General features: G+C 37.1%; 6 protein-coding genes across 15 annotated transcripts; 2 read left to right on the top strand and 4 right to left on the bottom strand.

The window, feature by feature from the left end:
- Positions 1 to 19022: 19022 nt before the first annotated feature.
- On the bottom strand, positions 19023 to 20731 carry LOC149940878 (enoyl-CoA hydratase domain-containing protein 3, mitochondrial). Its single transcript, XM_090177896.1, has 9 exons — positions 20635 to 20731; positions 20483 to 20577; positions 20289 to 20424; positions 19855 to 19958; positions 19704 to 19790; positions 19537 to 19646; positions 19421 to 19479; positions 19261 to 19367; positions 19023 to 19200 (listed from the first exon to the last, which is right to left on the bottom strand). The coding sequence occupies exons 1-9, from the start codon at positions 20686 to 20688 to the stop codon at positions 19080 to 19082; spliced, it is 873 nt and encodes a 290-aa protein (XP_090034022.1). The 5' UTR covers positions 20689 to 20731; the 3' UTR covers positions 19023 to 19079.
- A 14101-nt stretch (positions 20732 to 34832) lies between these two features.
- mRNA-cap (RNA guanylyltransferase and 5'-phosphatase mRNA capping enzyme) lies at positions 34833 to 38684 on the bottom strand. 4 transcript variants are annotated; one of them, XM_090178186.1, is made up of 16 exons: positions 38645 to 38684; positions 38146 to 38322; positions 37969 to 38078; positions 37806 to 37909; positions 37663 to 37751; positions 37530 to 37605; positions 37432 to 37462; positions 37263 to 37371; positions 37092 to 37195; positions 36683 to 37024; positions 36381 to 36617; positions 36246 to 36317; positions 36089 to 36189; positions 35673 to 35739; positions 35190 to 35313; positions 34833 to 35125 (listed from the first exon to the last, which is right to left on the bottom strand). In XM_090178186.1, the coding sequence occupies exons 2-16, from the start codon at positions 38222 to 38224 to the stop codon at positions 34983 to 34985; spliced, it is 1788 nt and encodes a 595-aa protein (XP_090034312.1). In that variant the 5' UTR covers positions 38225 to 38322; positions 38645 to 38684; the 3' UTR covers positions 34833 to 34982. The 4 variants fall into 4 exon arrangements, with proteins under 4 accessions (XP_090034312.1, XP_090034311.1, XP_090034313.1 ...); XM_090178185.1 differs by lacking the exon at positions 38645 to 38684 and adding an exon at positions 38589 to 38638; XM_090178187.1 differs by lacking the exon at positions 38645 to 38684 and adding an exon at positions 38408 to 38426.
- A 9338-nt stretch (positions 38685 to 48022) lies between these two features.
- Positions 48023 to 50056, top strand: LOC149940876 (receptor-binding cancer antigen expressed on SiSo cells). The gene is made up of 4 exons (XM_090179966.1): positions 48023 to 48951; positions 49019 to 49222; positions 49301 to 49396; positions 49462 to 50056. Exons 1-4 carry the CDS (start codon positions 48793 to 48795, stop codon positions 49672 to 49674), a joined length of 672 nt encoding a protein of 223 aa, XP_090036092.1. The 5' UTR covers positions 48023 to 48792; the 3' UTR covers positions 49675 to 50056.
- A 412-nt stretch (positions 50057 to 50468) lies between these two features.
- Positions 50469 to 52136, bottom strand: LOC149940875 (uncharacterized). 3 transcript variants are annotated; one of them, XM_090179970.1, is made up of 5 exons: positions 52050 to 52136; positions 51065 to 51422; positions 50927 to 51003; positions 50807 to 50869; positions 50469 to 50742 (listed from the first exon to the last, which is right to left on the bottom strand). In XM_090179970.1, exons 2-5 carry the CDS (start codon positions 51331 to 51333, stop codon positions 50684 to 50686), a joined length of 468 nt encoding a protein of 155 aa, XP_090036096.1. In that variant the 5' UTR covers positions 51334 to 51422; positions 52050 to 52136; the 3' UTR covers positions 50469 to 50683. The 3 variants fall into 3 exon arrangements, with proteins under 3 accessions (XP_090036096.1, XP_090036095.1, XP_090036093.1); XM_090179969.1 differs by lacking the exon at positions 52050 to 52136 and adding an exon at positions 51635 to 51737; XM_090179967.1 differs by lacking the exon at positions 52050 to 52136 and having other exon boundaries at positions 51065 to 51628.
- LOC149940874 (E3 ubiquitin-protein ligase RNF19A-like) lies at positions 51802 to 57734 on the top strand. 5 transcript variants are annotated; one of them, XM_090179961.1, is made up of 10 exons: positions 51802 to 51961; positions 54441 to 54768; positions 54849 to 55222; positions 55306 to 55467; positions 55536 to 55883; positions 55949 to 56111; positions 56199 to 56313; positions 56380 to 56535; positions 56615 to 56894; positions 57267 to 57734. In XM_090179961.1, the coding sequence occupies exons 2-10, from the start codon at positions 54442 to 54444 to the stop codon at positions 57394 to 57396; spliced, it is 2055 nt and encodes a 684-aa protein (XP_090036087.1). In that variant the 5' UTR covers positions 51802 to 51961; position 54441; the 3' UTR covers positions 57397 to 57734. The 5 variants fall into 5 exon arrangements, with proteins under 5 accessions (XP_090036087.1, XP_090036086.1, XP_090036091.1 ...); XM_090179960.1 differs by having other exon boundaries at positions 54438 to 54768; XM_090179965.1 differs by lacking the exon at positions 51802 to 51961 and adding an exon at positions 52090 to 52107 and having other exon boundaries at positions 54438 to 54768.
- A 1465-nt stretch (positions 57735 to 59199) lies between these two features.
- On the bottom strand, positions 59200 to 63576 carry LOC149940873 (ATP-dependent RNA helicase DDX54). Its single transcript, XM_090178480.1, has 16 exons — positions 63443 to 63576; positions 62857 to 62995; positions 62223 to 62293; positions 61967 to 62155; positions 61528 to 61899; positions 61338 to 61469; positions 60931 to 61273; positions 60785 to 60870; positions 60581 to 60713; positions 60439 to 60509; positions 60186 to 60368; positions 59987 to 60126; positions 59822 to 59929; positions 59655 to 59762; positions 59485 to 59582; positions 59200 to 59418 (listed from the first exon to the last, which is right to left on the bottom strand). The coding sequence occupies exons 1-16, from the start codon at positions 63470 to 63472 to the stop codon at positions 59225 to 59227; spliced, it is 2397 nt and encodes a 798-aa protein (XP_090034606.1). The 5' UTR covers positions 63473 to 63576; the 3' UTR covers positions 59200 to 59224.
- Between the last annotated feature and the right edge of the window lie 6583 nt (positions 63577 to 70159).

Raw genomic sequence — 70159 nt, 5'->3', positions numbered from 1 at the left:
CACGAGAGCAAGCGAACGCAAAGCGGTGCCGAAGCCCGTTATATAGGGATTTAATATAAATTGGCCGCCATTAAAAAGAAATTGCTACAATTAAAAACGATTTTTTAGTTCCAATTGCTCAAAAGCGAGTAATAGGACGTGCCTTAGTCATAGATTAATGTTTAATCATTATTGTGATTTAAAAAATTATTATCAAAATGGGTTTATCAACGTATTTCTGATTTACATTAATGTACCGTAAGAATGAGAAACTCGAATTAACATTTAAATGGTTAATAAATAGCTTTAATTATTCTGAAATTCGTATAATTCATTTTTCCTCGTTTTATTATTAATTTCATTTATTCTCGTTTTACTCTTTCCGCGATACTTTTGATACAACTTTTGATCTAGGACGTCGATGTTGACCAAACTTGTCGAGGCTACGGAAGTATTAATAGGCTACGTGGTAGCGTTAAGAAAACTCAGGTTTTCGAAAGGAATCATGGGTAAAAGCGTCGATTAATACCGAAATATTGGTTGGTCGCGGATTCCGAAGCGCCATAACTTTTGATCTAAGACGTCGAAGTTGACCAAACTTGTCGAGGCTACGGAAGTATTAATAGGCTACGTGGTAGCGTTAAGAAAACTCAGGTTTTCGAAAGGAATCATGGGTAAAAGCGTCGATTAATACCGAAATATTGGTTGGTCGCGGATTCCGAAGCGCCATAACTTTTGATCTAAGACGTCGAAGCTGACCAAACTTGTCGAGGCTACGGAAGTATTAATAGGCTACGTGGTAGCGTTAAGAAAACCCAGGTTTTCGATTGTATAAAACGGAAAAGTCCGGGTTTTAGTCAATTCCTCGTAGTGAAGGCTTGAGAGAGACAATTTAAAATTAAAATGTTCAATAAATAAATAAATAAATAAATAATTTCGTATACTTTTTTTCTCTATTAACGATGTAACGGCTGACGAAGGACCACGGTCTGAAAGCTCCCGAAAATTCTAATAAATACATTTTATATCGATGAAGTACCAGCTCCTTTGATATTTATTTATTTTTAAAGTTTTTTCTCTTCGTTTTACCATATTCCTCGATTTAGCGTCCAAATGTTATAATTACGAATTTCAGATTTTATATTTAAAGTATCGTTAAATTAGCATTTAGCTGCTTCATAAACACCCTTAATTACTCGAAAATTATCGTAATTTAATTTTTTCGTGGTTTCTCCATTTGAAGGAACACATTTTGAATGAAATATTCAGCCGCCGGACAACTAGCGGCATCTATCGCACGACGTGACGGCGATTGTATATGATTAAAAAAATCCGGGATTTAGTCGCTCGCAAAAATTCCTTGTTTTACTATATTCCTCGATTTAGCAACCAAATGTTATAATTACAAATTTCTAATTTTATATTTAAATTGTCTAAGGCACTAGAACGTACAATTATCATTTATCTGGTTCATAAACACTCTTAAATACTGAAATATTATCGTAATTTAATTTTTCCGTGGTTTGTACATTTGAAGGAAAACGCTTAGAATGAAATATTCAGCCGCCGGACGACTAGCGGCATCTATCGCACGACGTGATGGTCATTGTATATGATTTAATAAAATCCTCGTTTTACTCGCTTTAGATTTTCCGGGTTTTCAAAGAAAATGGTTTTAGCAACGTATTTCTGATTTATATTAATACATCGTAAGTACGAGAAACTCGAATTAACATTTAAATGGTTAATAAATAGCTTTTATTACTCTCAAATTCGAAAAATTTCATTTTTCCTCGTTTTAATATATGCCGTGATTTAGCAACCAAATGTTATAATTACAAATTTCTGATTTAAATTTAAAGTATCGTAGGGACGAGAACGCAAAAATTAGCATTTAGAATCTTAAAAAGCAAACTTAATTACTCGTATACACTCGTAATTTAATTTTTCCGTGGTTTCTCCATTTGCAGGACTAGCGGCATCTATCGCCCGATGCGACGGAGATTGTAGATGATTTAAAAATTCCTCGGTTTACTCAAAGAATTTATTCTTTGGTTTACTATATTCCTCGATTTAGCAACCAAATGTTATAATTACGAATTTCAAATTTTATATTTAAAGTATCGTAAAATTAGCATTTAGCTGCTTCATAAACACCCTTAATTACACAAAAATTATAGTAATTTAATTTTTCCGTCGTTTGTTTATCGCACGGCAAAAATTCCTCGTGTATTATTATCCGCGGTTTACTTGCTGGGCGCGGTGTGACCAAGCCCTCATACTACTATTTGGTAGCTTTCCTTCAATTTTCTCGATTTCCTCGTTTTCCGGGTTTTCCTTGTTTTCCTTGTTTTAGTCGTACCCGCGAGATATGTGTAACGGCCACGCCAACGGGGGCATACGTGGGGACAGGGGTGGGGACACCAGTGGCGGAAGTATTCCGACCACCCGTTGGGGGAGTGGTGGTCGTCCTCACACGGCCATCCACAAACTCTGCCTCCCGGACGCCTGGGATTACAGCCGTCAGGCCATAAAATGAGAATTAGAGATATTCGAGAGGGTGGCATTACGATTTTTTGAAACCCAACAGATGGCGGTAATATCTGGTAATATGGGGAAAATTATAAGAAGCGGGAATTGACGGATTTTGAAATTACGTTTTAGCGCGCGACACTACCGGTACATGTCTTGGGCACACAGCCTTCTTTGCGTGCTTTTTTTACCATAACGTGTAGAGGTATTTTCACGCGCAAAATGAATTTTAAAAGCCGTCAATTTTCAAAGTTAACATTTTGTTTCACCCTAAGCCTTAAAATATCATTGTAATTATGAAAATATAACCAAGTTCTTTATCATTTAAAACATTTTTGATTGTGAAAATATCACAAAATACTTTATCAGTTAATATATTTGATTTTAAAAATATTAAACAAGTGAATAGAGTGAGTATTATCACAGCGCATGTTTGTACAAAATTATAACTAGGAAATGCTTACTACAAATACGCTGAGGTTCGTCTAAGTTCAAGGTAGGTGGTTTATTTTCATTGTCATTAGGAATCTTCTCTAAAATTGTCGGTTCCCATTTCATTTTGAGGAAATTTGTGAAACTAACTTTAGTTAAAGCAGCGTCAGTTTGCTTTTAAATCGACAAGCAATTTTTGATTAAACAATAATTAACCATGGTGGAACTAAATAAAAGCAGACAATTATTTAATGGCAATTGCATTACACGCGTAACGTTATCATAGAAAGTAAACAAATAAGCCTTAGCTTTATGAATTAAAACGTTTGAAAAATCACACGTGCCACCGTTTAAATGCAGCAGTTGACTAGCAAGCTAACGTCACGCGGATGGTTTTTTCTCCATATTACCGACATCTGGCGGTTATCAAATGCGGACGCTAAGAGCCAGATTTGAAAAAAAAAATAATGTTCATAATATGGCCTGTTGCACGCACGCAGGGTTACGGCATGGATCATGGAGGAAAAGAGAGGAGGCTTTATGAATAACCTTTTTACCCCGGGAGCTTGATGCCAACTCCCCAGTGCTTCCACTTCCAAAAGATCATTTTACCCAGACATAAGCTGAAAAATACCCACTTTTACCCTTTCCAAATTTCCAAAATACCCTTAAAATTCCCACAAGAATCAAACAATAAAATACCCACTTATACCCATTTTTAATTTAAAAATACCATTAAAATTCCCATAAAAAACACCGATTTAAAAAATGTAGTTTAATTATCACAGTTTTTTTCTTTAATTTTTATAAAGAAAAAGACACTAATATAAATGGTAGGTATGCAATTCGCTATATTAGGGACGAAAACATTATTTTTGTCTGCTCCAATTGGCAAAGCTGACAACCATAGATATAAGAAATGTATATAAAGGTCTAGATAAAATATTTCAAAGGGAGTGAATACGGAGGTGACAGCTAGCAGAAACGTGTAAATTCTGCAGGCTATCCTTATAAGGCGCTATCTATCGGTAAGAAAGCTCGTGCTATCGTCGCGAGAGCCATTGTCTCCTGCTTAAAAATTATACTAAATGTCACCAACAGATGGTGTTTAAAGACTACGGCCTGCGGAAAGGTCAAGCACTTAGTACTAAAATGCTAAGAGAGCTCGCGCTCTTGGTCACGTGCCTTCCTCGGTGTCTGCTAGGTGTCAATTCCGTATTTTACGTTAGGCTTAGACGCCCCGAAATTTATCTAGACCTTTATATACGTTTCTTATATCTATGCTGACAACAGAGAAAGAACCTAAAAAGGTCTCGACATAAGCAAAACCAGTTTTTTACTTACGGCCAACTTAGTTACACTTTGTCAAAAAGGGAAATTATATTTCATGGTAGATTATTTTCAAAATTTCTAAATACCCTTAAATTTCCCATGAAATGTTCAAAATACCCTCATTTTACCCATTACCCTCAATCTCGAAAAAAAATCCCTCTCGAGGTCCATTTTACGCGAAAAAGGGTAAAATACCCTCAAAGTGGAAGCACTGCAACTCCCACAGGGTAGGAGAGTGGGGGCTGACAAAAAAGGGGATCAGCACCATTGAGTTGGGAATAATACTATCTAGAGCCCCAGTTCAAATTTTCCCCATAGGCTTTAACACAGCATTAGTGAAGATAGGAACGAAAATCATGGTAGGGTTATCCATTATAGCGTATCTGTATTCACCTTGAGGGTTATCAACCACGACAAAAGCCACCTATGAGCGAAAAATGCAGCTATTTAAATGAAAATTTCTTCGATTGCCCGTGCCGCCACCTATTAGCGACTTTGTGAACTATTATAATTTAAAGCTAAAAAACAAAACAACGAAGGTTCTTGGTAAATCATATTTAATTTGGAAATAATTTACAGTATTTTAAAGATTAAATTGCACTAAAACAAAATAAAGTATGTAAAAATGAATACAAATAAATAATAAGGAATATAAATAAATAAATAATGATTATAAATAAATAATGAATATAAATAAATAATGAATATAAATAAATAATGAATATAAATAAATAATGAATATAAATAAATAATGAATGTAAATAAATAATGAATGTAAATAAATAATGAATGTAAATAAATAATGAATATAAATAAATAATGAATATAAATAAATAATGAATATAAATAAATAATGAATGTAAATAAATAATGAATGTAAATAAATAATGAATGTAAATAAATAATGAATGTAAATAAATAATGAATATAAATAAGTAATAAAGAATCCAGTACATCTTGAATCATCAGTAAGTGAAACATCAGATGTGGTGTCCTTTTGTAAAATATTATTGGAACTTTCGCATAAATTAGGAATTGATGTATCATCAAGGGCTAAAATATTTGCCATAAAAGACCTCTTATAGGCAGACTTAAACTGAGCTACTGTGGGGTTATTGTTACAGCCTCCCTGCTGTCGATAAACACTAAATGTAAGTTCTAAGTGATCTTGTGATAACTTGTAGGTAGGGAGATATCTGTATAAAGTGAAATTCTTAAAATTTGATTCTTACAACTCAACTTTAAACCTAATCAGTACTTCAATGGTCTTTCAGGCGTAACTTGAGTATATAACTTGAGTATCTACCAGATGTAGAATACCAGTGATGGAAACTGCAAAACTCAGAGCAGGGGCGGCTTAAGGGCCGGGCAACCCGGGCAACTGCCCGGGGCGCCGTTTTGAGAGGGGCGCCAAAATTGAGTTGTGCGCCTTTTTAGTTTACCAAGAATTGGATTTCTTTATAAAAATTTTAATGAAAGCATAACATAATTTGAAAAATCCTTAGCTAATAAGAAATACAAACCGTTTTCCCAACCAAAATGTCCAACATCGTCGATGATTGTTTTTTTGCGACTATTTATTTTAAAATAGTAAATAAACCATAAAACTACGGTGCTTAGTTCTGACGGATAAAGCATTTCCCTGGTATTTTAATTATAAACCAGGGTATATAATATGAAGAAGAAAAAGTGGTTGGGCGATACTACAAGAATAGAAGTGTGTCAGAATTTTTAGCCCGGTGTACCTAGCAACAGGGGCCATACCACCGGAGGCCTATCATCATAGTGCCCTACGCCAGCGTCCCCAAGCCCGGACAGGTGACAAATCCAGCATGGGTAGTAGCGTGGGTCTAGCCAGTAAGAATTTGCCTGTACACCGATTACGTAATCATTAATGAGTTCGGATGATTACGATGAGTACAGAATGATTATGATGAGAACATAAGGATTACGATGAGTACACAGGCAACCCAAAACTTTAAAATTGTTACAGATGAGTAATTGAGTACGGGATAATTCCAATGAATAAGCGTGATTACAGATTATTACGCACTTTACAAATGATTACAAGTGATTACAGATGAGTACGCGTTATTTCATAAAGATTACGGTGATTACAGATGAGTACGAAGATTACAAATGAGTACAAAGGATTGCAGAAGAATACGTAATCATTACAGTTAGGGTGTACACCGATTACGGGAAGTCGATAGCCCCTCGGGTAGTAGTACCCTACTACTGATGGTCGGACCTTTGACGCAAGCCACTCAACCCAGCAGAAGGTGCAGCAATGAGCGGACCAATTCTTACTACAGCCGTGCGAGTAAGAGTGGATGCTATAGCAACTCCTTCCGAAACCCTACCTACGTAGGTAAAGAGTCATACCCTTTGTAGAGAGCTCCTAAAGGGGAACGACGGGACACAGCAGTCCACATAACCCGGCACAGCTGACCACGGAGATCGCGGTGTGACTCCAAAAGGCCGGGAAACAGGACCAACGTGCCCTCATACGGAGGCCCGCAGCCCCACAGCAGGCTACCCAATCCGCCGAGGCGGCTAGTTTAAACGGACCCTCTCCGTTAGCCTCAGTCGAAGCTCAGTTTCCAGCCAAACCTGGCCAAAGTCGGAGGTGGAGATGGGACCATTTGATCAGAGCTAACATCTCCCAGTGCGCCACCGCCCTTATGGGTTACAAGAGCCGGACCCCGACTCCCCGGTAAAGCCACCAGTTATTGCACACTCCGACCCCTTGAGGGCCTTAATGTTTTTACAGGGGGGGGGTAGTTTAATTTAGTTACAAAATAACAGGGGCGCCAAAAATCCCCCTTGCCCGGGTGAAAAATATTTCTTGAGCCGGCCCTGACTCAGAGGTCCAGTTTTTCTAGTTGATTCTGAAATCAAGTTTCCTTCCTAATCACACAAATTTAACATTTCAGGAGGCTTGTCCTTGCTCTCTCTTTGTTATAGCTATTGATTGGAGCCATGTACCCTTTAGCGTATGGATTTCGTGAATTGAGGATATCAAAAGCTCTGAGGTAAGCAAAACCAACTTAATATCTTAACATGTGCTAATACTTACACCCTATCTCTACCTATCCACAATTTCAATGAAGTTAACTGTTAGATCCATTTCTGAAACTCTTTGACCTTAATTGCCTTCAGAATTTTCATGGCGCTCGCTACTGAGGCACTCATTGTTTGTACTACTAATTTTACTTTCATCTTTTGTGTATGAAACTTTATGTGAAAGCGTGTAAGTTTGTTGGCCAGACTAAGACCCTCTACAGCTTGGATGCTCTCGAGAAATTCTACCAAAGACCATAATATATCCTATTATTTGTCAAGATGTTAATAATGTTACTAATTTTATCTTTTTTTCCAGAAGTTAAAATAAAATTTGCTTTACTTCGTTATAATCATTTCGCTGATCAAAGATAACCTTGAAAAACCCCACAAGTTTCTTAGAAGTTTGAACATATGACATATATCCAAAATTAATACCACTTTTTTCTCTGGGTTTGCTAAATTTATAAATTTGAAGTTAAAATTTCTACTTTTAATAATTATGAATTTTACCAGGCTTAGGAAAAACTGATTTTATTTCTTTGGATGTCATAACCACTCCTAGTCGCTGGGCCATTGCAATATTGGAAGAAATTCCAGCACCTACCAACGCAACACATTCAGCACCAGTGGCTTTGATGTGATGAAAAGCTTCCCGAACCAGCTTGTCCAACAACCAGGCTGGTGTTCCGTGACCAAAAAAAAACAATTGGAATTTTCCAACTGCCATTAATGGTAACAAAAAAAACAAAGCCAGAAGTTGCTATGGTGTTGCTGTCAAGAGATGTTTCTAGACGAAATTGCGCATTTCCTACCCATTATGCTTAAAATTTCACTAAAAATCTAAAGAACTCACAAAAGATACCTTTATTGTGTGAATAAAGAGTTTTCAGATATACTTGACTTTAATAAAAAAAAACGCGTTTTAAAAATTTTTCTTAAAAACGCGTCGCTTTCCCACTTCAATTCAAAAGTTTAAATTATAATAGTTCACAAAGTCGCTAATAGGTGGCGGCAGGGGCCATCGAAGAATTTTTCATTTAAATAGTTGCATTTTTCGCTCATAGGTGGCTTTTGTCTTGGTTGATAACCCTACCATGATTTTCGTTCCTATCTTCACTAATGCTGTGTTAAAGCCTATGGGGAAAATTTGAACTGGGGCTCTAGATAGTATTATTCCCAACTCAATGGATCAGCACCCGTCAACTATCACGGCCTGGCTGCGCGTTCTCTAGTTGGCTCCCTCTATTTTTGTTGAAATTGTTTACCCGTTGTGAAATTACACTCTCCTACCCTGTGGGAGTTGGCATCAAGCTCCCGGGGTAAAAAGGTTATTCATACATGGAGGAAGAAAGTACTTCTGGAGAGGTAAATACGATACCTCTAGCACAGGCCGATTGTTCGAAGTACGGCACGAAAATCCGCTAGAGGCGCCAGGCGTTACGCCTGGTTCGTAGGCTTTTAGCGCCTCCTATTTTAGGACAGCCATTGCGGAATTTTTATAAAGTTATAGTTATTCCGTTCATCGATAGGTGGAGACACTCTACTAGGCACAAAGGCCAATTGAGCCACTGTTCGCTAGCCTTTTTTTCCTCTCCAGGATAGTAGTTTCTTCCTCCATGATTCATAAAGCCTCCTCTCTCTCTTCCTCCATGCATGGATGAAGGAATATGACTGGAACACGGGGTACAGTCATAAGGATGAGCATCTCAATATGAAATTTGGCAGACTAAATTACGCTAGCGCCACCTGCGCGCGGGCGCTCCTATCATGGATGAAGGGATATGACTGGAACACGGGGTACAGTCATAAGGATGAGCATCTCAATAGGAAATTTGGCAGACTAAATTACGCTAGCGCCACCTGCGCGCGGGCGCTCCTACTGCAAAAATAAATAAAATTTATATTTTTATTTCAAAATGGAGGGTTTTAGCAAATCGTCGAAGTGGAATAGACAAAATTGTGCGGCCATAGTTGTGTAAATTCGAGAGCTAATAACTCAGATTTATAATTTTTTCGTTTCCCTAAGAATTATTTAAGCTAAATACTACTCTTTACGTTATTAAAACATTTCTTTTTATCCAACTACTACCACTAAGCCTTGTCACGTCACTTTATTATTATTAAGATTTTCCCAATACATAGTTTGCATCCCTACGTCATCAATGACGCAGTTCCAAGTATAGATATAAGAACCAAGAATAAATATTTAATTTGAGCAAGAATGAACGGTTCTTTGCCAGCATTTTGAAGGTGTAGATTTCTTAGTAAAACGGGAGGGTTAACAGTTTCAATCGTCTGTTTGCGGATTTTAATTATTTTCAAATGATTAAGGAATTATTTTCACGTTAAAAATGGTTATCTGCCTGGTTAAAAATTGTTCGAGTAATTCAATTACCAATGGAGAGCGAAAATTGTTTATTTTATTCGATAGTGAAGGTAATTGTAAAAAGGATGACCGCAAAGGCCTAACTTCGATAAGCTTTGTTAACTTCTTTTCGTAGATATTTCTGTCGTAATTTGATATTTTATTTAAATAACCCGGCCTTAGAATCTTATCTGGCTTTGTTTAGGGCCCATTTAAAATTTTAAAGCATAAATCTAATACGTTTTGTAGCTTTGACGAGATTACCAACAAAATGGCTACCTATTTAGTAGCTACGCGCGAAATGGTTTGAATTTTTGATCGCCCTCCCAGTTTCCTTGGAGACCATGGGCCCCTCCCTTCGGTGCAAACTATGAATGGATTGAGAATTCTGGGAGGATGGATTTATTTGGACGAGAGGCGGAGTTATTTAAAGCTAGGGCTGCTCTGTGTGCTAATCACTTTGTAGCACACTTTTATTATCGATAAGTAGTTAGAAGAGACCACCTATGGACTGTGAGAAGGATGATAAAATACGCGAAAAAGTAGATTAGTCCATAATACTAATTACTCGAAGATCTATTTGATCCGAGATTCGCTCGAAGACCTATCGGTACGAGTTATTAGTAAGTTTTTTAATTTCTTCAAATTTGTTTAGGATTTAGATATATTATCCCTTTTTATTATGGACTAATCTACTTTTTCGCGTATTTTATCACACTTTAATTATGATATCTCCAAGAGGTTATATATGTAATTATTCTTTATAATATCTCTTTTAATGAATATATTGTCTTTAAAGAAACAACCTGGTAAAAAAATGAATTGTTTTGAGGGTGAACTTTACTATTAAGTGACTCTAAACCATGAAATTTATATATCATAATTACAGAAACCCTGGATGTAATTTATCAACTGAGAACAATATAGAAGGAATCCATAGTGGTGATAATACTTGAGTATATGAAAATAAACTATTGAAGGCCAGCTATATAATAGAAACCGAAAACATTCACTAGTGGTACCATTATCATGTTATATTTTCTAGTAGAATTAACAAGCACATGAACATATTCATTTCATAGGCCAATTCTGAAAGTCAGTGAATGAAAATTCCCCTCACCTTATAAAGTGTACAGTCACTTCCCCTACATTAGTTGACGGTCAGTCATGGATTTAGAGATAAGGCCACGTACTATGCTAGAGGGGATAGGAACGGCAGGTTCAGGACTAAAGAACCCAGCCTCTGCCCCCTTCTTGGCTAAGACATCGGCTTTCTTGTTACCATAGTACCCCTGATGGCCAGGAACCCAATAGAGCTGAACTTTATTGTTAGTGCCTAACTCCGAGAGGAGATTCAAACAGCTATAAACCAGTTTTGAAGAAACCTGAAACTGGTTGAGAGCCTTGAGGGCTGCTTGACTATCCAAATAAATTTGGATAACCTTTGCCATGAAGCTTCTTTTTAAGACAAAAGTCAACACAGAAGCAAATAGCGGCAATTTCCGCCTGAAAAACACTAGCATAAACACCAAGGCTTTCAAAGAAGCCGAGATTGCTAGTAAGACAATACATCCCCGAACCAGAGCCAGAGTGGGTCTTAGACCCATCGGTAAACCAGACGATTTCTCCTCTGGTCCCGAGGGTACTATGATTGGCCCACTCCGTACGGCTTGGAAAATAAGTATTGAAAGGCTTACTAAACTGTAACATTGTAGCCATCATATCAGAACCCATTAGGTAGACTTGAAATTTCCCGGTAGATCTTGGTGTGGCTATTATCTCAAATATTCGCCTTCCACCAACCATTCGGGTTGAGCCTATAGGCTCCCATAGCAGCAGCTTCCTCTATGAAAAGATGAAGAGGAAGAATGTTCAGGAGAATTTCTAGAGAAGCACTTGGGGCTGTTCTCATAGCTCCTGTGATGCTGACACAAGCCAGCCTTTGTAGGATGCGCAGATCACTCTGCACAGTCTTAATTCGGACTCTAGGCCACCAGACCACTGCAGCATAGGAGAGCAATGGTCTGATGATCATGGTGTACAGCCAGAAGACCACTTTAGGGCTAAGTCCCCATGACCTGCTAACTGCACTTCTGGTTCTCCAAAGTAACATCTTAGCCTTCTTAACTATAGAGTCAAGGTGAGGCTTCCACGGTTGTTTTCTGTCAAGAATGACACCAAGGTACTTTACCTCCGTGCTTTCACTCAAAATAGTCCCAAATAAGGAGATATCATTAAAAGAGTTTTGCAACTACGAGTAAAAGGAACAAGAACCGTTTTATTAGGTTTAACCGTAAGATTAACTTCCTTGCACCAGTTTTCCACTGATGCAAGAGCCCTTCTTACTAAATCGCTAATAGTGTTGGGGAACTTTCCCGTAAAGATGATGGCGTAATCGTCGGCATAGCCGAAGCAGCGGCACCCATCCCTGTTTAGCCTCACCAAAAGTTCATCCACAACCAGGCACCACAGCAGAGGTGAAAGAACACCCCTTTGCCGGCAACCACGGCTGGTGGTGACCATAAGGGATTCACCAAGCAGGGAGGATACCACCACACGATTCGTCAGCATAGCTTTGATCCAAAGACACAGAGTGTCATTAATGCCAAAGCGCTTTGCAGCCTTCATGGACACCTTATCAAAAGCGCCCTATATATCAAGGAAAACTGCTAACGCTATTTCCTTAAAGTTAATAGCCCTTTCAATGCAGTTAGTTACACTCTTAGAAAAATTGGTGTCATGTAACCGGAAAAAGGTTTTTTACCGATGTCCTTTATTTTCAACCCGTAAAGGTGTTATGTATAGCCCTTGTTTTGAGGTTTCATTTGGCACGGCCAGGGGTTTGATTATCTTTCATTTAAGGTTTTTATCTTGTACCGTCAGGAGTTTTTCATACATCTTCTTTCGGTTTTATCAACAACCCTTTTAGGTTATATTGGAACTATAGAAAGTTCTATGTAACTCCAACCTAGGTGCTTAGTTAATCCACCGTAGCACCTTTATGGTTTTACCTAGCCCCGCCATGGGTTCTATTTCAATCCATCCACAAATTTAACTACCTCCGCGTGGGGCTTTCGTAAAACACTTCAAGGTTCCATCTAGTAGCCTCAAAGGCTGGTCTCATATCTTTCCTAGGTTTTATCTACCACCCAATGAAGCGGCAAAAAATTTGAGAAAGTGCGGCGTGTAAGGCATTTTAAAAACACGATAAACTACAATCTACGAATATAACTCGGTTAAATTGCCAAGGAGAATGTCGTAGTAGACGACAGTACTGACCGAAAAACGACAAAACCGGGGAAAATAATATTTCGTTCACGAGATGGCGCTGCGGGTAGGTTCAACCAAGCGGTTCTGAGATTCTCGAGTCGGGGGGATAAAACTCGAAATTTGCTTGTTAATAATAAATCAAATACTGGAAATATTAACATGAAATTTTTGTATAACCATTTTCGGAAGTCCTCTATCCATTTAAATGGTTTTTAACCAATTTTAGGGTTGTGACAATTCCCCTTTAAGGGTCAAATGGAAACTTGATTAAGATCTATTTTAAACTTCAACAATAAAAAGCATTAAGTTGTTGTGATACCAAAAGCTTCAAATATTAAATATTTGAAGATCTAGAATAAACCCATAATTGGTCAACAAACACCCCATTCCGCGGTCAACAAACACCGTACGTGGTCAAATGAAAACCCTACGTGTTATTAAAAAACCCTACCTGGTCCAAATGAAACCCTTTGTAGCCAAAATAAAACCCGAAGGTTATATGCTAAACCCAAAGGATAAAAATAAAACCCTAAGGTTGTATAAACTAAAAACTCTTTTAAGCAAAGTTCTACAAAGAACCCGGGAGATCTAGGACAAACCCTCAAAACACCCTTTTTTCTAAGAGTGTATGCCATGAAGGGCAGTCTCAGAAGATTTGCCCTTTTGGTAGGCATACTGAGCCGTCGAGAGAGGTGTATGATAAATAACCTCCCCCCTAATATAATTGTCTACCAATTTCTCCAAAATCTTTAGAAAAAGGAAGTCAAACTGATTGGCCTAAAGGCCTTAGCCTCGAGATAGTTAGATTTCCCTGGCTTCGGAATAAAGATCACCCTAGAAAGTTTCCAGGTGCTAGGAATATATCCAAGGGCAATACACGCCCTATAGATTCTACTCAACATTGGGCAGATAATATCAATGCCCTCCTGCAACAGAATGGGAATGATCCCATCCGGCCCCGGAGACTTATAGGGCTTAAAAGACTTTATTGCCCAAATAAGTCTGGAGTGCATGACAATTTTATTCTTCCCTTTTGGTACGTGCAATCCTAATGGGAAGGGGGTCAGAATCAGTACTGTTCGTAATTCTGGAGTCAGGAAAGTGTACATCTAACATATGAGTTAGAGTCTCCTTACCCGACGAAGAATGACTACCATCTTTCAACTTAATAGTGTCAAGATGTTTAGTCTTATCGTTGGCCATAATAATAATAATAATAATAATAATAATAATAATAAGGCTTTATTGGGATAACCAGTTCAGTTTGTATAAAGTATTTAATAGTTTGACATCCAAGGCGGGTTTCAATGAGCGAACTTTCATTAACTTAGCCGTACTGGGAATATCAGAGATATTCTCACAGAAATTCTTCCACGAGTCCCTCTTGGCCTCGCGGATGGCCTTATGGTATGCAGTGAGGGTGTGCTTGTAGGCAACCCAGTCACCCGACCTCTTAGCTTTATTAAAAAGCCTCCTAGATTTTTTGCGAAGCCTACCAATCTCAGGGTTCCACCAAGGAACTAGCCCTGGCTGGTTGGCATCATCGTAAGGAAAGTAAGCAGATTCCAGCGTGAGTTCCTCATTCCCATCAACGGTAGGGGAAATGATTTTAACCACGGCAGTATCCCTAGAGTGATAGATTGAGAGCGGAAGGGCATGAATGTCCTCGCGTACCAATACACAAGCTCTAGGTGAAACGGAATTATAGTCTTAATTTACATTACCTGCACTATTAAGACCAAGGATTTTACCCTTGGCAATCCAAGGTTCCTGAATAAGAGCAACATCAATTTGCTCCTTCGCAAGCCTTCGACAAAGTACAGCGGAGGCTGCCTTGCAGTGATGAAGATTTATCTGCACCACCTTAATGCTCATGGCGATGGGCCTAGATTGAAGGTTGACCGGTGTCACCACCCCCCCACGCTGGATGGTTCCCATTTCTGCCTCGGTTAAGCAGTTCGAGGGAAAGCCTTCTTTTATGATGGCCATCCGCATCGAACCCACAGCTTCACTGAAGGTCAGTGGCTTGGACTTTTTGGCAGCCTGTTGTTGAGAGCTTGGAGAGTCTTGAACCGACTCCCTTTTCTCTTTTTTGAAGAGGAGTCACCCTTTGAAGGGTCTTCTGTCAACTTCCTGAGTGTATTTCGACGCTTGTTCCTCTTGCGAGTACGAGCATTGGAAGCACTTACCTTGCTTCGCTCCGTCGGGGTACTGTCTTTGGTAGACCCTTGCTTCTGATGCTGGGTACTGCCGGAGGCAGACCCTAGCAACATGGGCTCGGTTTCTTCCAAGACAGACCCACGACCTGAACTTGTTGAAGGGAGGGTAGTATCCTGAGATACACCCTTCCCCTGGCTAGAGCCGGGTGCTGTCAAAGACAGACCCTTGCCCGATGGTTTTTTGTTTTGGTTTTTGGAATTCATAAAAGATCCCACGAGTAAAGAGGAAAGTAAAAAGTCACCGCCCTTAATCCTCTGTCCGGGCGGAAGGCTAAAATACAACGGGGTGTCGCCTGGTGCCCCGAGGGGATCGTTCACAATACCGTATTTTCGCTTCCCCGGTACCACTCAGCCCTCAGCCTGTAAGGCGGGCTTCGCCGCTAGTACTCTATATTACTGTCAAATGTTAAATTTTGGCTGGTGTTCATCACTACATTTAAGTTTTCTACATCTTTGATACTTAGATTTGATCAAAGATAATCTAGACTACGTACCCTAGATTGGAAATGCAGCGAGATTCCTACGGGCTCCCGTCTAACCATACGATTCCCTAGTTGCGGGGGGCAATGTAATAGCGTGGGGCTAATAAGTCTGAAAAATTCAGTTCGGTTCAGTTTTAAATCTCGTATCCGAGGTGGGTGCTGGCTGCTGGCAGTCTAAACAAAAAAAATCGGGACTGGAGGACGAGGCCCGAGGTTTCGACCAAGTTTGATTTGAAGCGTAAATTTTCTTTATTTTACTGATTGGAATTTTATTTTACCAAGGTGTAAACTAAATATGTGAAAATCTTGCCAATTCAAGAGTTGTAAGAACTATCACAAATCATCTTTAATCATAAGTTGGGTTAAACTTTTTTGGTCCGTGGTCCGTTATTAATTTTTGCATCCAGTTCAGTTCACTTGCCTATTGGGAAATGAATGTCAGTAAATTCAAAGTACTGCTATTATTATTGTTATAATTTTTATATTTTTAAACAATTGTGTAATTAAATTATTTTGAATTGGCTTTTTCATTTGACTTAGATCGTGTATTATTTTTCTCTTTGCTCATGTGAGTTAGAATGATTTTGTTCCAAAAGAAATTACGGAATACTCATGATGATTGGCATTTGACAAAGGACCTTGTAAGGTTTAAAACGTTGTGTCTGTATTATGGTTTGATTTGAAATTGTAAAAATTGTTAATAAATTTTTCAATCGTCATGAGTATTCCGTAATTTTATTAATTTCCTCTATACATTTACCACCATAGAAATAGAAATTAGACTAGAAGCACTGCCCTTTCCGCCAATCCCAAGGGAAACAGGCGAGCTAGAAGGCTGACACTAGGGTGGAATCGCGATGTACGCGCCATCTGACAAACGCATTAAACATTTGTCACCATGGCTACGACGCGAATTTCGAAGAGGGATAAAAAAGGCGATCCACTGCGCATCACGTCGTGCGCAGCGGCGGTCTTTTCGTGTTTAAACTTTTGCGTCTAAAAGCATATCCGCAAAAATGGTTACAAACTGCCCTTTTTCACATTGTAAAGAGAGATCTGGGAAAGAAATAAAATATCATTTCATAAGTATGTAATATTATAGTAAATATTTTATAATAATCTCGGAATAAGAGATTTTTTTACACTTAAGATTTCCTCTGAGAAATGCTGAATTACTAGGAAATGGGTTTTAGCGGTAAATCGCGAAAATTGGACTCCATCTTCAATTAGGCCTACTTCATATGACTTTGTGTGTAGTAAACATTTTCTGCCGGATGAAATTTACTTTCAAAATGGAAGGCACCATTTGAAAGCAAGTAAGTAAAAATTACCCTATACATTCTGAAATAAAAAACTAACTGAAATATGAATAATTCTTTATTAAAACAAGAATTTGAAAGAGCTCCCAAAAATATCTATTCCAGAACAAAGCATATTTACATCTTCTAGAGTATGCCAATTTATTGATTTTGGTAATTGTAATTTAGTTTCCCTATTTATCCGAGGTTATTTCAGAAAACTTACGGAAAAAGTGAACTACCGGAAACCACTCAATTTGACTTGACTAATACCATATGTAACATAATCACTCATAAGTATGCCAACTTTTCTGATGGGAAATGGAAGTTAGTGAAAATTCCTCGCGCGTTTCTGGCTTTGCCCATGTCAAGTTTAGTTCGTGCCTCGCGATCACATGATTTCATTTCCATGGTAACCTTTTAAATAGCGCAAGGATTTTAAGCATTTTTGCATTTTGGGTCCGCTTAATGTATGTTCCGCGTGAAACAAGGTCTCATTGAATTTTTTTCAATGGAAATGTTATACAGAGGCATACTTATGAGTAATTATGTTACATATGCTAATACTGATGATAGTTTAAAAGACACTGAAAGCTAGGAGCAACAAACACAAGGAGAACGCCGCTAGCCTTTAAACACGCTAACGAAGGGTTGTGTACGAATTTCATTGGACGAGTGTCACGAGCCTTTACTCTGAACGTTTTACGGGCGGGGGGGGGGGGGAGACAATTTCCGAATTTTCCACTTCCGACGGCAGCAGGCGCTAATGCGTCTAGCCAATGAAAAACGTACACAAGAAGATCCACGACTTTTGACGGGTTGCGTTCTCCTTGTGTGGGGTGTGGTGTTTGTTGCTCCTAGGTGAAACCAAGATTTTGGAATCTCATGTAGGCATATTCTAAACCACACTAAAATAATTAAAATTTAGTTATTAACTGTGATGATTTGTGGTATTTCAGACTTACAAGGATTGTGCAAAGTTAACGTGGAAATTTAAGGGTGACACGGTAGATATAATAGATTCTTGAGATTTTTATGATTTTCCTAAAGTTGTTTAAATAACTTAATATAATGTCAGATAAATAAAAAAAAGTTTTTAATACGTTGCTTACGATCTGTTTTATGTTATTCCACGTGACCATATTTACTTATTTAGTTTAAATTGTTTCTATGAGATGGCGCGACTATCGCGATTCCACTCTGATGGCAGCCTTCTAGCTGGTACGTCCCCACCCAATCCAATCGTGCTTCTAGTCTAATTTCTATTTCTATGTTTACCACTAACAAGTAAGTGAACCCGTACAAAAGAAAATATAGTTTTTGAGAAGATAGAAAGCTCTACCGCCGAATGATAAAGATTACGAGTGGGGTGCCTTTGGCCGACTGCTCGTATGTCCGAATGCCCATTTGGCCGACAGCTCATTTGGTCGACTTTTCAGTCGGCCAAATGAGCAGACCATATGGCCGACTACTCTTTTAGCCGAAATTCAGGTCGGCCAAATGAGCAGCCCATTTGACCGACTGCTCATTTGTCCGACTACTCATTTGACCGACTCTTTTTTTCTCCGACTACATTTGGCTAAAGCGCGGAACAAGCGTTCGAAGTTGGCCGTGGCCTTGAAGAGAAAATTGCGGGAGTTTTAAAACTGTCGTACGACTAGTAGACGGAAGGAAAGGTCATTTTTATATTAATGAAAACCACATTTTTGTGTTTCTTTTGATTAATTAAATCTGATGGCACAGATGCCATATATGGCGCCCAGAAAGTTTTTTGGAGAAAATAGAGATGAAACTAAATAGCTTCCTAGATTTAATTAGTGTTGTGTAAATTTTGTTTACCCTTCCTATTAATATTATTTTGTGTATAGCTTAATTATTTAATTGTTGGTTGTGCTCCACATAGAATAAATGCATTATTAAGTAAACTAAATTAACAATTCATTCTATCATTCAGATATAAAAGGTACCAGTCTGAGCCTTCAGGCCACAGTTATACATCTTGAAAGTTTGACGACCACTTATTTTTTTGGAAATGATTTATGACTCATGGGTAAGAAAAATATTTAATTTCATACAAATATTCATTCATTTGTTTAAGATTTGATTAAGGCACTAATTTGTCAGCATTATGTTTCCATGTTGGTTTTGTTTTATTCAGAAAGCAAATAATTCCAGTTTGCGCATCTGACAGAGTCAGATTATCAATCATTATTTTTTCACCTTCCCTGCATGAAAAAAATATTAGTTTTTTTACTCAAAATTATTCTGTTGCAATGGAATCTCACTTATAAGCAGACTCAATATCTAAAGCTAGCTGTTTGTAATAGAACGCTTTTCCCAATGATATGACAGACCGGCTTTTTGTCAAAACCGAATGTATTACTTTGTCTGTCTAAAAATAATCAGAATTATGAAACCCATAGTCATAAGCACAGGTCTATTTACTTCTTCCTCTAACGATTCCTCCAAAACAACCTTGCTAACTAAGCCACTTCTTAAAGCTTCTACATAAACAAATTTACATTGGATTTTTTTACTAGGTCAATTTGAAATAGATATACCTTGGGCATTTATCGGATTCCCAGTTAACAACATATACGATGCCATTTTTTGAGGAACTGCCCTTGATAAAGCTATTCCAGGAGTTGAACAAAATATTCCTACAGCTGCCCTAAATTGTATAAATGTTATGTAGAAATTTCTTCAATCATAAAAAATTTCTTCATACCCTGGAGTTGAAAAGTGGGAATTTTCGGTAGCAATTACAATATCACAAGATGCAGCTAATTGACATCCAGCCGCAGTTGCTAAGCCTGTAACATTTCAATTTTATTTACATGATAATTTGTCCAATTGACTTTTAACAAGTGTCCTTTCCTCTGACTTGAGCTATGACCGGAACTTCAGTCTTCTTAATTGATAACATTAGTTCAGTGCATTTTGAAAATATTTTCTTATGCAAGTCTGTGCCAGAACTTAAACTCTTGAATAATTATTTTTTTAATTTTTGCAGTTGTCAAAACCATATGTAACACATTCTCACATAAGTATAACCATGTCTATAATATTGTACATCTATGGTATAACTCTGTATAAAATTCTCGTAGAAAATGTTTCAGTAATAAATATAAAAAGAAAATCCAATTGAATTTGGCTTAATTAAGCCACCACGGCATCATTATTATGATAACACATTCGAAGTTACGTAATTTATATCACATTAATGTAACAAAGTTCATAAAACAATACCTTTATGACATACTTAAGAGTGACTGTGTTACATATGTCAAAACTGATTGAAATCTTCCCTTACAAGCTCTTTTAAATCATGCCCAGCTGAAAAAACATTCCCCTTCCCTGAAAGAACAATACACCTTAAAGATTGGTCCTGACAGTTGGATGTTATATCGTTATGAAGTGCTGATAGCATATCCAGAGACAAAGCATTTCTTAATTAGAATAACTATTGTCAGTTAAAAATCTTAGTGTTAAGTTTGCAAATAATGCCTTTTTAGAGGATTATTCATAGTGATTCTCCTAACTCCATTTATTTGCGTGGTTTCAGTCAAGCATTCGGATGTTGAATAATATTTTATTAATGTCTGCAAAATTAAAAAAATTACATTTATGGTATACTTCAGTTCTTTTTTGCATCTTACATTTTTTAAACCACTACCACTCTTGATTCTCAATAGACCTAGAGTTTGCGACATTTCATTAAAAATTAGCCCACTACAGCTCCAAGGCTTCGTTGAATAAGGACTTCGGACTCTGGACCATTATATACTTTTTCAAGGTCAGATAACATTTTGATATGCAAGTGGTGTAAGAAATAAGCCAGTAAAATGTCTTAATTTTAAACGCTGGTATCGAATCAAGAGGTTCGAAAGTAATTAAAATCAGGGCTTTTACGAGGTAGCCAATTAACTTTCAAAAGTGTAAAATTTAGTGTAAAAATGAGAAAAACAAATAAATAAAAACATGGTTTTATTTAAAAATCATCACAAAGAAAATTAAAGACACTTAGCTAGTAGTAACAAACATGCTAATAACCGAAATGGAGGGTTTCCAGAAATTATTGCTTTTACGACAGGGAGTAAGGCGGATTGAAAATACTTAGTTGCGCTTGCCCAGAAAGGGGGAGGGGAGAATTTTTGCGCCTGCCATTCAGTAATAAGGATATGAAATGTTTCATTCATTCATTCAGCCGGTTACTGCGTTTATCATACGGCCCTTCATTGCCCGGTTCATTGGCAATTTTTACCTAAACCAAGGCAAAAAGGGACTGATAATTTACGCTACCTTAGCGATGCCGCCCCCTTTCGGTTATCCGTAAACGCCACCGATGACAGCAGCTTGAGAAGTTGGAATTATAGCACATTTGGTAGCTCATTCGGGATATTTAATTCCCGGTGACATGATATCAAATGCCATGTAACCAAGGGATTAAATACCCAATCTAAGCTACCTTAGAATCGGAGGTCGTCCGTTACGTGTCAGCGTGAAATTTGGTTGGTTACGACGGATAATGAACTCCCGGTGCTTGACAGAGCAAACAAAAACCACAGAATTCATTATCTACCCGAACCAACCCCCTAAAAATACAATTCTTCGTCGGGCAGCAGCGTGCATCTTCAGAAGACGTGAAATAGATTGGTTATGACGGATAATTAATTCCCGGTGCTTGGTTGTGAAAACAAAAACCAAAGAATTCATTATCTCTCCTAACCAACAACTATATTCCGTTTTTTTTCCTGTGGTTCTATGGCACCCTGTAAAGGTAGGAATAAATGGTAATTTTTATTTACTGTCCACAAAAAGTTTATGTTAGCCGTCGTCGATCGGACATATTAGTCCCGGTTTTTAAAACAACTAAATTCAGGAATAATTTATCCGATAGACGATAGCCTTTTTTAGTACGATGAAGTAATTTGGCCTATTCGCAACACTGTAAGAAATCATTTTATGAGTGAGGGAATGCTAATCAGTATTCAGTAACCCTATCAAGAGCACTTCCAACAAAGGGAACAAAAACTACCCGGCAGCTTATAGTACCCACGCTGCCCGGGACGATTTTGGCCACCTTCAAAGTTTTTTTTCTGTTCGGACTCTTTAACGTTATGCAATTACAATTATTACCTTCGTTGCAGTTGTGTACGGCGTTCTCGTCTCCCTCCCCCTCCAGTTATTATTTCCGTACAAAAGTATGGTAAAAGTCAAATAATGAATTACACTAATTTTGAATATTTCTCAATTCATTTAGTGGTATAGATTTGACGATTTGATTTCTCAGCTTTTTCGCGCCAATCTGATTGCATTATCAGAGTTTCAGAAAGGTATGCCTAGATGGCGGTAGGTACTGGGAAAGCAAAAATTGTGAAATTACGACGAAATTAAGTACGGAAATAATGTAGATGGCAGTAGTGCGCTGTGCTTTTTAGTGGATGTTTGACGCCCGGTGATGGGTTTTAAAATAACCAAAACCGGGCGATCAACCACCTAATAATAACACATTTTTCGAACTTCCTAGAACTTTTAACGAAATAATACGCGAAAAAATCGTGAAATAGGCCTGAGATGTGGAGCTCAATTATTAATAGGTTGAAACCTAGATGGCGGGCCTACTCAACAAGGCAACAATAAGCTTTTTTTTTAATTATATGATTTTGATGAAGGAGTAGAACTTTACTCTGCCAAGAAAATGTTTAATCGGGATAATTTTTATTACGAGTGGTGGGTGGGGTATACGAATGGGTTAATTTATCTTATTTTTTTCAGCCTTATCAAAATTATTTATATTGGTATAAAGCTTATTTCAATATCATTGAAAAATATGGGAACACCCATTTCTTTATTTCTTATAAATACAAAAGAAAAAATGCACACAAACACAAAGTGAAAAACAAGAAAACGGCTTTCGGTGAACGTGGCCTGCTAAAGTGGATGAGTGTGGATCTAGTCATGACTATGAATCCACATGCACTAGAAACACAATCACCCAATTATAACAGACAAAAAGTAACGAATCGCACTATCATCGCCATCCATGATTCCTCCAGTCTTAATCCGCATATTATATAAAGGCGAAGAGTCGAATCAACAGGTAGATCCTGCCTCCTACCGACACAGGGCACGATAAGGGCGGCTGCCGCCAATGCCAGACCAAATCACTTCGGGGCTGATTATTTATCCGTTAGAATTTTACGAATTCCGATAAGAGTAAAGATTCCGATTAACTATCGCGAAGAATTACGTGGATTTACCGAAAAGCGGAAACACTCGAGGTGGAAAATCAAACGAGGCGACAACCGTTGACGGGACGGTTTACGAAAACGAAAATAAAAATGGCGGCCAGCGCGTTTGCGTCGGTGCGCGGGGCAGAGTCCCGAAAAATCCCAAAACTAATCGGAGGGAAAAATTCGGTCGCATCTCCGGCGAGAAGGGCTGCTCCATCGTTCGTTCCACGAAGGCGTCCCGCGCACTAACTTCTACGGGTTTCTAAGAGAGAAGTGAGGGGGCTCGAAAAGACCGTCACTCATTATTCCTGTACGACGTGGGAACGCCGGCCCAATAAGCAGGCTCGGAACCAGCCTGCCGTGGAGAACCCGCGTGTTGTGGTATGCGCGGACCCCGAGGGTACGAGAGCTTTGGGGGAAGGACCCGTCGTTAGAAAGAGAAAAAAAAGAAGCGGGCTTTTTCCACTGACTATCCCCGCTCTATCTATAACCCCCCCTTCCCCCCTCCTTTATATTTTTCGAAAAACTACAACCCTCCCGCTCGTATACGATTCAAAGGAATGTTCGAAAAGGTTGGGGAAACTACCAATGGTAAACGTCCTAAAGACGGATTTTCCCGCGCTCTCTTTTCTTCTCTCATCGCGATAGTTTGTCCCCTTGCTTGCCCCTTCGCAACGAACAAAAAAAATATAGAAACTGACCCCTAAATTTCGCGCCTTTTTCTACGGAATTCCGCACCTTTAAGTTACCGAAAACATACGAATTAACTTATAAAAACTAGCGGATTCCCGAACGGGACGTTTTGCTAAAAAGCTTTAAACTTGAAGAAAACGAGAAAACAGAGTTGACCAACAAGAATACGCGTAGATATTTAGTAAAAGTTAATTATCTGGGGGAATTTTTAAACTTACTAAGCCTCGGTTTTTCGAATGGTTCTTTTTTTCGGCGCAAGGGAAACTTTCGCCATCTCTATATGCCCGTACTCGTAGCCGGTGCGCGGGGAAAGAAAATATACTGACGTTTGTCGGTATCTAGCGTAGTAGCGGCACATACCCTCCCACCCGAAAGCGGCCTTCGCGTCGGGCTGCCTTTTCTACAGAAGTTCTCCGATCATTCTCCAAGCAGGACCGCGCTCGTAGGTACGAAGGCTTTGGAGCGAGACTACGCCAAAATTTCGGGACTCGTGGTCCCTCCCTCCCCAACTCTGGCTCTATAGCCATCCCCTCGACGAAAACCGGTTGTAGCCTCGGGTTGGAAAACTTGGGAAAAAAGAGGAGATCGCGTAGGCTCGACAGAGTCCGGCGATAAAAAGGGACGCGCTGTTTTTAAAGAATACTAACCTGCCCCCCTGCACGAAAGCTAACCGTGTAGGTACCCCCCCCCCTTCCCGTGTACCTATTTCTTTCTCACCCCCGGCTAGCATCGTTCGGCACTGCCCAATCTAACTTACGAACGCCGATAAGTTTGAACTCCGAAATTCCTACTTCAATTTATCTTATCCCCCCCCCCCCCCCCCCAGATACTCGCTCCTACCTAACCAAAGTGGCCGAGAAGGGTACGAACTACGATGTCCGAAAGAGTTAATTTTTGAATGAGAAGGCGGGGGACTGGTATCCCTCCGCGAGACCGCCAATTTTAAATTCCCTCGATACTAAACTTTTCTAAGCACGCGATACAAATTAAAGGGCCACACCTGCGTTTGAAGAAATTCGACCCAGATTTATCACGTGGTAGCATATACGACCAATCATATTCTCATATTCTGGATAAAAGCGCGTTAAACTGGTTAAGTTCAAACGCCGGTGTGTCCCTTTAATAAAATTAATTTCGACTGGAAGATACTGGGTGACGACTTATTTATCTGTTATAATTCTCTAGCTTTCTCGATCAGCGGTTCTTTAAAATATTGAAATAGAATAGCTTACTCTTTACGAAGACTCGATGATCACTTTCGCACCAATAATACACTAATTTCACGTGAAAAATGGTAACTTATGCCAATTTCGCAAACGCAGTAGTTCCAAATATTACTGTTCCGCGATAACTAGCCGAAAAACTTGGGGAAGTGCCGATGTTCTGTCTAAAACGCGTCTATGTCCGCGACGAAGAGTTCAGACGAGCCAGACGTTGGTACTAAAAGTTATAAGTTAGTCAGGGTACTGGGTTTTTATACCAAGTCCTTAAGCGAAATTGCGTCGTCACTCCACCTGACCATCGGAAGTACTTCTACACGTCAAAGGTCGGGGCCAATTAGAGGGTGGGGTTCGAGGGAACTGAATGCCCACGTGGAAACAGCGTGGTCAGCAAATTCAAGTCTCTCATATTTCTGGGAAATACCATCGCTTTCCCATTTCATTGGAGCCCGGTATTCTCAAGCTCCCTGGTTTTTCCATTGAAAGAAATGGATGGCAAACCTGCCCTTTGGACCCAGTGTCATCTCGTCGATATCAACTTTATTTTTACCCAAAAACGCGGCATACCCCTTCCACCACCCTCCCTCCCCGGGTTTTTTCCAAAGAAAATATAACGCTTTACTTATTTTGTTTGCTACACTTGTTGAAGCGTTGTGAAATGTTTCGAGGGACGTATACGGCTACTTGTACATACATCTAAGAGGTTTACTCGTATCTAAGAACTCGTAAACGTGTACGTCAAAGTTACAAAAAGAAAGCCAATAATAAAAGTAGGCCCTAAACAATTACGCGCACCCCTTTGATGAAATCAAGCCAGTAGGAATTAACCGATTTGCTTCGACGTTGTTAATTTATAAACCTACTAGATATTATAATGAGACCACTTACCTCAAATCGCATTATACGTTGATCCTGAACCACTAATGATTCTTCGGAAGAGACATCGCGATAAACCATTTGTCGTTGCTAGTATTTGGGCATTAATTTTGACCGTTGGCCGAGACCGAGGTTTTAAGCGAAGAAAGGATTTTCAAGATGGCGGCGTTCAATATATCCGCCTGATTTCCGATCTATTTATTTGGCTTATATAAAACAGCTTTATTTATTTGACGAACCCGGCGTGTAAACCTATGTAATATTGCGTTACGGTACAAACGTATCATTTTGAGTTTGTGGAATTTTTTAGTTTAGAAAACGTCAAATATAGTTGTTTTTGGGGGGTCAAAATTGGGAATATATCTAGTGATGGCGGTTATTTTTAGGTCCCCTGCAGTTAAGGATTCACGATTGGTCCTTTTTGGGGCAATAGAACCGAAATTTGGATCATTGGACCCTTCCCCCTTCCTGACTCGCCACCAGCCTTCTACCCTTAAACGGCATCCGCGCTCTTCACAAAACTATCAAAGCCACCCAAACATTTGTGTCTAACCTACAAACTTTACCAACAACGTGTTGTCGACCTAAGTGTCCGTTTACGTGACCTCTCGATTTTCGCGCCAAAACTGGCCAACCCCTTGCCCCCTTCGGAGGAAAGCTATTTTTAGAAACATTCTTCGCGCTTTGCGCAGCTTGGTACAGTCAAAGGCCCAGAGCTGAACTTTGACCCCCTCCCATAAGATTAGCCCTTTCTCGTCCCTAGCCCCTTTTCAACCTCCTTTCCTAAAAGCTTTTTTTTTCATTTACTACACCCGGGGGACGCTAACGCTTGACCTTGACCATGAAAATGGCGGGAATAGCGACTCGCGGGGTCATATACAACGGAAACCTTCCCAAGGCCCTCACCATTAAAGTTTGCCAAGCTTTGGGATTCCAGATTGCTCTAGTTTTTGCCCCCAAAATTGAAAAGGGATGGAACGCAGTCTCCCCGATTCTTGTCACTCTTCAAATACTTTTCTGACATTTTACGCTTGGTACCGGGTACCGATTTGCGAAAAGTGGGCCCAATTACTAGAAATGACCTTGTCGTTTTAAAAGAAAATATGTTACTCTGAATGGAATATTCCCGAAAATTTCCGATATTTTAACCTTATTTGCATTGTTCTCGTATGGGAAATACGATAGTTTATATTAAAACTGAGAGAGCAATTATTTGTCTAAGATTATTTTATCTATGGATTTCGTGCTTTGAAATTTGCCCTTCTAAAGTAATTTAAATCGCTCTTTATATTCTATCTAAAAATAAAGTTAATCTTGATTCGGTGAATTGTTTTGTATTCGTACTGACGATTTTGTTCTCCATCTTCGATTAAATTAAGATAGATGCCGGTATTATCGCGAGAGCTAACAAAGTCGTACTGAAATTTGATACGATATCTAGAAAGTAGCTATCCGGTTAATTCGTCATATTACCATTAGAAATTAGACCCGCAATCGTATTTATTTTTCGCGTTGTCAACCACGTCTCAATTGGATTTGGTAGGCATACGTGAATTTTATTATAAACGCGAACCTTGGTCTCGCGGTATGGGTGGATGAATCGTTGCTTCATTTGAAACCATTTTTCATCCGTTTATTGTCTTTAATTAACCTTTACTGATATAAAATACAAAGTTCTAACGCATTTATTACTAATGTCCGCGAATTCTTATAAAATTATCACTTCGTACGTTGTTAATTTTTAATTTAAAATTCGAAATGAAAATTGGTAAATACAAGGCTGCTACACACATATCTTATAGTATATATATATATATATATACTATAAGATATAAGTAAATTTATTAACTTCTGATATAAAGTTAAAAAAATTAATTTGGGCTTATAAAGGTCTGGGAAAAATCTCTAAAAATTGTCAGGGAATTTAAATATGAAAATATTATTGCAATCCCGAAATATCATAATAATTATTATGGGATAAATTCTACAGAAGTAAAAAATAAAGCATCTTTAACTTTCGAAATGGCATATTCCACGATAAGCTTACGACATATTTTCCGTTGATGACTAATTCGATTTCACCAGGGTCATATTTACCTGCGGCCGGAAGTTTGTAAAAAACTTTTGCCTGTGTCGATTAATTATAATCGTAAAAAGTATATTTTTTAACCGAAAACATTTCGAGTCACTAAAAAATAAATTAGTAATAAAATTTTCAAGTATAAATATTCATCCACATATTTAAATTATATTAACATTGAAATCTAATCGCTGATCTAAGTTCAGTCAAAAATTAATAGCAATTTTTACTTAATATCTGAATTAAACAAATCAAATTCAGAATGTATGTTTGATTAAATCATTCAGAACGGATATCAATGATTCAAATCCTCTTCAACTCAAATAAAATTAAAAAAATTGTCTTTTGTACAATTCAGTGGCGGCTTTTACGCATAGCTAGGCAGTCTCGGCAAATGCCTAGGGCCTCGCGCGGGGCCGATCACCATGTCAAGTTGAAATTATTGGATTGAAGTATTTTGATTTCAAATTTGCTAAATCTTACTGAATTAAAACTATTTTGGATCAAAGTTTGATTAAAAATATTTGATTATTTCCAGATTTAATTGGATCCAATATTAATCCTATGTCCAAAATTTTATTAAGTCATTGTACTAAAGGACTTTATTATGAACTGTTACAATATGGCCCCGCGTTTTTAGCGAGGGGCTAACCACTTCCCGTAATCGGTGTACAACCTAACTGTAATCAGTGGCGTCGCCAGGGATTTCATTTTGGGGGGGCAATATGGGCCAACTATTTCTAGTAGAACTTAGATAGGATGAAATGCCGAATATATATTTTTCCCTTCGGTTTTACAAAACACACTTAAGAAACCTGATTCCCTAAGATAAGCAGTGGCGTACCTAGAGGGGCGGTCCGCCCGGGTGGCGTTGCTCATTCAATTACAAAAAATTGCGATTTTAGTCATGGTTACGTTGCACAATAATACGTTTATTTAGAAACGCTACAGCTGTTTCGGGACGTGCGAGACTGCGAGTCGTCCCGAAGCAGCTGTAGCGTTTTGAAATAAAGGTATTATTGTGCAACAGTGGTGTGACTATTTGTTAATTGAGTACTATGCAAATTACAGTGGCGTAAATAGCGCCCCCATAGCGCGGGGGGCCCCGAGAACTAGGGGGCCCCCAAACGTTTATGATTAAAATCTGTGCTATTTAAAAGGGCCGCAAGTCGTTTTTCGCAGGAGGGGGGGGGGGGGGCTCGGAGTTCCTAGTTACGCCACTGATGCAAAAGTTAGCCAGTAAATAGTTTAAAATAATATCATAGTTTTTACTGCTTTGAACTATTAAACAATTGCTCTTCTGGAAATTCGGAGGGGCGGCAAACCCGAGCGTCAAAGGGTCTAGGTACGCCACTGAAGATGTTCTGGTAGATCGATACGAAAGTATTATCTTAGTAGTATATACATTCTTTTGCAGTTGGGGGAGCTACGGCATACGTTTTGCGGGTCCAATTTTGAATTTGGAGGGGCCATGCCCCCCCCCCCCCCAAAGGGTTTGGCGACGCCACTGACTGTAATGATAACGTAATGTTCTGTAATCTTTTGTATCATATGTATCTTCGTACTCATACGTAATCACCCGTAATCATTATGAAATCACGCGTACTTATTTGTAATCATTTGTAATAGCGCGTAATCATCTGTAATCACGCGTATTCATTGGAATTATCCCGTACTCAATTACTCATCTGTAACAATTTTAAAGTTTTGTGTTTCCTGTGTACTCATCGTTATCATTCTGTACTCATTGCGTAATCATGTGTACTCATTAATGATTACGTAATAGGTGTACAGGCAAATTCTTACTGGTTATCCCCTCGGTTTCTAGAACTTTCCATATTTGCCTTGCAACCCTAAAGCCGCTACTGAAGGACTTTAAAAGTTAATTCCAAATGTTTTTTTTTATAATTTTAGGTTTTTTGGCCCTTTGGTAATATTTGAATATAGGCCATGGCGTATACTTGGCCTACCCTCTGGCGCCGCCACAGTGACAGCGCTGAGGTGAATAATAAAAACGAGAAAAAATAAAATTGGTCCGTAGTAGAATATTCTAAAGTAAAAAACAATAATCTTATATTATTTTTTTATATTTTGAAATCGGTGAATATGTTCACCATTTTCTGGATAAAAATTACTTTACTCTTTTAAATAGGTTTCAATAAGTTGAATAAAATATATTTACTCGTTTCAAACAAGAATGAAATAAATTTTACGTAGTCTACACGTTTTCAGGTTCACTATCTACATTGCTAGAAATAATCGTTAATGAACTTAAATTTTTAAAATATCGAAAATCTTTATTTGAATCAAAAGCAGCGTAAAATTTTGGATGCAAAATATGTAACGGTAGTAAGGAAAATGCTTTATAAAGTTAAATTAGTAAGATACAAAAACATTGCGAAGAAATCTACAATTTCGAATAAAAAATGCGCGGGGACAAAATTAACCAACTTTGAGACCTTAATGAAATTCGAAGAGATGGGGAAATTAAAATTACTAAGGCCTAACGATTAAACCACGAATTTTTTTATAACTTCCATCATATTTCGATATGATGTTTTCCTCCACTGCCTGCCCCTGGCGTCCCAAAGCGTTGGATGGGCCAAACCATAATTTCTCACTCTGCACTGAAAAATATCTTCTAGCGACTCGCGATGAAGCTCACAAACAGGTTTCACGCGAAGCTTTTGCAGGTGAGCTGGGCGCGGGGGGGGGGGGGGGGCAAAAGAAGTAGAAAGATTCTTCATTGTAAAAATATCCGCGTGTTTCCCCCGTAGAAAAAGGGAGAGTAGTAAATGGTAGTTCGTCGCCCGGGTTAGCGGACATTGCGCCCGAAGGCGGGGATAATGTAAAAAAGAACGACCTTAGATTTTATTCTTTCCCAGATATCCCCTGTAGTGACAAGTGACCGTCGGAACACCACTTAAAGGTAAAAGAAAACATGCCGGACTTGGGGACTTGTTGAAGTAAAAAAGATGGTGTACCGAAAAGTGTACCACTCAGTCTACTTTAAATTTATAGAGAGGGGTTTATAAATTAGAAAAAAAAATATTAAAAATTGGATGTATTTTTGATGGCGAGCAACAAGTGTTAAAGCCTTTCATATTGAGCATATAACGATTAGTATGGTTTCGTTCGGATTACGGGTTTAGTTAATGCCGGCGGTGGTCATGCTTGGAAAGCGCTATGTTCCGTCAAGAGCGTTCGAGCGAAGGCATTTTTTCGGCCACACGGTTTTCACCTTTTTTTTCGATATAAAACCTTCACTATAAATAAAAACTTCCACGTGTATAACGCTCAAAATAAAAATATACTGGTTCCGAGGAAACTTTTGGCTTCTTGAGTTCTTTGAATTTAAATCAAGCATGCGTGAAAATTCCGCAACCCAAAATAACCTCTGGTCCAAAAGTCCGGTTTATTTGTGGTTTTTTTCTTATATAAACACTTATTTTGAATTTAATATGTTTTGTAAATATACAGGCACGCGTTTGTAAGAAACGCTAAATTATGATTTGGAAAATGTTACTGTTGGTTGATAGTTTTTCAATTTATACATTCATTTCTAGCAAAAGCGAAACTCGAAATTGTCCGTAAAAAGTATTGACGCAAATTAACAACGTTGGCCTGAGAGAGTATGAAATAAAGGCTTTGGAGAGTTGAGTAAAAAAGAAATAAAGGTAGTTAATAGGTAGAATCGGGGTAAAACGACTGGTAGAATCGTGGTAAAGTCGAAATCCCGAGTCGAAACTTCTTCCGAGAAAATTACTGCCCAGAGGGAAGAAACTTCCTCCCGATTTTTTCTCTCTCAGTTTGCTGTAGCGACTATCTCTTCTTTTGAACCCCCGCACCCCCCCCCCCTTTCTTTTTGTGTTCTGAAACCATCTTTTAACTTTGCCCCATCTTTTCGCCCTCCCCTTTCAAAATCCTCATAATTCTTTCTCTCTCTCTCATGAGAGAGTACAAGATGAGGGATGAAATGACGCTCTTTTTCGCGGACAAGGTCAAGCGCGAGGTAGCATTGGAGGTCGTTTATTTTTCGAATTTTTACGATCAGGGCCTCTGATTGGACGAGAAGGCGATCACGCCCGATTTTTCAAAATCTTTCGAATAGTGGCGGCAAAAAATCCGTTGGAGAAAATATATTTCTCACGATGTGTCGAGGCCCCCAATTCGAATATCGAATTAACCAATCAGACTAATTTTTGTCGCGAATTTGTGGTTTTGGGTTTTAAATTGGGCAGTTGTGGAATTATTTATAGCCGAAATTTAATCATTTGCCTTTTGTACCCTGATATTCGAAAATAAATTATTTTTGAGCGGCTTTTAGGGCTTAAATGATTTATTTATTTATTTAGATAGGTTATCTACAAAGCCGCATAGGCCGATTTATGCGTAGACTTACAAAATAGCGGGATTAAAAAAAAATTGTTAGTAATAGTTGAAAATAATAAATAATTTAAACAATTGATAGAATTATACGCTGCCAGCTATTTCTAACTCAACTTTCTGCCAAAATTTGATAGATTAAATCAATCTTTCTCATTGTATCTCATAGACCCTATAGAGCTCAAATGAATGAACATCATTCCACTTTAAACAAAATCACGTCACGAAAGACGCTAAATAATTTAAACAATCGATAGAATTAAACGCCGTGACTGGGAATTTTTATTCCACGGGTAAGCCCGAAAAGGTCTTCAACCCGCAAAAATCCGAAAACTTTACCCTTGAATGAAGTTGAATATTAAAAGGTTGAGCTCAAAATGTTTTTTCGTTGCGAGTCAGTCTGATACACAGAAATTTCTCCATAGTAACGTTTCAGAATTCCAGTATGGCATCGCCCGCAAAAACTATAGAAGGAAAAATGCAAAGGTATGATTTTTGCGCGTCGATGTAAATTGTGACTAATTACATCCGGTGTGCCGTAAAGAGTTTCTCCTAATTTCCTTTTTTTTTCTCCTTTTACCAAATACGTCCTAAAGGCAAAATTCGTCGTATACGCTTCGGGAAGACGGATTCAACTTTCAAGTTGAAACTGGGCTTACCAAAGCTCTATCTAGACAGTGTTGGGGTGGGCGTCAAAGGGGGAATCAAGTCGGGTTTTTTATCACCACGTAAGACGGGAGAGAGTGAGACAGGTCTAAAATGAGTAACAGGTCAGCGACTTTACTTATTCGGCCATTTCGCGAAGAAAATATTAAATTGCGCTTTCTATCATTTAATACCCTCACTTCTACGCTTATACTTCAAATACGGTGAAATTTCATTGGGCCGATATACTTTTTAAATAAATTCATTAATACGCCGCTTTCTTTATGAAAACGTCAATTACATTAAATTTTACACTCGTTTAACTTTGCGACAGCGCGGACAGACATAAATCGCTACTCCCATAAACCCCCTTCCCTTATAACCACTATCGCTAGACGTTTTAATCAAAGTTTTTCCCCCGCGCATTTCGACGAAGTGCCACGTGCTAGGATCATTTGCATTAAGAAGGCCAAGGATTATTTAATCGCTTTCGAGTACACTAAGATAGGTTACTCCTTGGGAAACAAAACTCGTTACTTAATAAAATCTTATCCTAACTGCTATAAACTTGGCTCATCAGAATTTTGAGAAAAGGAAAACAGTAAAGGATCGAAAACTGGGCAAGATAATTATATAGATGTTGCGTGTACATTTTTTCCGTAAACCGGTTTTGTGTTTTGACTTAAATGGCTGTTTTTTTACTCTCTCTAAACCAAAAATCTAGGATGAATAAAACAGACAAAGAGTATAAAAAGCGGGACGAAGAAATATACAGTAATTTGCGAAGCTCCCCAAAAGTAATTTGGGCAATTTGTTCTCGAAAATATCGAGCTAAACGACTAAGAACGTATATAGTCTATCTTATGGAAGCGGCCATTTGATTAAAATTCTTCGTCAAAATGCATGTTGATTATAAATGGCGCCCTCCATACGGTGGTCCCGCGAAAATCTTCTCTGAGATTTAACACGAAAGAATGGATACCACTTTGAATGTTATAAAATAGAAGGGGGTATTTTTTCTCCGAAACTTCCAGTCAGGTAAAAATCAAGATTAAGAAAAAAAATCTTTCTCCCATTGGATAATAAAGTTTTACGCGTTTTTTTCAAGGTACGGGCTCACACGACGCGACGCTTTGAAGTAGAAAAAAATGTCTTTTCTAAATGACGTCATTTACTACATGTATTCCTAGACCGATTGTGTCACAGGCGGTAGTTCGTGGAACTCCGCGTTCGCAAATCGCATTTTGATCTTAGTAATTTTCTCCACCAACTTCCCCTAAAGAAAGCACCGCGATAGTCTCCTCATTCGTGAGAAAAGTTAAAGTCGCTGGTTACGTTGTGTTTCGAAATTTACGTCACAGAAATTACTCTCTCGGTTTTAGACGCCATCTCGAAAAATTTATCCCTAACTACTGTAACTTGCTTTGCCTTAAAATTTATCTAAGTAAAACCCCGCCCACACGGACGGCGAATATCTAGATTTCATGCAAATTAGGTTAGAAGCTTCGCGCGTCATGATAATCTGGCCCATTTCGTTATATCGGAAACTTTAGTTATACTTTTAAAGATTATATACTGTTGTTACTATTAAATTCCTAACAATTAACCTGTATTTTAAACTTTCTTCACGTAGTTATCACCAATTATTGGAGCCTATACAAATCACTCCTAACGCCTACTATCAAATTAATTTTCAAAATACCATTAATTTCTGCAAACAGTAAAATTTAAATATAATCATTCAATATTTATATTTAATCAAATAATTAAAACACAACATACACATACTACTAAAACAACCCACAGCAAAATATGTACAAAAATTTACAATTGTGGTACTAGCATTTGATAAATACCCCGTTAAGTATTAGTTACGTATGTAGCCTCTTATTTGGTGGAAGAGGCTGCCGAAATTCGCTATTGTTCGATGGTCTTTTGCGATTCCCATGATACTGATTTATGACATATAGGAGTTTCACATCCGTTACAGGATTTTGGATACTTTCGCATACAGCTGGTTGGAAAATAAGTAAAATCTCATAAAGGCTGTATAAGAGTGTTTATAGTTGTCAACGTACAAATGGCAGTTTTATAGCTGTTTGGAAATGATTTGTCAGTTCTTTCCCGCATAAACTTCCATTGACCCTCTTCGAATTTACATTCAATTATTTTGTTATGGTACTGCTTAAGATCTTTCGTGACCTGAAATTGAAAACCAGATCAAAAATTTGATTTTTATTGACAATGGAATCATATAATCAGCTAGGCTAATACCCAAGGCACCACCTTAGGCCCATTTCATCAAGCGACTTTTGAAGTCATTAGTTCAGGTGGCCGGGTTACAATGAGTAGGAGGGTGGTGGCAAGCCCTTCAAGCCACACGAGCCAACAGCTCCCTACACTAACTATTACCGTTAACCTCAACAAGTTTTTATGGAAGGAGAAACCGAAGAGTTTGGGGGAAAAACCCTTAAACCAGTGGGGAGAGAACTTGCAAACTCAACACAGAAGGAGTTGTTCGGAGTTTTCACCCAGAAAGAAAAAGGTTCCAAAATCCTTACTTTGATTTGAGAAAATGGTTGATCTAATGATCCTACGTATAATAATCCTTTCTTTTCACGGAGCATTCTAAAATTCCAGAGAACACTTTGAGTAAGACTGTCTTACTTAAGAAAGACATAGCGTTTTCCATTGAAACCACTCCGAGAGCAACCCAATTTTGTCTGCTATCTTCCGAAAGTCAAGCGAAAGTGTATAAAGTTCGTATTCCATTGGTGATCCCAGCAATCTGAAAATTTGACTCAGTCTGGAGAGATGGGGCAACTCTGATCAATCAGCAAGGGAGCAACAGGGTCAATGGAAAACTTGAATCCGTCTCTGAGCTGCTCCTTTTCCCCCAATGAAATTGTTTCGTTTTTCGGAGCGATTGGAGGCCGCTCATAGAAGCCCAATGGAAAACACTATCAGTCCAACTTACCCAGGACGCTCTTCAACAGTGATAATCAATTTAAAATCCACTGAATTCAAGGTGGGTGGTTTCCATTTCAAAACAGCCGGGGATTGTCCGCATTGGTATGCCTAAAATTAAATTTAGTTACCACGCATTATCACAATGAATCACGAGAACAATTTACATCAGGAACAGGTTGAAATATTAAGCCATCAACTTCATGAGGCAGGCTTTTAGTAAATTCAGGAGACAGAAGCTGAAAAAAGGTAAGATTATCAATCAAATTAAGTAATAGGTGGTGGTAAAATGAAATATTCACTGTAGTTGCGCATTGGGCATCCCAAAAATCTTTTCTACGGACACTGAAAGGCTCTTTAGCTTTGTCAATGAGGCCCGACTGCATTCCACTATGCCTAGGCTCAATTATTTCTTTCGTTATACACAACAAACGACGATTAAAGTCAGTTCCACCAACATCAATTCCTTCAAATTTAATAATATCATACACCAAGTAACGTGGAACATCTTTTCCTTCAACTTTATCAATGATCATTTCCTGAAAATGAGACGTTATAATATTTAATATTTATATCGAAAAATGATTGAGGAAAAGAGCCATACTCCATCTAACAAAGTACGATCCAAATGTTGATCTGAAAATTTTCTTCTAGGAAATCTCAAACCGGAAACTTGGAAAACAGCGTTATCCCTATCTACAAAATAAACTTCACTTTTTCCATCGATAAGCATCATGTATCGTGTTCCATCCGCTTTCCAGCTGACTTTGTATGGTTTTTCAGTAAGCATTCGGAGATTATTGTTATCCATTGAGACTGGTTGACTGCCGGGAAACCCTGTGCTTCCCCAGTTGCACATTTCCTGGCATTTTCTCTGGATATTAAGAAGCTTAGGTTGCGTTAAGACTGGGGTGATACCAGGAACTCCTTCCATAAATGTGGGGTTCTGAATACGAAGAAATATCTACATATAAGATCATTTAATTCATTACAAATTAACAAAGTAAAGATACCTTTTTAGAGAATTCTCTTCTCCTCTTCTTCAGACTCTTCATATCTTTGGAGCTGCTTCCACCATTTATTTCCTTTCCATCATCATCTACAGAGTCATCATATTCTAATATTGGAGAGAAACACAATTAAACGTGCTTATTTTACAAAAAATAATAAGTAGTGATACTAGCCTTTACACCAATCTGGAAGCTCCGGAGGACCTGGAGCATCTGCTGGATCTCCGAATCTTTCAAACAATTGGCGCAAATAATCTCCTTTATAGATACCAGGTGGCCTAAACTATAAACCATGCACGAATTAGCTCCGAAACCGAGTTGGCTTTAGGATAATGTAAAATACCCTTGCAAAACATTCAACAGCAGCATCAACTCTAAAATTGAAAAGCAATTACATCAACAGTTTGCCAAAAATACTTTAATTAATTTAATAATAGTTACCCCCAATTGAGTACTTCAACTAAATAAGCAATTATTAAAAAACCAGTTCGATTGAAACCATGAGTACAGTGAACCCCTGTAAATAATGAACTATCAATAATATGAACTATATCGCAATGATGCGATTAAATACCTATAATTTCTAGAGGGTGAGTCGATTTGAAGTTATGACAAAGACGAATGAAAGTTTCAGTTTGTTCAATAGAAGGACATTCACCATGTCTGTAAAATCATTAATTTCAAAAGGTGATGAGAATTCTAAACATTTTAACTAACCCTCGGCATTGAAGCTTCATATATTTTATTCCTTTATCTTCAACAAATTTCTTGTCATAGAAACGGTTTGTATTTGTCAAGTCTATCCACAATCCCATTTTGAGCTTAAAAGTATTTTTTTGAACATAAAAATCACAAAATAAATGATTAAATACTTATTTACTTTTTGACTCTGAAGCGATGCTAAAAGAAGTGAAGGAGGGAATCTATTAGCTTCGGGTACTTCATTATTGTAATTTTCACTTAGAGGAGTTTTGAAAGGTAAAAATATATCTGGAAAATACATTGAGGTAAGAATCTGTGTATAGGATACACAGTTATAGCTATTCAGTTTACTAACCAGCAATGAGTTGTCCTTTCCTTGGGCATTCAAGCCATCTAGGTGGAATGGAACTATTTTTATTGTGGTTATCACCCATTGTATTAGATTAGATATATCCAAAATATTTCCACCAATGGCTCAGAATGGCTTGCTAGTAACCATTATTGTAATCAAATTAATGAAAATTTCATGTCCCTATAAAAAAGATGAGCACACTCCATTACCACTGTTAATTTACCAATCAGTCCCTAACCTTGGATTAATTAATCCAAGCCCTAACCGTCATCAAAATCAATCTTAACATTATAATCAAGGCTTAGGGTAATGTTAGGCCTATAGGTAGAACATCACTCAATGTCTACTAACAATGTTTAACAATTATTGTAATGCCAATCGCAAAGAAAAATGAAGCGTATAATACAAAATATAGAAATTATTGTAGAATTGAAATTTAAAATTACGTTTCTGTTATCGAAAGGACCACTGAAATTACTGTTTTGAGTAAAATAAGTTTTACCATGGTTTTACTTCTTCCTAGCGTTGCCAGATCCTGAAACTCAAATCAACAGGGCCAGGAAATTCTCGATTTCAGAAAAAAAAACAGCGGTAAATTTGAAGTTTGTAGGAATATTGGTTTAAACATATGTAACATAATTACTCATAAGTATGCTACTGTACCTTAATTCCATTCAAAAATCTTGACTAACGATTTGTTTCACCACGAACCAGTAAAAAGGTGGACTACGTTAGATTTTAACCTTTTTATTCTTCCTAGTAATTTTGGGAGTCACACTTTTGGCTAGTAACATATTTATTTAAGCCAATGGAAAACCTCTAAATTGAAAATGAATTTTTTGCGTCGGAATTTTAGTCAGCCCAATGTAGCCTTATAGACCCATGATGAAAGTTGCGGGGGCGAAAATTAACATTTTTACCTGGCAACTCAGCATTTGGACGGAACATCCGTTTCCTTACTTCCGCCTGTATATTTCAATGGCGGTCATGTGGTTCAAAACGTCACAAACAGGATGTTGCGTCCAGAAGTCTCACTTAAGCCTCGTCTGCGGCCCCTCTTTTGTTATGGGTCTATTGAAATTTATAAACTCGCTCGGTTTGTGTGGATGAAGTTAAATTATGAGTAATTTAGAAAAATAAAAGGTTGGGGAAAATGACCAATAAGTGATCGCTTTCCGAAAATGGAACAAGTCGTCGAAGTGGGATATTCCACCAGCGTTATTAAAACCCATATCAAGCCTAGAAGAGTTAGGCCTAGGCTCAAAAGAATCTGCAAAGACTCCAACCTTGTAGATGCGCCAGAAAAGCTCAACCTGAATTTCAACTATTTTTCACAATAAACCTGCTTCTTTTATATGACAATGCAAATTTATTTTAGAACGTGAGTCTCAGAGAACTTCATTATTGGCAAATTAATTACATTAACAGAACTTAACACTATATTGTAGTTCATTTTAGCTCCTAAGCGGCTAAGCCTTGGTTGTTCAAACCGGTTTGTTTACTAAAATAATGGCCGTCGGTTTATCCACGGCCAACTTTGATCACGCGCTGTTCGCGCTACTACGGCCAACACATTCGTCGAAATTCCGCGAGCAAGGATTTTCCCCCTATAAACTGTACTATAATGTGTAGGAGGTCAGCGCCACGCTCGGTTGTTATATTGTCTTCAATGTAAAAACTATACTAAAAATAATAATCCGCTAGGGGCGCTGACGTCATACACATCTTTTGCTCATAGGTTAACACAGAAACGTCAACGAATGAGATGGCCGCTGTAGCGCGAGAGATGCGCGAGAAATCAAAGTTGGCCGTGGTTTATCAGACCAAAGATAATTTAAACTCGAACCATGGAGGAAGCACGTGACTGAAGTGACTGATACTGCGTTCAGTCACGGCCAACTTTGATTTCTCGCGCATCTCTCGCGCTACAGCGGCCATCTCATTCGTTGACGTTTCTGTGTTAAACGACAAAACTGGTAAAAAAGACCGTATATTTAATAAAAATAAATCGCAGTACTTCAAATCTTGTACCGCCTTGAAGGCATATTTTGCCGAAGTACTGCGATTTATTTTTATTAAATATACGGTCTTTTTTACCAGTTTTGTCGTTTAATTCTTATATATTGACCGTTGGTGGCCTCCTACTTTTGTTTCTGTGTTAACCTATGAGCAAAAGATGTGTATGACGTCAGCGCTCCTAGCGGATTATTTTTTTTAGTATAGTTTTTACATTGAAGACAATATAACCACCGAGCGTGGCGCTGAACTCCTACACATTATAGTACAGTTTATAGGGGGAAAATCCTTGCTCGCGGAATTTCGACGAATGTGTTGGCCGTAGTAGCGCAAACAGCGCGTGATCAAAGTTGGCCGTGCTCTGCCGAACGGCGGAGCAGAGGTGGGCAAAAAGTTGCGAGCGTTCGGAAAAATGAGCATATAGAGTTTTAAACACGGCTTGCTCAAGTGAGCGAGTACTCAAGGCAAACGAGTTTATTTTCTCTATCTCTAATTGAGCAGCCTCTGGGCGAGCGCCGAATAGTTCGCTCCGGCGTTGATGGCTGACGGCGCGCTGAGGGAGATTCCCCCCTCGACGGGTTAGTTCCCTCACTTTTAAGCGCTCACCGCGCGCTGAGCGAGATCTCCCGATCGTCGGAATAGCCCCCTCACTTTTAAGCGACGCGTTAGTACCCTCAGTAGAAAGCGCTGACGCAGCGTTGAGGGAAAATTACCGAGAGAAGGAATAGTTCGCTCAGATTTGAGCGCTAGCTACGCGCGGATTTTGATCACGGTGAGCGACGGTAAAGTTCGTTTACGCAAATCGCTCACAGCGCGGCGAGCAAAAATTTCAAAAATTAAACATTAAACTATTACTCGGCTATGGGTTTATTATTTACTTTTTTTATTAATAAAATGAAGGGTACTCTAAACGTCGGGAGTTAATGATATCTCCGATTGAATAAAATTCAAAGGTTCTTCCGAATTTATCCAACGATAAACTAGACTGCAAATATTCCGTTTAGTGTTAAAAGAGCTTTATTAAATATTAAAAGCCACAAATTATAACAATAGGCGCTGGTATACATTCTTTTGGTCTTGACAAACTTGGCAGGTGAAATGGGCTACGCGGTACGCGTTTCTTCATTTTTAGGGGATTGTGGCTCGCGCTACTTTAAAGGAAAATATTAGCGCGCTCTCAACTTAAATTAATGATCGGTACCATAAAAACAAGTGGACATTTACTAACCCCTAATCCAACTCATTTGTAAATCTCCAGAATTTAATAGACAGTTTTAGCAACTACCTACAGGGGCGGTGCCAGAAGATTCTTTGGTGTAGGCTAATAATGTTTATCATTTGTGGGCCCCCTGTTCCTCAATATTGGACTTATAATTCAATTTTGCAAATTCAGGTAATTTATTTATTATTTGATATTAGTGCGGTTTTTAAAATTTTACAGTATTAACTATCATCACATATTTTATTTGAATTTAAAAATCGACTTGATGTGGCCCCGTCAGATCGATTTGTGGGCCCCTATTTGAACACAAAAGTAGGCTATAGCTCGTGTTGCCTACCCCTAACGCCGCTCCTGACTACCTACACCGGGATTTTATTCACAGTGAACGACGACAGAGTTCGTTTACGGTAAATCGCGAAGAGCAAACATTTCAAAAATTAAACTTCACATTTGACGGTATGAACAAGTTAATAATAAGATTATTTTTAATGTATATGTAAAATATAATACAATATCTTTGCATATAACCATCTTCGATTTTGTCCATTGTTTATGACATCGACAAAAATAACCATATCATCAAATGATCAAGCTAATTGCGAAGATTCACGGTTTTTAAATAATATTTTTTTTCAGAAAAAAAGGGAGGGGTTGGAATTAATATAATGGCCAGCCTGTGCCAATATTAAAACTGTTTTAGTTCCAAATTGAGGTAACTCGATTTACGCGAATTTTCTTTTTTGCCGTTTTTCAAACTTCCTTTACACTAAAAATATAAATATTACAAATAGCGGCCAATGTATAGTTACAAAGTTATCGATTATTTTCCATTTTTAAAAAGCATTACGTTATAATTTTTTTTCCAATTTAAATAATATTTTTTAGACACCTGATTTTGAAACTAATAGCGTTCTTTTCGTTTTTATTTCACACCGAATTTTAGAAATAATAAAAATGTTTGAATAATTCTAATGTCTAGTTTGTGCGGGTAACAAAAATCAACAGTGAAGAAGCTGTCAACGATCACCGTCAAGCTCAGCATGTGGGGAGTGGGGACCCGCTGGCTGCCGGTGAGTATGAACAAGGAATAAGGAGGGTGGCATTATCAAGGTAACCTATTTAAAGTTACTATAGACAGTAGGGCGGAGACACCAACTGAGTCTAAGCGGACGAATTTTCGTGAAAATTGTTTTTTCTCCCTAATGCTTTTCCAACGGGAATTTGTTTTCCTAACTGTGTTGCAATTCGGAGACTTTTTAATAATTTTAGTGTTTGTACTCAACTTTGAATTTTTCATATGATTTTTAGTAAGTTTCCAGGTTTTATTTAAGACTACTTTCATAATTTTCCCTTAATTATTTCGCTCGTAATCTACTTTTAAAATCGACGAAAATTTTAAGGCGAGGAAATGAATTCCCCGCCTTTGGGACCCAAAGATAATTTAAACTCGTACCCTAGATTCGAAATCACTGTCTCGCGCGTTGCCGATAGCTTTTACCCACTTCCCGCGGGAACTCAGAAAAAATTCGCTCCATGGTTGGCGCCTTACCGCAGCCGAATAATGGAACCCGATTTTTCTGAGGTCACATGCCGGAAAAGGGTAAACGCTTCGTAACAAAACCGTCAATGGGAAAGCTCTCAGTATTCGAATCTAGGGTACGAGTTTAAATTATCTTTGATCAGACGTAGAGCTAATTATACGACGGCATAATCGGCATTTGAGATTCGATGACGTCAAATATTACATCATCACGTGAGCGCGTGCAGGGCGCTGTGATCGAGTTTAATGTTTTTTTAAATATGGTAGACTGTTTCTTTACTCTTAAAGATTTTTCTCTTATATGCAAACGTTTTGGATAACTATTGCGTTGTTTGTTGTTATGGCTCCTCGATGTTTCATTTCCACATGTAGAAAACGATTTGAGGTGGACGGTAATGTGTCGTTGTACAGGTAAAAGTTATAAACGGCGGGCTTTCAAATTGATGATTTGGTAAAAGTTACTTCAGGAAGTTCAGTGAGCCTAGTGGAACAACATCTCAGGACTATAATTACTGCAATATCCGTTTTTTTAAACACTTTATTTAACATTGTAAATATCGGTCTTCGTTGAGTACTATCTCTTATGTTGTTTAACAGTGGAATGTTGAATTTAAGCAGAGTGCGAGACATTTATCTTGGCTAAGCTTCTAAGAGAAAAAGCATATTATTAAATAGAAGGTAAAGTTTTGAAAAATAAGACAATTATCAGTACGATTGTTGCTGTTTAATTCAATGACTGTCGTCAATTCGTCATAAGTGTCATTCTTTAGTGTAATGTATTTTTTCTGGGATATAATTACTCTTTCATAAGGTTTTTGTTTATCTAAGTTTCTACAAACATAATAATAAATATAATATTACTTACTGTAAATGTGAAATAACCTTTAAATACAAAGGTTAATACTAAAGACCTTCAGTCACTGCTTCTCCCAAAACTGCCATTGACATTGCCACTTTGCCAGCTATTTTAAAAGTTGGGCCTATGTCAGGCCTAGGCTTAAATATTTTCAAAGCGAACCTAAACGAAATCTTATTTATCTTCCTCACAATGACATTTAAATATTCCTTATAATAAGTAAATATGAAAACAAAACTAAAAGTTCAAAAAATCTTAACACTATTATTAAATAAAAATCCAAAAACGTTGAAGTGGTTCATTTGAACAATTCCAGCAAAAACCTATGGGAATTCTGCGGGCTTGGATCGGACAGTGTTGGAAATAAGCTTTTTAAAAGTACTGGTCAATGTGACCACTATACCCCCTACTTAAAAATAAATTAATTGGTCATGACCACCCTTTTCTGCCCCACCTCTCTACCCCCTTTTATTTTACCTTTGGAAGTGAATTGTTAATAGCGATTAGGAACTATAATGAGTTTTATTTATCACAAACCAAAGAGCTTTGATATTTATCACATTTCTTAAGGAACTTTAAAAAATATTTCATCGGGGTAAGTACATTTGTTCGAATTTCATTCGTCCGAACCGCCGAAATAACAAATGTTTCAATTGTTCGAATTGGACAACTTGTTTGTTTCATTCGTCCGAATCGGTAGCATCACTTGTCCGAATTCTGTCGCTAAATTAGTATTTCCCATTGCTGTTTTTTTATTATGTCTAATCATTTTATTCTATTATGTCCGATATAGTAAGTGGGAATTGCGTTGAATGTTGTGGATATTTTAGGTTAGGTTAGGTTAGGTTCACGTTAATGTTACTATTTTCTTATATTAACAATATTTAAAAAAACAACCGATTCCTAATGTTCGAAAAAACGGACAAACGATTATTCGAACAAATGAAATTCGCCAGTAAAGTTAACATAAATGGAACGACTAAATCACCAACAAAGGTTGTGATAAATTTTTCTGGCAAATGAAATACGTTTTCGGACATACGATCCTGTTTTTCGGCATTCGGATATTTGTACCACCGTTCGGACGAATGAAATTCGAACAAATATACCCAAATCATTTCATCATCTTCTTGTTCTTCGAATAAAAACAGTTTTACTCCTTTTTGTTTGTAAAAGTCATAAAGAAATTACAATGTCTTCTATGCTTATTTTCTTAAACATATTCTTAATGATTGATCTAGATGTTTCGCATTTAGTTCGACGAATCTGACTGATTGTAGCGGAAGACCGTCATATTGCATTACTGCCAGATGCCACGAAATACGCTCAATTTAGGAGTAAAAATCCGCAATTTCATTGGCTGTGAGAAACTGAAAGCGCAACGCTTTTATCATTTTCTCTTTTCGGTATAGAATTATATTTTTAATTAAAAATAAACTGGCCATTATGACCAGTGAACCCCACAGATTCCATTTAATTTACTGGTCATAGCCCAAAATAAACTGGTCTTTGACCGACGCCACCGCCTTATTTCTAACACTGGGATCGGATGGATCCTGTAAAAATCGTCTGAACTTCTACTATTTTTAACCGCCATGTTATGGCGCTAGCGGCTTGCCGTAGTCAATGAATGGCCGCTGATTGGCTGAAGCTTAAGCAAAGACTATATAATCATTAGTCGTTGCTACAAAATGTCTTGGTGTCAGGTTCTCCCGTAGATTGCAGCATTCTAGGTAGGAGTATAAGATTTCTATGAGTTTCCCCCAACCTAAGTAGGCTATTGTGTTTATTGCTAAACGTTCCCCTTCGATTACTATTGTTACATATTTTGTTATTTTTAGTATTATTTTTAGTTGGTTGCCAACTATCTTACAGGAAATTAGGAACTCTGAACGATTCGACTCAATTTAGGAAGAGCCTTCAAAGTTGGCGGAGTCCGTTTTATCCCCGGTACCGGATCGCAACCATAGAAATCGGATAACAAACTAGACCGATTTTTGAAATTTTGTCGCGTGGTCCGATTAGAACTTTTAAAAAACCCTGCCTTCGGCCCATGCTTTTCGTTTGGCTGGCGACGAAAGTTACGCCATCTGCGTCACACTGGTGAACTAACACTCTATTTCGCCTAAGATTAAATGGCCGACTTTAGCTCGACGGTAACGCGGTTTTTTTTACATCTTTAAAGCGACTTATGTTTAGTAAAAGTTGAAGAATGGCTCAAAATTTCGTAATTAAATCATGTAAGAGTAAATACACAAAAGAAAACATCTTTTCACAGGTTAGTGTTATAATTAGTTTTCTTTTTACCATAATTTCCAATCGCTAAGAACGCACTAGAAAACGCGTTTCTTTCAAATCATAGAAAGCTAGTTTTTTTTAAATAAAAATGAAGAATGGTTAATTAAATATTTTATCAGTAATTACTCAAACAAAACATATCTTTTCACAGGTTACTGTTAGAAATAGTTGTTTTACCCGCAATGATTACGATGGAAACCGGTGCACAGTAATTGTTTATCGCGAATATCTACGTTAGTGTTGTATGTACGGCTATAAACCCAATTACGAACATTAGGGCCCAGCTATTTCCTTCAAAAAATGTTCTATGAACATTTTACATACTTAAAACGCGCCCGCCGCTCTTCATGCAACCAAAGATAATTTAAACTCGTACCCTAGATTCGAAATCACTGTCTCGCGCAGTGCCGATAGCGTTTACCCACTTCCCGCGGGAACTCAGAAACAATTCGCTCCATGGTTGGCGCCTTACCGCAGCCGAATAATGGAACCCGATTTTTCTGAGGTCACGTGCCGGAAAAGGGTAAACGCGTCGTAACAAAACCGTCAATGGGAAAGCTCTCAGTATTCGAATTTAGGGTACGAGTTTAAATTATCTTTGATGTAACCGCGTTTAAAATTTACCACCCAACTAACTCTAGTTATTTATGCAATTTTATGCAATAAATCTCTTGAAAATGAAGCTATTGTGAAGGTTGTGTGAGATAAAATGATGGGAAAGTCGGAATAATGGGTCACTTCAATTTAAGTTCATATTTACTGCCGTAATAAGCCTGAAATTTATCGTAATTGAAAACGGGGCTTTAGTGTTTTCAATTACGATATTTTTCAGGCTTTTCGCTTTTGCTTTTTTGACGCGCTTTTATTTCAAAATAAGCCTATATCCAATCGATTTAGATATCTGCTTCTCGTGACAAAAAAGCCGATAGAGAAGCTTCTCGTGGTTGGTTTTGACGCAAAAGCGTGATTTTTGTTCAGAAAAATCGTGATTGAAAACGGGGCTTCGCAGGCTCTTACTGAGTTCCCGGCGGAAGTCGGAAAAAACTACCTCCATGGAGCTGGCAGGGCTACCGACATCTAGTTAAAACGTAAAGTGAAAATTGCGCTGTGGTTTTTGACTTTCGGTTTTCAAGATACCAGATATTTTTGCATTATATTGTTTTAAAACAATAATGGATCATGCCTGTAGCTCTAAAAATGTTTCTAAACGAAAGAAAACTAAAGGTGAGTAATATAATCTTGGGTTATCTATTGAAATTACTTATTTCTCACCCTGCTACAGAGTTGCCAGACGTACGATAATTATCGCACAGTGCGATAATTTATCAAAATTTTTAGGGCGTACTATAATTTTCATGGCGTACGATATCGTACCATTATTTCGATAATTCTGCCTCAACATACTATAATGTACGAAAATTTTTAGATTTTTTTAAAAACCTACGAACGATTTATATTTTATTATTCATTTATATAACTTTTCTACTTAAAAATGAATGATATACATTTTCTGTACGCGTAGTCCTGAGTGTGAGTTTGTTACTCCTAGCTATTACCGCATTTTTTAATACATTTTTAAACATATTAGGTTCAGTTAATAATGATAATAGACATTTTGTTTATTTCCCTGAAATAAAACTCCTGTAGTGCTTTAAAAAAAAGCATCTAAATTCAACGCATTTATGTATGAATTAAAATTTAGCGCTAAAAAGAAATGTTCGATAATTTTCCAGGAAAATCGATAATTTTTTGGCCTAGATACGATAATTTCAGATTTTCGATCTGGCAACGCTGCCCTGCTATGAAGCCCAATTTTACCGACTTCCGGCGCGAACTCAGTAAAACCAGAGAGGGTAAAGTAGCGAAGCGACTTTACCCTCTCTGGTAAAAGCCTCACGAGAAAACGCACAATCGAGAAACGCCGTGATTTCGAATCTTAGGGTACGTAGTTATATTATCTTTGGACATTCCAAGTCTATACATATATAGTGCCGGGACTCTTGAGTAGTGCCGTAATCCTGTAATCCCAAGCGTCTGGGAGGCAGAGTTTGTGGATGGCCGTGTGAGCAAAGATAATCTAGACTACGTACCCGGTGTGAGGACGACCACTAATCCCCCAACGGGTGGTTGTCATACTTCCGCCACAGGTGTCCCGTCCCTATCCCCAAGCAGGGCTCCTGCCCCAAGTATAGGCCGTAACACACATCTCACACCTGATTAATCAGATGGACAAGCGGACTGAATTGTCCCACCCGTCAGAATCGCTCATAACGAGTTAAAAAAAAATTATATATATCTATATAGTTTTCTGATATTATAAACTAAAACGATTTAATTTTGAGCATTTGTCAAAGTTGGCTGTGGAGCAATATGGCTGGATTTTGGCGAACTGGCCAAATTATTGAATAATGATTAATTATTTATGTTATAGGGACAAAATTGTAGTAATATTTAAATATAAGTCTGTCTGTTTATTAAATAAACTTTATGCCCAAAATAATATTAAGCTAGGATTTTAAGCAAAAAGTATCGTACATTATAGATTTATTTGTTAAGCCTGTACTTGGTATTTACTAGAGACTCATCAGCTCTAGATTCACTAGTAGATATTTAGTCATACCTTGAGTTGTGAGGTCTATGCTCCATAGCATGAATATATAACTAATGTTTTGGTCTTAAATTTAAAATAGCAGTTGGTAGTGTTAAATTTAAGGTAAAATGGAAATTGTCAAAGCTTTATTAGTAAGATTTGGTCACGTCATCCTTAATGTTATTGGAGTCCTACGTCGAGCTGCATGTTGCTTTCGGAAGCGGAGAAGGGCATCTGATGTTGGCCTTCCAATATCATCCAATGACTTGAAACAATCTTCAGCCCATGTATGTTTTGTATATATAACCTATCCTCAAACTTGTTATTCATACTGCTAATAATTGAATGTAAAAGAATTTAGCTCCAGAGCTTCAAAGCTGGGAATCATGGAATGAAAATGATGCCCCTTTATCTATTTTAATTGATCAAAAAAATACCTGTGTGAATCGTAATAGCTCCCAGAGGTCTGACAGATTATCCCTCTCTGAAGATAAAGAAGAAGAACTATATGATGACTTATTCAAAGAATTAACTCCAGCCATTTCCAAAACTAAAAAAGTACTTCCATTTGGAATATATTGCAGATAAATTCAAATTATCTCCCAAGTTTTATTGATTTATAAAATATTTCCAAAGTATGTTGTGAAGAAACTGGTTAATGATGAGCAAAGGTCAAGTTTCACGAATAGTTCAAGACTGGCTGTTGATCTCAAAGCTTCATTGGCACACGCTGTTAGTGTAAATTCTTTTTAACTATTTGAGATCTGCTTAAAAAATTACAATATAATTTTTTTTAGAGTTCTGAATTAGGAGTTATAGATGATAATGTGAAAACTTGGGAGGATGTTGCGGCTAGTGAAGAATTATGGGATAGTGAAGATGTTCTAAAAGCTCAAAAGCAGGCAGAGAGGGAAAAACGGTTAGCAGAGCATCAAAGGAGAAAATTAGACAAAGAGCACCAAAGAATTGGCAAACAAGAAAATATTCCAATTGCCACAAAGCTGAGTTGACATTGATATTAGGTAACTGAACAACTATAGGTGGCAATTCTCGAATCTGTGCCTTTCTTACAATCCTTTTTGTACGGAAAGGGATTAAAGCAAAATGTCAAACTTTATTCATTGAGTGTGATGCTACAAAACAATGAATTTTTCAAAGAAACTGTTTAACAATTGTAGGAAGCCCAATTTTAATTGTGGGTGGTTGATATTATGAGCAATGTTTTTTTTGGCAATATATAATTCCATTGTAAATTTTAACTAGTCCCCCATCTTCTCGCAGAGAAGCTGAGATTTGAATATATTAATTTAATCCCCATTTTCATAAGTAATAAAGCTAGACGAATCTGGTGTTACGCTTCCAGAAATCTTTTTATATGAAATCTTTTCCCATCATTTGACATACCAAATTTTGAGAGTAGGTGGGCAAGTTGATTCGAATGTGAAAATTTAAGAAGTGTAGTTATGATTTAATATCTGGGGGTATAACTAATTGGATAAAAATTTGTGTTTCACTTAAGGGATAAATCATTAAGGCTTTAAAATTTGGAGATACACTTACTGTAGGTAATTCAATTTGTTTATATTTATTTAGAAACTGCCAAGGCATGTACAAGGCCAAATTGAGACTAAATTTAGAGGCCCTCAGCACTTAAAATATATCTGAAACTGATTTAGCTGCACCCAGTGGCATAATAAAGTACTGACAACGGAACATTTCTGATGCCCTAAGCGTGTGCTTAATTTGCTTATTCCTGCCCTGGGAATGTAAATTTCACAATGCTACGAAGCAATTTTGTAGCAAATTAATATTAATAAGGTTTTATAATTTTATTCTTATAAAAAAGCTTCCACAATATGGGCTTCTTTATTTGAACTTGCTTTCAAGGTTTTAGATAACTACGACCACTTGAAAGCAATGGAAAAGACACAAACGAGAAAGTCATTGAAACTTTCATGTTGCGTTTGTCAGCGCTTACAAGTGATCTGTAAAAATGTAAATCTTTTAAGGGAAAATTTCTTAAATGCACCGGTTCCTACACGGTGTTTGGTCTACATTTAGCTGCATTTGAATCGACTCTGAAATTATATTTCTACCCTTAGATGCCATTTCTTGTTTAGTTAAAATAATTTTAAATCTTACCAGATAAGAGTACATGACTAGGTAAAGTGATTTTTTTCCATTCATCAGAACCATCACAGCAGTCTAAATAAAAGATTATAAGATTATCAAGCTAATCAACTATTTATCATTGAAAAATACCGCATATTCCATCATTCACTCTGCTTGATGGAATTGAAGTTGGATCTGATATTGGATTTTGAAATGTGCAAAAGAACCTAAGATGCGATAAATTTTAGTCCAACTAATCATTTATTTAAATGAAACCATTATTCTTGCCTCCCATTGAAGCACGCGTTTGTGCTAGGTTCATCCGATCCATCTTCACAATCACAATAATCATCATTAACTTTATCAAATTCAATGTCCACATTCCCAATCAGACAACGAAATGTCTTTGACAAACTTGGAACATAAAGCTCTTGATATTTACTTAAAACACCTAAAGTTCTCTTTACACGGATAGTCGTTTTATCTGATAGTTTTTCTTCATCTGGAATACGTTCCCTTTTAACTCTATCTGGCTCTTCATATTTTGGACGTCGCATGTCAAAGTTATCGTCAGCTTTCTCATATTCCCGAAAGTTTGTACGAAAGCCCGAATTTCGTCTAGCTAATTCTCGACCAAGTTCATTAACTGAAAAAATTTGATATATTAAGAAGACAATGCCAAACAAAATAACTACAATAAAAAACTGCTTTTTTCGTAAGATTCGTCTGATGATAAGTTTCCCCATAGTATAAATGCTTTGCCATTTATAAAAATATTGATAATTTAATATTTCGCAGGCATTTAATCAAATTTCTAGCACATTTTTTGTAGGATGGATTAGAATGACGTTTCCCCACTTGATTGTTGGACTTTGTCACGAAATCATCGAAATGTCTGTTCCAGTAGATAGATGGTACTGCGTACATTCGAATAAAGGCCGAGGTACCCAAGTTTATCCTCGTCGACCCAAACCCTAAAGATATCAGCCACTGGTGACGTTTATCATTTGTATGTTGGCCTTGATTTTTTTGTTGGGGGAAAAGAGGAAGGCATTTAGCGACAAAGTAAATGTTGATACGCCTTTATTAGTGTGGTGGTAAATAAAAGAAAAATGTTTGTAAACGAAGCCAAGTAGTCGGGCGACAAGATTTTAATTTTTATAAATTTAGCTTGGATTCTTTAAGGTAATGTGCCATTTTTTTGTTTAAATATATTATAATTTTGTATAGTAACTAAAGAAAGTTTACTGAATTGATTTTTATTCGATCATACCGTCATACTGGGCTATCCTTGACAAGGCCCATTAAAATTTGTGCCTTGGTTAGTTCAGGTGCGGTGCTTGATGCTTATTGCTGGTAGATAAGATCTGTATAAATTGGCTTAATTTCTTCGAGCCTAATTACAAAGAACGGTTTTCCTTCTCTATGCCACGCTCTGTAATGTATTGAACAATTATTTGAAACAAAGAAACTTCTGAGCTCCAGTCTCATCACTTAGTTGATTATGAAACAATTTTAATACCAATAACATTTACCATAAATTACTGTCCATACTCGGTTACTGCTACCTATATTATACCTAAAATGTACAGAATATTGTAACCTTTAAAGAAGGATTCAGCAGTTTCTTTGATGTAAACTTATGCAGGGTTTGTTAGTAGTAAAAGATAAATTTTATAAGACACCTACAACTTGAATTCACATTCCCTAAAAACTTCAGATGGTAACAATTTCTTAAATGCTTGCGCTGGAAGTAAAAAACTATTGTTAGTGAAGGATATGTAGGTTATCTAATCCTAATAACTAAGATCCTTTTTTTTAACTGAAGCAAGCTATAATATCCTTTTATATTGCTCTTTATAGAAGTATGGGGCTACCAGTAATTTCAACTTTTCTGTATAGGAATGGCATCCATCTTCACCTTGACCAGTGAAATTATTGTACCATATGGCTTGCCTAGGTCATTTTTGATTATAGCCGTAATTATTGCCTAGATTTAATTGAAATAAGCTGCTATTGCAGCTCATCTTTTTATAGCTTATATTTTTAGTCCAAAGGCTGCAAATGACATATTAGTTATAAATTCACTATTTCAAATTATTATGCTTGACACATGGGTGATATTGTAATGTATAGCCTTTTGCACCGAAAAAAAAAGCCACCTCCTATTATGATTTAGTCCCAATTTTTGACTTCCAAGGTTCGAGTTTGGAGTCATAAGTTAGTATGTGACTTAAAATTTATTCTTATGGTATTTTTATTCAAAATTGATGATGTAGTAAAAATTATTGATGATTATCTGTAATTAGCATAAAGTAGCAATGAAGGAATGCTTGAAGGTTAGATTTACATTACGCATTTCTTATAGTATGGTGGAATTATTACATTTTGAATACCAATGAAGGAGGAATTTCTCTTGAGTACACATAATGTACATGTATTTTAAGGTATCCAAACAATATTCGTATTTTGTAATTACCCTTTTCCTGTGAGCTACTTGGTTAACCAAGTATTGCTGCAGTAACTGAAAAGATAAAGACTTTAATTTTGTTTTATGTATGCGAGTCATTGTATTGATATAAAACAACAACAAAGGACTTAATTATAAGTGAGATTTTCTTAACTACAGCATAGCTTATTATAGAATTGCTATACTCTTGGATTAAGGGAGAAATGGCAATTTTATTTTTATGGCTACATTTCATGGATGACTCATATCTATATAGTTCAACTTGAATTTTAATTAACTGCACCTGTTTTAGCCTTTTTAAGCTATTTTCTTTACTGCAACATCAATAACAGTATTGATCGTTTTTAAGATATTTAAAATTTCTTTGGTACTTGGGTAATAATTTCAGTATTAATAGGCCTTTTATTTGGATCACTTAATATTTAATTTATAGTATAATTTAATTATATTTATTGGTAAAGTATTAGTTATTAATTAGTACCAGTACATTTTTAAGTGTAGAAATATCATTCAAATGTAGTTGAATTCCATGGGGTGATTAACAAATACTACATGAGCTAGATAACCAACCATGCTTATCACTCGTCTGATTAGTAACTTTGAGACCATCTGTAGGAATTCCCTACTAGAAATACAACTTTTTATTTTAAAAACCCAATTACTCTGTTTTAACAAAGTGGGAGGGAAGAACTTTCATTTTCAATGTAAAGTACGAAATCTTGAGTAACTTCTTCAAAGGGATGAGATTAAGATATGCGTGAGTGCACATTATTAAGGCTTTAATTTTCCTGTAGTTATCAAGCTTTCTTTTCAAGAGGTATTTTCCTTTCAGTTTTAAAACTTAGCATTTTTTTTGTCTACTCCCTTTAAGGTATTAGGTTAGCTTATTAATTTTTGAACGTTAAAATGATGAAAAAAAGTAACAAACTGTTTTATAACATGACTAATATGTAGATTTATTTAATTGCTTAATAAGTACTACCTCGACACTATTTTATGATTCAGTATCTAAGTTTGTGGTACTTATTAGTCCTTGCTAAGAAAACAAATTTGATTTTATATTTTTTATATATGACCATAGCAATTTATGAATAATATTTTCGTAGTTTACTTAATATTGATATTTAAAAAATATATCGGTAGTGGATAGTTCTGTGTCCTTACAACTAATTAATGTCTATCATTTTCTAGTAGTATGAAGAAGCAGTGGTCTGGTGAACAGGAGGATAGAGTTTCACACCGCTCCACCTCCTTGGCTTCCGCAGCGGCACTCCATGCCAGAATCACCTCCATGGCAATGTCAGGGCCTTCCGGTGTATCTGGAGTATCCAGAAAACATGGCTTTTCTCTTAGAAGACTATTTGGAGGGGGCCCTTATGGACGTGGAAGCAGTGGGGGAGCTAGTAACAAAAATAATGGTGCAAGCTCTGGTAGTAAAGCGACATTGGCAGTGAGCAGTGTTGGATCAGAAGCTGATAATCAGTCAGAAAGTAGTTATCTTGGATTAACACCAATTGATAAAGTACAAATTGCTATCAATCTCACCTTAAATCCCTTTCATTATGGCTCTATAAATGTTAAAATGTTATTTACCATATTTAGGATGGTAGTAATCTTGGCTCACGAGCACACAGAGAATCATTTCGAATAGCGTTATCTAGTAGTCGTAATCAACAAAATCAACCCAACTGCACCCAACCTGTCTCTTCGGACTCTGAATCAAACTCGTCCTGTGCCCGAATAGACATGCCAGCTCAAGCTTCATCCGGGCTTCCCCATCCACTACATACGGATTCTTGTAGAGTAATTCTTCCCCCAATTAATCAACATCAACACACTACTGGTCAACTCCTGGAATGCCCTCTTTGTTTGTTGGAACTTCCACACGATTGCTTTCCAGCTCTCAGCTCTTGCGATCATCGTGCCTGCTTTGACTGCCTTCAGCAGTATCTCAAAATTGAAATTACTGAAAGCAGGTGCTTGTTTCTTTTGTACCTTTTTTCATATTCATTAATGCATTGATACGCTGAACATTCAAAATGTCATTTCCTTATCTCAGGGTAAACATTTCTTGTCCACATTGCTCGGAGCCACTTTACCCCAATGACATTCGCATGGTGTTAAATGACGAAGTAATGATGGCCAAGTACGAAGAATTTTTGTTGCGAAGAGTACTTGTCACCGAACCAGATATCCGGTGGTGTCCGGCGCCAGATTGCGGGTATTTTTCCTTTTTAAACTTTGTCTTGGTCAATGCCTACTTATTCTTTTTTATTTGATTCTTAATAGCTACGCCGTAATAGCTAGTGGTTGCGCAGGGTGCCCAAAACTACAATGTGAGCGCCCAGGTTGCGAAACTTTTTTTTGCTACCATTGCAAGCAAGAATGGCATCCTAATCAAACTTGCGACTCAGCCAGAGCCCAAAGGGCCAGACATTCTCCAAATCCTCGGTCGGCATCAGTGTCTTTCAGCCAAGACTCTATCGCTCAAAGAGACGACATAAAAATGTGTCCTTGCTGCAAAGCTCTTATTGTTAAAATGGATGACGGTTCATGCAACCATTTAACTTGTAGTGTTTGCGGAACAGAGTTCTGTTGGCTGTGTATGAAAGAGATATCAGATCTTCACTACCTCAGGTGTGTAGTATATTTTAATTGATATTCTATCAGTATAGAAATTGAAAGAAAAAATTTAACTATAGCCCATCAGGGTGTACATTTTGGGGTAAGAAACCGTGGAGTAGAAAGAAAAAGATATTGTGGCAATTAGGAATGCTGGTTGGAGCTCCTGTTGGTATTGCATTGATTGCTGGTATTGCTGTACCAGCTATTATTATTGGCATTCCGGTATGGGTTGGAAGAAAGGTATGACAAGCTTTGTTAATTTTACGAGATTAAGCTCTGAAGCTTTTTACTTTCCTCATAATGACAAAAATTAAATACTTATTTTAGCTGTTTGCCAAGTATAAAAGACAAAATAGCAACAAGCACAAAAGAAATTTGGTAGTTACTAGCGGGGTTATGGCTTCTATTTTGGTTTCACCAATGCTAGCTGCTATAGCTGTCGGTATGTAATCTCAAGCTTTTTTAAAGTTTTCCAATTATTATTTTGATGACCAAATTTGCTTGACAGGAATTGGAGTCCCAATACTTCTAGCTTATGTCTACGGAGTTGTGCCAATATCACTTTGTCGCAGTGGTGGATGCGGAGTCACAACATCTGCTTCTGGTGTTAGAATTGAATTTGATGAGGAAAATGATATAGGTATCGGGAGCAGTCTTGCGGCTGGTGAGTTTAGTATATTAGCCTTAATTGTAATATAAACATAGAAATCTACAACTTACATTATTTATATTGTCATTTGAAGACGGAGTTAGTGTTGACACGGCTGTCAGTCACAGGGGAGTGAATCCTAGCATTGGTGAAGTATCTTTTCAAATGTCAACTAGCCTTAGCCTGGGTAGTGGTTGTCACTTGGAACGAGTCGGGTACATTAGAGAAAGGGATAGTGATCGTGAAAGCGCCAGCAACACTGCCATTGCTGGCCACAGTTTGACAGGGAGCATAGCGAGTGCTTCAATCATAGGCGCATCTTCGTGTGGAGCCACAACTATTTCAAATGCAACAAACCTTAACAGTAATCACAAGTAAGTTATGTTTGTTTTCAAAGTAAAGTAATTTTAGACTAAATGTACAATTAAAAACATGACCTTCAGAAAACAATATTATAAAGGGATTTCGGATTTTGAAATCCTTACAGAATGTGATAGGAGAAAAAAACATAAAATGGGTAAAAAACTTGACCTTTAGTAGATTTCTGACCAAGGGCCCTTTAATGCTCTAGGACTTTAAACCAATAGTGGTTATGCATTTTTTCTGAACCCCTTATTTATTACTTATCACAAAATTAATTGGGCAATACTAGTATTAATGTTTTAACCCGTCAAATATCCATATTGAACCGACACATACTAAAATTTTATTAATATTAAAATATTTTCAAATTTTGGATTAAAAAGGCTCGAAGTTCAAGTGGATGTATCAAATTCAAACAAGAGACTAAGTTTGACTAGTGAAACAGCTTCAGCTACTGTCAGCCTAAGTGAACGGTCTGCCAACATGTCAATAGCTGACGAAACAAGTTCTTGAATGCCTTAAAAATTGGTGGTGGATAAAAAAATTAAGTGACAATAAATTTGCGTGTGAAGTGATTTCTGTGTGTGGTAAATGAGTACCAATTTTTGGGGCAAGAAGTGATTTACTATGATGCCTCACGAGGGAATTTTTTTTTTCAAAGAATTAAAAAGGCAATTTTGGAGTTAATTCCATTATACCCGGTAGCCCCAAAAGTCGAGGTAGATTCAACTAAATGGACCTCTAAATATATTGATAATGAATTACAAATATAAGCAACGCTCTTCTAATTTTACTACAAAATGATATGAATTAAAGGGGATTGATAATGAATAAATTAAATATTTACATAATTTTAAGCCTAATCTTTATAATTTATTATTCTTTTTGTACGTAAAATTGTCTAGTACTTGTACCAAAAATGATAACTAAACCCCATTACCTTAAAGTACTTAATTTAAAGTAACTTGGATTTCGTGATTTTTATAGGTATTTGATTAACCTCTATCAGATTATATTTCAAATATATAAGTTCCTTTACCTCATTCTTTTTTCTTGGTATCTAAGAAAACTTATTTGTGAAATCTGTTTTACCCTTTTTACCCTAGACAGTAATAATGACAATAATAACCAAAAAATGATACGCCTAGCTATTTTGCCATAGTCCAGCTTTGGCAGAATATCAGTGCTTAATGCCTTGATGTAAACTAATTTAGCTTAATTCGCTCAAATTGTAAGTATACCAAAGCCTACCACAAACTAAGGGTAAGAGAATACGAAAATAGCTGTAGGCTTTTAAAGAAGAATAGTTTAATAATTCGAATTCTACCAAACTTAAGAGAAATTCCGGCGGGTAGATAACCTAAATGAAAGGGAAAAAACCCCTCTCTATGCGTCGCAATATTTGCATCGAATTTTTTTATCGTGCCAAATATCTGTTTGAGTAATTACAATCGGAGAAGGTTAGTTACAAGAACAGATGAAACTTAGTTCGGTTGCATAAAAGATTAAAAACAACATAGAGCTATAAAATGAAATAGCATTTTATATTGAGTTGTGACCCAAGTGTTTGCAAAGTAATAACAAACTGTTTATACAGATCAACACGCGAATAGAGCTTGCGTCTATGCATTAAAAAAAATCAACCAAATGTTAACAAGCCCACATTTTGCCTTAAACTAAATTTAGGATAGTATTTAAACTTTGGAAATATTTCTAGGCCTATATAGGTTATTATTTGGGCTTGTTTCAAGGATTTTTATGTGTATCACAGACCTAAGTGTGTATAATTTCGGAAAATACACATGGCTTGAGGTAATAGACTTAGATGGAAGTCTTGAGACAAAAATAGGAAACCTTACAAAAAACTTTGCTATAAGAATATATACTTCTTAATTTGATAATTGAAGTACCAAAAATAATTTTAACTCAAAGTAAATATGTTGATAAAGTATAAAATTTTCCATTAATTTTCTATATACAAAAGGTTCTTCATAAAAAATTCTTTTATTATTCAATTATTGGTAGATTTAACGCTTATAACAAATGTAAATATATTAAGCTGTGACGCAAATTACAAATAGTTAAAACTGAATGAATTGTACGAAACAAAAACTGCTATCAAAAATGTATAAAAACAGATTCCAAATATTAATCTGTATTTTTGACACAGCTAATTGTAATAAAATTTTCACTGTATATTACAATTACAATCACTTAACATATATTCAGACTATACATTACTTTAAGAAAATGTATTATCTGAATATTTCAAATGCCCACTTTATTATATCTCCCAAAAAATAACTACTTCAGTTATAAAAATGTTTATTTGTATGATACATTATTTTACAGATTTGTCTCTTTTTAACATTTTTTTCTTTTTAGTTCTGCCCAGCTGTTTTTTCTTCCTATGACTTTGCAATCTTTCCCGTCGTTTCCGAACTTTCAAAATTTCATCTTTTGTTTTCAACTCTCTTTTAAAATGTTTTCCCTTGTGTTTCTGCTGGTTTTCTCTGAGATTACCTCGTTTAATATCTAAAACCACAATTTAAAATCTTATCACTTCAAAATTTTGTAAAACCAATACGGAGGAAAACTTGCATTGGTTTTTATTAGATGCAGTAAAACCTCGACTATCGTCATCGCTAGCAGACTCATTTTGTTCATCTATTTTATTTTTATCCTTCCATTGTTTGTATCTGAATTGACCACAATTAAAGAACCCAACGTTTTAAAGTACATTTTGCATGAGAGTTGTATAAAAAGGATACGCATTTGACTTGTAGGTTGCTGGTATAAGAACCCCACTTTCAGTACGAATTTTCTTTTTTCTATTTTCAAAAGCTGGATCATTCACAAACTTTTTCTTTTTACGATCCCTGTAAATAAACAATAGTTGTAGCTTTATGATGAATTTTTTAGTTGCAAATATTTGTACCATTTTTTAGTATTTGTTGTTGATTGAGAAATTTGTGTTGACTCATCTCTATTCAAATCTAAAATTTCATTATTAATTTGTTTACTGAAACCTTTTTCAATTTCAAACCTATAAAAAAGTTGAATTAATATATAGAATATCCCTATGAAATTGTTTTAAAGATACCCCTTTTCTGTATGATGATCTGAAGGCTTATAATGCAAATAATACGTTTCATCCCTGAAGGATATTTTCTGTTTTTTGCTCAAGTTTTGCAAGTTAGATTTTTTCTCGGCTTTCCTTTTACCCACAATTGAAAAACTTTTCTGAAAGGATTTCAATGATAATTTTGCTCCTCAAATTGAGGACTAAATGAATGTTTTACTTTTATATCATCCTCATCAGCTAATTCTCCCAAAAATGTTTTCCTAAGTTCCTCATCTTCTGTTTTAGATGATGTCTTTTGCGCAATCTTCGCCTTTTCAATAACTTTCCTATGATATTCCTTCTTAGCTCTCATTACTACATGTGCCTGGCTTTTTGCCGTAGCTCCAATTTCCAATATTGTCTACCCAAAAAGATTCCAAAATGTTCAGTAGCAAGAGGGAGACTTTAAACCTATTTACATTATACATTACATTTTGCGGTCTGTAAGATTTCATGTCTTCTAGAAATTTTGATCTTTCATCTGCTTCTAGTATAGTTTTTTCTTCAATACGATAAATTTTAGTGTTTTTTTTTTTTAAATGGAATTATATTCATTTTTTAAGAATTATATACCTTTAAACATGGGGTGAATACCCACAGTATTTGTTAATGTCTCTTTCATTCTCTTAGTTGATTCTTGAGAGGGAGCTGGTCTAGATTTTATATACTGTTTATATGCATTACTACAGACTTTAGCCATATTTTGCTGTTGAAGGGTTATAAATTTTCTGCTTACATAAACATTTGGGTCTCATATTTTGCAAGTTAATACTTTACCAAATCAATGTGGGTTTCATGCCACAAATTAAATGCATCTGCTTCTTCATCCAATAATGTTTGTGGAACTCTACCAATTACCCCATCTACAGAGTTTATTATTTTAGTTCTTGGAAAAGATAATCACTGCCCTCCCAGGAATATACCTTTTTCACTTGTTTTTGGTGCAATTGCTAACGGTTTGCCAAGAAATAAATGTAAATCCAAAACGTAAGCAGTTTCATCAGGGGAAACTATCGAAAAGGCAGTTCCATCACGACCCGCTCTGGCCACACGACCAACACGGTGAATGAAAAGCTTTGGTTTTGCAGGAAAGTTAAAATTTATGACATAATCTAACAATGGAATGTCAATGCCTCTGGCTGCGACATCAGTAACTAGTAAAACATTAGTTTTCTTTGCATGAAACTTTGCTGCTTCTATTTTTCTTGCAGTTTGATCTAAACTACTATATATGTAAGAGCAAGGTATTTGGGCATGAAATAAAATCTGGAAATCAAAAGTAAAATTAATTATTTCAATTTGCTTTGTTAAAGTCAAAGAATAACCTTACATCTTTTGCATACTCAACGTGGTGTTTTGTTGCAAAAAACACAACTGCAAGTTGGTTTTTCTCTTGTACATTATTTAGCAAATATAAAAGTATAGAATATTTTTCCTCAGTTCGACAAAATAGGTAAGAGGTCTGTTAATATAATGTAACATTAGTTAAATGATTTATGGAAATGGTTTAAGCAATTTACTTTTAACTGATTGCTTAGTTTAGTTTCAGTATCCAGACGAATTAGAACAGGATCATTTAGGCCAGCTTTAGCAAAATCAACCATTAAACGTGGGAGGGTTGCAGAAAATAGCAGAGTTTGTCTATTTTCTGGAAGTCTGTTAAGTATTTCTAATAGCTGATCTTGGAAACCCATTTCAAATAGTCTATCTGCTTCATCAAATACTACATATTCAATGGAATCAAGTTTTAGATCCATTTCCATTATTACGTGTAAAAATCTTCCAGGTGTTGCCAACAATATGTCAGGGTTATCGTGAATAGCTGCAAACTGGTCTTCCATTTTGTCCCCTCCCAAAACAACTGCTGATCGAAGGCCAGTAAATTTTCCTAACTTTAATAAACTAAAAATTAATAGTCTGCTTAGTAACTTTATTCAGTCTTTAAAAAACATTTTTTACTTCTTTAGAAAATTTTGTAGTTTGCTGGGCTAGTTCCCTTGTAGGAGATAAAATTAATGCTCTAGCACCAGTTTTACTACATCTAGTTTTCAATCTTTGAAAAAGGGGTAATAGAAAGGCAGCTGTTTTGCCACTTCCAGTTCTGGCCATTGCTACAACATCTTTACCTTCCATAATTACCGGAATTGTCTAATAAAAATAAATAATTTTTTTTTAATAAATTTCTTTATTAGTGATATAAACATAGATTTTATACCTTCCTTTGAATTGGTGTGGGGACTTTATATCCTTTCCTTAATACACCCTTAAGAACAGCATACGTAAAACCTTAAACACCAAGCATAATTTTTAAATAAGATAAACTAATTTTTTATATTATTATAGACTTAGCCCTGATGATGCCCTTTTTATATTTAAACAACTTGATGGCCAATTTACTATCTTAAAGAAAAAATTCATCTTTTATAAAATAAAATGCGAAGTGTTCCTATTGTATCTATTGTTCTCTTTGCATTGTTTAATCTTTTCAATACTGCAAACTTTACGTCTCTGTTTTGTATTCTCCCCCCTGCAAGATTGTATACAAGCTATCGCTAACTTCGCACTCTGTACCACTTCTTAAATAAATAATAGATTTGGGTTACAAAAAGATCAATATTATAAAATTTTACCTATATTTATATTGTAGGCTACTGCAATAATAAAATTAATAAACCTAATATTTTTACTGAGAACTTCTTGGTCATCAGAATTTTTAGGTGGGCCCTCATAATTACCGCACAGGGACCTTACTAACATTTGAACTAAATAAAAATAACCACAGGCCTATAATTGGCTAGTACTGTTTTATAACTTCCAACCCTCCATATATTGTTAAATTTCTTTCGTACCCATGCTTTGAAATCCACCAGATTTCTTTTTCTTAGAATTCTCTTTGAAAAGCTGACCAAGGTTAAGGTCCAAACCATCATCATCATCATCATTTATTTCATTTCGCTGGGAAGTATTCTGTGGTATGTGTAATTCATTCTGTATATGAATACATTTAAATTGTCAGATGGTTATATATAGCAGTCATGCATTTTAAAGAAACACTCATTTATTTTAGTTTTTGGGTAACTTATTTTTGCTTTAGTTTAAACAAACTCCGGATGAACTAAGGGTCCAGATCAGCTGTACAATGAAATTTTAATTGCTGAAATGAGCAATTCAAATTTCTTTGAACTGCTGATTTAGATGCTTATTTCTTCAAGAAGAAAGTAATAATAAAAATAAAATGCTAGAATAAATTACTAAATGTAAAATATATTAAGAGTTTCACCCGACCCTGCTAAGTTATTGATATCATCATATGATATCATTTACCATGGCACAAGAAACGATAATATCAGCTACAAGCCTCAATAAGTAGTTTACACTAATGAAGGTACGATAAACTAAATATGAAAGTTGTGTGTACATGAAAAAAAAACTTACCCGCGGTCCTTTCTTAGTTTTTCGTTTCATTATGGTAATAATAATTTTATTTTGTAAAGTGTTTAAAAAAAATTGATTACTTTAAGAAATTGACCCACGTGTTTGTTTAGTAGTTATGAATCGTCTGCTTACAAATCAGGATAAGCCACAAAAAAAATACAAAAACCACCCAATGGATTGTGATCAAATAGGTAGCAGGCTTGGAAATAAGGTTTGTTTCGTAACTGGTCTATTTGGCCAGTGACTCCCAACTTTTGAATTATTTAAGTGGTCACGTAGACCAGTTGGTTAATAATACGTCAATCTCGCCCTGGAAGCAACTCCCTCGGGGAGCACGTCTCGGGAATACCTTTATTCTTCCTTTCGTGAAGACGGCAGTTCGTAAGAACTCTTTTTTGCCTTCCTCTGTAAAAGAATGGAACTTGCTACCGGACCATTTAAAGTGCATTCCTCTTCGCTCGAAATTTCTGCGGGAATTGAAGCGACATCTCGAACCCCAGTAGTAATTTTTTATTATTGCTCAGTTGATTGTATATACTGTATATATTCTTGTATGTGTTAACTATTACACACTTTATTCTGTATCTCTTTCATACTAGCGTGATGGGCATTGCCTTTTGCTAGTTTCAATAAACTTTAGAACTTTAGAACGGTAGATAATTTTGAATTAATAAACTGGACACTGGACCCCTAGCTTTTGAATAAAAAAACTGGTCCGAGAATTAATTAACTGGTCTTTGACCCAGTGACCACCACTTATTTCCAAGCCTGATAGCATATGTAACATAATTACTCATAAGTATGCCACTGTACCTTTATTCCATTCAAAAATCTTCACTAACGGTTTGTTTCACCCATAGATATAAGAAACGTATATAAAGGTCTAGATAAAATATTTCAAAGGGAGTGAATACGGAGGTGACAGCTAGCAGAAACGCGTAATTTCTGCAGGCTATCCTTATAAAGCGCTATCTATCGGTAAGAAAGCTCGTGCTATCGTCGCGAGAGTCATTGTCTCCTGCTTAAAAATGATACTAAAGGTCACCAACAGATGGTGTCTAAAGACTACGGCCTGCGGAAAGGTCAAGCACTTAGTACTAAAATGCTAAGAGAGCTCGCGCTCTTGGTCACGTGCCTTCCTCGGTGTCTGCTAGGTGTCAACTCCGTATTTTATGTTAGGCTTAGACGCCCCGAAATTTATCTAGACCTTTATATACATTTCTTATATCTATGGTTTCACCACGAACCAGTAAAAAGGTGGACTACGTTAGATTTTAACCTTTTTATTCATCCTAGTAATTTTGGAAGTCACACTATTGGCTACTAACATATTTATTTCAGCCAATGGAAAACCTCTAAATTGAGAAGGAATTTTTTGCGTCGGTTTATGCGGATGAAGTTAAATAATGAGTAGTTTAGAAAAATAAAAGGTTGAGGAAAATGACCAAATACGGTTCAGTGATCGCTTTCCAAAAATGGAACAAGTCGTCGAAATGGGATATTCCTCCAGCGTTTTTAAAACCCATACCGAGCCTAGAAGAGTTAGGCCTAGGCTCAAAAGAATCTGCAAAGACTCCAACCTTGTAGATCATTGAGTTGGGAATAAATAGAGGTACAACTAAATCTGGCTGGCGCGGGACCAATTTCGTTCAATATGGAGACTTTATCAACTATATCGTTCAACCGTGGCGGCATCTGTCTCTAGTGGTGGCCACTATATTGCAATTGAATTTTTGCGCGAATCATATAATTTTACAAAATATAGATGGCGATACCGTCTAATTATAAAGATGAATTTCGTACAGTCTTCTCAGAACAGGTCGCGCGTAACCATGGCAACCGAAATCGTGATTGTAATTCTAGCAGTATTATTCCCAATTCAATGTTGTAGATACCCCAGAAAAGCTCAACCTGAATTTCAACTATTTTTTCCAATAAATCTGCTTCTTTTATTTTACAATGCAAATTTATTTTAGAAAGTGAGTCTCCGAAAACTTCATTAATTTGCAAATTCATTGCATTAACAGCACCGGACCCTATATTGGATCTCATTTTAACTACGAAGCCTTGGTTGTTCAAATAGGTTTGTTAAAGGTTTAAAGGTTTAAAGGTTTTTTATTTAGCCGTACAAATGTACACCCTTTTGTAACAGGGCGGCTCCAAAATTGGCGCACAGCAGGTAATAAATTTCCAGTGTTCAAACGAGTTCTTACTCAAAAAATAGAATAAAATAAAATAAAATAAAATAAAAAACACACAAATTATAAAGTAACTCTGACAACACACTTTAGATAAAATAATTCCTTTTTGTGTTAAAATACTAAGTTCTCCGGAACAAATTATAAGTTCTCCGGTACAAATTATAAGTTCTCAGGTGCGAATTATAAGTTCTCAGATACGAATTATAAGTTCTCAGGTACGAATTATAAGTTCTCAGGTACTAATTATAAGTTCTCAGGTACTAATTATAAGTTCTCAGGTACAAAATAGTTTGATCTTTTCGCAACAGAGTGGTCCAGACTAGGTAATATTGCACCGCTGTTTCTTTATTTGCCAAGTTTCAAGGGTTTTCCTAACATCATCGATACTCCACTGTTCACCAGTAAGACCTAGCACCTTTTCGATTGGCTCCCCAAAATATTCTGCCCTGAACAATTTGCTTTTGCTCAATTGTATCACATCGTCGATTATTCATCAGGTCCCTTTGATCCAACTCTTTCAAAAAAGTGGCGTTGCACATAGCTAAACTCCGTTCAAAATCGGGAAATCTACTCTCAATGAAAGTCTGCATGCTGATTATGGAAGTCGTTTGCTTTGCTGTTAATTGACGGTCAATGACTCGTTCCAATCCAGAGACAATAACCTCCAATGTAGGAGTTGAATTTCCCCGTTTCAATTGCAAAGTGCCTTCAGGGACATAGGGGATTACCTTCTCCAGGTCTATTGACTCCCCAGACGTAGTAGTTTTCAGCGATATATTCATATTTTCGGTTTCAATTGTAGCTTCTTCACTCGTTGGAATACCAACTCTACTAGGATCCCGACAGTCCTTACAGTTCCAGCTTTCTTTACATTTCTTAGCAACAGCTGGCCTTAATTCGACACATTCTGCATGGTGCCATTTTTGACAGCTAGCACAACATATCCATGTATTATAATTTGAGGTAGCTAAATTTGTAGGAGTATCATACAGTCCACAGATATAGCACGATCCACGCTCTTCTTCTTCTACTAAATCTGACATTTCCAATATAAGCTGCGTATTTTCCAACAATGCAATTTGAAATTCCTACCGTCCCGAGATGGCGCCTCTAAGCCCGCACTATGTGCAGGTCGGGTGGGGTGCATTTGGACGACTCCGCATTTGGCCGACTCCTCATTTGACCGACTTTTCATTGGGCCGACTGCTCATATGTCCGAATGCCCATTTGGCCGACAGCTCATTTGGTCGACTTTTCGGTCGGCCAAATGAGCAGACCATATGGCCGACTACTCATTAGGCCGACTACTCATTTGGCCGACTACTCTTTTAGCTGAAATTCTGGTCGGCCAAATGAGCAGCCCGTTTGACCGACTGCTCATTTGACCGACTGCTCGTTTGGCCAACTGCTCGTTTGACCGACTGCTCGTTTGGCCGACTGCTCGTTTGGCCGACTACTCATTTGACCGACTGCTCATTTGGCCGACTGCTCATTTGAACGACTGCTCATTTGACCGACTGCTCATTTGAACGACTGCTCATTTCACTGACTCTTATATTATAGCCTGTCCTTATCTATGTCTTTAGTGTTAGGTTGACTTATAGAACGGGCAATGTATTCTAAGTATTGGCGCCTGACGGCCTTCACGCCAGATTCAAAATAGAGTAAAATGGAATAAGAAAAATTAACAAACACTAATACCAGAGTGTTGTCGTCTGATACGATTTTGAAAACTTGTAACGTCACAGCTTTAGTGTTAATAGTGGCCGCCATGACAGTTACCGTTTTTTATCAATAGCGTGTATTCACGAGGCGGGGCTTAGTCCCAATTTCGAATTTCCCGCGTAAAGACCAAACCGCCATCTCGGATCGGAACGGTTACAAAACACGTCGGGCGGCCATATTGTCTGTGATATCTCCTAGTCGCTAATCGTGGTCCTATTAATGTTAAAATTAATTTAAATAACGAGAAGGATAAATTTTGTGCTGGATATGCCGAGGGCATTTCTGGGAGTGATAAAATTAGGTATATGCGAAAAATATTTCTATTACCACAACCTTGTATTGCACATTTAGACATTTTCACTAGTTATCTACCAAGGCTTAGAAACACAGCTAAACTTTTAAAATTGTGTTAGACAAAATGGCCACCGGCACAACTCGCGATAAAAAAATTCGGTCGTTCAACGTCATCAAACGTCATTCGTATAAGGCGTGGCTTAGACTAATACGTCAGAAGAATACACACTATAGGCAAATTACAATGGTGACGTCGCAGGGTTTCAAACGACAACACTCTATTCCCGTAATGTTAAAATTTCGTAAACGGTTTTTGAACCATACGGGAATTGAAGAGAAGCTCAGGATCCCTATACACTCTTTTACGCGCGTTTTCCCCCATCAAGGATCTCTACCACGATTTCCTCCACAGGCAGTCGCCATAGACGTACTGCACGTAGCTCTACAGTAGAAATGTCTTTCCCCCAAAACCCGTTCTCTGGCTTGCAGTACGGTAATGGCATTTCACATGAAACTCCAGCCCACTCTATGCGTCCGCTTCCGCCACCCTTCTGGCCATTTTGGATAAAGTACAGATCACTGCTCTTCGAGTCATCCTGGGAGTCCCGCACTCCCCGCCCATAGTACTTATGGAAGCGGAGGTGGCAATTCCTCCTTTGAGCGTTCGTCGTTCCATCCTGGACCTTCACACTCTCGCGCCATGTGGAGCAGCCGACACGCCAGAATTTTACCCCACTCTCCTCCGCGACAATCTCGCCACTTTGGAAGTCCTTGAACATCACTTCGCACCGGACCGGCTCCCTTTCTTGCTTCGTGCGTGGCACTTAACCAGAGAGCATAATCTTTCCTGGCTCTTTCATACCTCCAGGAGTCACATCCCACCCACCCCATCTCCTTTTTGGGAACCGCCCACGGTAAAGGTCCTCTCCCGCTGGTTGCGACCTCTGCTTGGACGCGCTGAGGCAATCTTTCCTCACGACGCTTGACACTCTCGCCAAGGATGCGACCATTATCTACACTGACGGTTCTCTCGCTTCGGACCCGGGAATCGCCGGCGCCGCTTTCGCAATTCCATCTCTAGGGGCTGGAGCCCGTTCTAATGTCGATTCCGGTCATCCCATCAACAGGATCGAGCTACTCGCCATACAACTAGCTCTTTCCTATGCGTCTGCTCATCTTCACAGCTCGGTGATCGTCTGCTCGGATTCTATGAGTGCCCTCACCATGCTCCATAAGCGCTCTACTGACCCGGTGGTCACGGCAATTCACGATCTCTGCGACAAGTACCATTACTCGGTGACTCTCCTGTGGTGCCCGGCTCATGTAGGAGTGGAGGGCAACGAAACGGCGGATGGACTTGCGGGAGTCACCGGTCTTCCGCGTCCATCTAAATTGGATATCTTTCTCCCCGTGACACTCTCCGAACTGAAGTCAGTGTGCAGCAAGGTCCGGACCACTACTTGGGCTGATTCCTGGAGGACTCGTGCGTCCGCGTATGCTCTCTTTTTCATTGTGCTAAAATTTTGATATTAATGTCGACTATTTGTTTAAGTAATTGATTAATTCGAAGTTACGTAATGAAATAATCATAATTCAACTTCGTTTTTATTAATCTCAGATTTGGATTAACATGATATTTAGTATAGTCTAAGCATAAACGTATACCAAGTAATTTATATTTAGTATAGTCTAAGCATAAACGTATACCAAGTAATTTACGCAGTTTGCGGTAGTCGTTTTCAAAATATTTGAAATAATATATATACTATAGTCTAACTACCAATATAAGCTCATTCAAGAGTCCTACTTTACCGTTTCCTTGTCAGTTCTAAAAATAAGCGCTATGTAGGGTAGAATTTACGGAAATCACGGTATCACCAAAAAAATTCCATCTCGACTCCTATTTTATTTATTTGCAATTTTACTGAAGCCTTTTTAATTATGTAATAATTGTACCAAGGCTTAACATACCAAAGTAATTTTTGGAAAATAAATATAATTATAAATACCTTGAATGTTGCACTATCAGATTTTAAAACTAAATAATCACTTATGGCAACTCTGCGACTGGCGTGCTAAAAGCGAAAGGGCCAATCACGGCCCTTTTTCCCTCTTAGACAAGTATTCCACCCCCGCGTCTTCCCCTTTCTCCCGTCCCGAAAAGCTCGCTCTATCTCTAGCCGGTTGTTTTTAGAGCTGATAAATTATTAACTGAATTTGTATTCGATGATTTACTAACTAAAACTAGGACGTTGCAAAAACCGAAAACGGAATTTTCAACAAATACTTGAGCGGAGCGAGATGCAAATCCGGTGGTTAATTAGGCTTAGATTAATTAAACTCAAGTAGAGAAAGGAAAGCGAGATAAATAATTTAGTTTTTAAAGATTACTCTTTATTTCAATTCGTTTGCGTTAATGAGTGGAGAAACAGTTATAAGATGCGGGGAACGACTTGCCGGTGTGGAATCTGAGGTCGACGTCGACGTGGCAAATTGT

Source organism: Leiobunum rupestre, chromosome 6 (assembly GCF_980474605.1).
Source record: "Leiobunum rupestre chromosome 6, qqLeiRupe1.1.hap1, whole genome shotgun sequence".
Taxonomy (NCBI): Eukaryota; Metazoa; Arthropoda; class Arachnida; order Opiliones; family Sclerosomatidae; genus Leiobunum; species Leiobunum rupestre.
Note: the sequence above shows the minus strand (reverse complement) of the source record. Positions and strands in the feature narration are given on the sequence as shown.

Excerpts from the sequence above, each read along its gene's own strand:
- LOC149940878 (XM_090177896.1), bottom strand. The coding sequence starts at position 20,688 with ATGTCGCAAACTCTAGGTCTATTGAGAATCAAGAGTGGTAGTGGTTTA. Across the intron at positions 19,791-19,854 it reads CCGGTCATAGCTCAAGTCAG|AGGCTTAGCAACTGCGGCTG; the intron begins AGGAAAGGACAC and ends TTGAAATGTTAC. Across the intron at positions 19,201-19,260 it reads GATATTGAGTCTGCTTATAA|GGAAGGTGAAAAAATAATGA; the intron begins GTGAGATTCCAT and ends TTTTTCATGCAG.
- mRNA-cap (XM_090178186.1), bottom strand. The coding sequence starts at position 38,224 with ATGGGTGATAACCACAATAAAAATAGTTCCATTCCACCTAGATGGCTT. Across the intron at positions 37,606-37,662 it reads TCACCCTCTAGAAATTATAG|GGGTTCACTGTACTCATGGT; the intron begins GTATTTAATCGC and ends CATTATTTACAG. Across the intron at positions 36,190-36,245 it reads TATTTCAACCTGTTCCTGAT|GCATACCAATGCGGACAATC; the intron begins GTAAATTGTTCT and ends ATTTAATTTTAG.
- LOC149940876 (XM_090179966.1), top strand. The coding sequence starts at position 48,793 with ATGGAAATTGTCAAAGCTTTATTAGTAAGATTTGGTCACGTCATCCTT. Across the intron at positions 48,952-49,018 it reads TGAAACAATCTTCAGCCCAT|AATTTAGCTCCAGAGCTTCA; the intron begins GTATGTTTTGTA and ends TGAATGTAAAAG. Across the intron at positions 49,397-49,461 it reads AAGCTTCATTGGCACACGCT|AGTTCTGAATTAGGAGTTAT; the intron begins GTTAGTGTAAAT and ends AATTTTTTTTAG.
- LOC149940875 (XM_090179967.1), bottom strand. The coding sequence starts at position 51,522 with ATGGGGAAACTTATCATCAGACGAATCTTACGAAAAAAGCAGTTTTTT. Across the intron at positions 51,004-51,064 it reads AACGCGTGCTTCAATGGGAG|GTTCTTTTGCACATTTCAAA; the intron begins GCAAGAATAATG and ends ATCGCATCTTAG. Across the intron at positions 50,743-50,806 it reads TAGTCATGTACTCTTATCTG|AGTCGATTCAAATGCAGCTA; the intron begins GTAAGATTTAAA and ends ATATAATTTCAG.
- LOC149940874 (XM_090179959.1), top strand. Across the intron at positions 54,769-54,848 it reads GATTAACACCAATTGATAAA|GATGGTAGTAATCTTGGCTC; the intron begins GTACAAATTGCT and ends TACCATATTTAG. Across the intron at positions 55,223-55,305 it reads ATTGAAATTACTGAAAGCAG|GGTAAACATTTCTTGTCCAC; the intron begins GTGCTTGTTTCT and ends TCCTTATCTCAG.
- LOC149940873 (XM_090178480.1), bottom strand. The coding sequence starts at position 63,472 with ATGAAACGAAAAACTAAGAAAGGACCGCGG. Across the intron at positions 59,930-59,986 it reads GATCATCATACAGAAAAGGG|GTTTGAAATTGAAAAAGGTT; the intron begins GTATCTTTAAAA and ends ACTTTTTTATAG. Across the intron at positions 59,419-59,484 it reads TGCATCTAATAAAAACCAAT|ATATTAAACGAGGTAATCTC; the intron begins GCAAGTTTTCCT and ends TTGTGGTTTTAG.